Below are 72,089 nucleotides of genomic sequence, written 5' to 3'. Positions count from 1 at the left end.
TTGACCTTATCAACGCGATGTACACTAATTCAGAAAGTACCCTTTACTTAGATTACCGTGAGAGTCACGCAATTAGAGTCACGCGTGGGGTCCGTCAAGGGTGTCCCCTCTCCCCAGTGTTATTTATCCTTGCGTTAGAACCCATCTTAAGGGCCGTTGAACATCACCCGCAGATTCGTGGCTTACCTCTACCCGGTAACACTCAAGTAAAGGTCACTGCATATGCAGATGATATTACTCTATATGTACATAATGAACAGTGGCTGCAGCATGCTCTTGATTCACACAGTTCTTAACTGCACTTGAAAGCGTACCTTGAACCCTGACAGACAGTTTTTTTGTATGAAACTACACCTGTCACAGTTCTTCATCCATTGTCCCTCTTACTTTTCTCTTTTTAAATACCAGAAACCCCACAGTATGCATTTGTCGCCTCGCTCTAAAGCAACATGTAAAAATGCTTACACCATAGTCTCACAATGCTTTTTCTTTTCCTCTTTTTCTCCTTTTTTTTCTTCCCTTGCCTACGCTTTTTTTTTATGCGAGCCTGTTTTCTTTATATTATTGTGCCACTAATCGCTCTTGTGTTGCACTTTTTTTATAACTAGTTGGTGTTTCCATTGTATCACAATTTGTGTTATGTTGTATTCAACTATATTGTTTATGCCCTCCTGCTATGATCCCTTTGGGATTGGCAGTATTTACAAATAAATAAAATAAATACATTCTGCAACGAGCAAGGTTGCGTAAAAACACAGGTTATTATTCCAGAAACGTTAGCCGCAACAAGCTGGTACAGGCAGGAACCCGGCAAGCACAAGCCACACACGGACGTCAACGTCTTCTTTCACGCTGGCACAGAGCTGGCGCCACTATGCTTCGGTACAATTACTCCCCGCGCAGAAAGGAGCCAACCTGGCGACCTAAGGAAAGGACACGACAAGGGGGTCATAGCACGGTTTGAGGCGTGATACGTGTACTGTTTCACGCCCACGGCAGCGTTGGTCCGAGGGTGGATCAATGGGCTCAACTTCATAGTTGACAGGAGATGTTTGCCGCACCACACGGTAGGGGCCATGGTATTTCGACGAAAGCTTCGGGGAAAGACCGGGAGGGGTAGACGGGACCCAGAGCCAAACCAGCATTCCTGGGTTATAGTGTACAGTAGACGCAGAGGAATCGTGGTCAGTTTTCTGGCGCCATTGGTCTTGTGCGGTAAATGAGCGAGCGAGTTGACGACACTCTTCGGCATAAGCAGCTGCTTCGGAAACAGGCGTCGCTTCGGAAACATCAGGCCTGTATGGGAGAATGGTGTCCATGGAGCATGATGGCTCACGTCCGTACAGAAGGAAGAAAGGAGAAAAGCCAGTGGTTGTTTGTGGCGCAGAGTTGTACGCGTACGTGACAAAAGGGAGCACTTGGTCCCAATTAGTGTGGTCGTCAGAGGCGTACATGGCAAGCATATCTCTAAGGGTACGGTTAAAGCGTTCTGTCATGCCATTGGTTTGGGGATGGTATGCCGAGGATTTCCTATGGACAGTGCGACATGCCTTGAGTAGCTCGTCGACGGCGTTCGAGAGAAACACGCGTCCACGGTCACTGAGTAATCACGAGGTGCACCGTGTCGCAAAATGAGATGGTGAAGAAGAAAGGACGCAACGTCTTTCGCAGTGGTAGCAGGCAGCGCAGATGTTTCAGCGTAGCGTGTTAAATGATCCACGGCGACGATAATCCACCGGTTGCCTCGAAGAGAGTTGGGTAGAGGACCATAAATATCAATTCCGACGCGGTCTAATGGTCTCGCTGGGCAGGTTAAGGGTTGCAAAGGGCCAGCAGTGCTGTGAGAAGGCGTCTTGCGTCGTTGACACGTGGTGCATGACCGAACGTACTGGCGAACGTGCCGATATATGCCGCGCCAGTAGTATCTTAGACGAAGGCGAGAGTAAGTCTTAAATACTCCAGCGTGGCCACTCTGGGGGTCATCGTGAAAGGCAGCGCAGATGTCCGAACGCAAATGACGAGGAATCACAAGGAGCCACCTACGGCCATCCGTCACGTAATTGCGGCGATACAACAAGCCTTCACGGACAGCAAAGTGTCTTGCTTGACGAGAGAGGGAGCGTGAAGTCGTTTCTGACGAACTGTGAGAGAGGACGTCGAGCAAAGAATTGATCCAGGGATCCTTGCGCTGTTCGGATGGCATGTCAGTGATGCTCAACGATGACGAATCGCAAATGGCAGTTGATAAGCAGGCAAGGTCAGGAGGCAGTGGAGAACGGGATAGTGCATCGGCGTCTGAATGTCTGCGTCCTGAGCGATAAACAACACGGATATCGTATTCCTGAAGGCGTAAAGCCCAACGAGCGAGGCGGCCAGTAGGATCTTTCATGGACGCTAACCAGCATAAGGCATGGTGATCTGTGACAACATCAAACTGGCGTCCGTAAAGGTAGGTGCGAAATTTTCCTATAGCCCAAATGATAGCCAAGCACTCCTTTTCCGTGACGGAATAGTTGGACTCTGCCTTCGTTAGTGTATGGCTGGCATAGGCGACAACGTACTCGTCGCAGCCATCCTTGCGTTGAGCGAGAATGGCACCGAGGCCGACACCGCTTGCATCCGTGTGAATTTCAGTGGGTGCATTGAGATCGAAGTGGCGGAGAACTGGCGGAGAGATGAGTAGCCGGCGTAGCGCCGTGAATGCCTCATCGCAGTGGGAATTCCAGCCAGAGAGGTCCGTGCTACGGGAGAGAAGCTGAGTCAGAGGGGCAATTATAGAGGCAAAATTGCGAATGAAACGCCGAAAATAGGAACACAAGCCTATGAAACTACGAAGCTCCTTTAGGGTAGTAGGCTTGGGGTACTCGGCAACGGCACGCAGTTTGGAAGGATCTGGCGATATTCCTTCTTTTGAAACGACGTGGCCGAGAATTGTGAGTTTGCGGGCGCCAAAACGACATTTCTTGAAGTTAAGTTGCAACCCGGCTGCCGTAAGGCACTGGAGAACTTGTTCCAGACGGGAAAGATGAGTTTCAAAATTCGCCGAGAATACAACTATGTCGTCTAAATAGCAAAGACAGATGTGCCATTTAAGTCCCCTGAGGACACTGTCCATTTTCAATCAGATGTGCCATTTAAGTCCCCTGAGGACACTGTCCATCATTCTTTCAAAAGTCGCAGGCGCATTGCAAAGACCGAAGGGCATTACATTAAATTCATATAAGCCGTCAGGGGTCACAAACACCGTTTTTGGACGGTCTGGTTCAGCCATTCGTACTTGCCAATATCCAGAGCGCAGATCCACTGAAGAGAAAAACTCCGCACCTTGAAGGCAATCCAAGGCGTCATCAATGCGTGGCAGGGGATAAACATCCTTGCGTGTGATGTTGTTTAGTCGACGATAATCCACGCAAAACCTGATGGAGCCATCCTTTTTTCGCACGAGGACCACTGGCGAAGCCCAAGGACTGTGTGAGTGCTGAATAACACCACGTTGCAGCATCTCGTCGACGTGTTGAGTGATGACGTCACGCTCAGCCTGCGAGACGCGGTAGGGGCACTGACGAAGTGGAGTATGATGACCGGTGTCGATATGGTGAGCGACAACTGACGTGCGTCCCAAGGGAGGTTGTCCGTGGTCGAAGGAGGCGCGGAAACGGTCAAGTAGTTGAATGAGCTGATTGCACTGGTCTTGCGTAAGGCCGGTGTCTACGCTGCGCAACAGAACGTCTTCGTCAGGTAGTGAGGGCGCGGTGCCAGCTGTGACAGCATCCACGGACATCGGTCTCGTATCAGAACGGGCATCGAAAGGAAAGATGTCATCATAAGTGTCAAGACTCCCAATGCATTCGCCATGGAATAAGGTAGCGGGACAAGGGAACGGATTGCACACGTACACGGCACTGGAGCCATCGGCAAGTGTTATGACGGCAAACGGGACGACAAGGTTCCGGCGACGAGCGCATTCTTGTGACGGCATAAATAGGGCAGTTGAATCGGAAACGGAGTTGCACAAAAGAGATACCGCGGCGACCGAAAAAGCAGAAATGACGACGTCAGCGGCGACGATCACCTTTTTGGGTGAGCGAGGGAGATCTATGAATGTCGTGCTGAATGGAAACAGAACGAGTTGAGCACGAGCGCTGTCGACAACCGCATGATTAGCGGAAAGAAAGTTCCATCCCAGGATGATTTCATGAGACGCATGCGGAAGGACGACAAATTCTACGATGTAAAGCACTCCTTGAATCACAACACGAGCAGTGCATGTGGCAGAAGGTTGGACGTGTTGCGAACTCGCCGTGCGTAAAGAAATTTCAACCAGTGGAGTCGTCACTTTGTTCAGTTTGCGGCATAACACTTCACTGATTATACAAATAGCGGCACCTGTGTCGACAAGAGCAGTTGTGGCGAAACCGTCCACAAACACGGCAATCTCGTTAGGGGGCGATAGATGAGGCCTTGGAAATTTCGTCGGTGGCGCAGCTCTTGCCTCAGGAACTGCGACTGTTAGTTTTCCTCCTGGGCGTGGTTGGAACGGCGAAGCATGGGGGAAGGAGACCGAAGACGGGGTGAAGGAGATCGACGTCGGCTGAAGTCTGGTCGACGTGAGCGGGGGTCATGCGAATCAGGTGTCACATGCGATTCTGATGGCTGAGGTATGTTGCCGGAATGCTGCACATCATTAAAATAGAATCCACGGCGACGACAGTAGCGCGCGACATGTCCTGGAATACCACAGTTGTAGCAGATGGGCCGGTTATCCGGAGTACGCCAAGAGTTGACAGGTGCTCGAGGTGGTGGAATGGGCCGATTTACCGGATAAACTGAAACTGGTGACCTGTAGTAGTTGGTGGCTGGACTGTATGAAGGGAGCGGCGGTTGGGCAGAAGGTCGGCGGACGGCTTCTGCATAAGTCAGCGGTGCAGCCACTGATATTGGGGATGTGGGCGAAGGGAGAGCCTCGGCAACTTGCGTCTGAATAGCACGGCGAAGTCAGTGGTCCAGTGTTGTGGGGGTCTCGTTGATGGTGGCGACAAGAGAGAGCTGTCGAGCAACTTCCTCCCGGATGTACTGTTGAATTTGAGGCATAAACACGCTGTAGTCGGGGCCACTGCTTTTGCACTCCAAGGCCGAAATATCAGCTGTCTGCGTATTAGCGCGACGTGTAGAAACTCGTTGCCTGCGCAGCTCATCGAAACTTTGACATAACTGAATCAAGGCCGTGACGGTCTGTGGGTCTTTGGCCACAAGCATATGAAAAGCGTCGTCATCAATGCCTTTCATTATGTTCTTTATTCTGTCAGCCTCCGTCATCCTGTCATCAACTCGCCTACAGAGGCTGATCACATCTTCAATGTAGCTTGTGAAGCTCTCACCATTTCGCTGAAATCGTCCCCGCCGTCCCAGTTCAGCGCGAAGCTTACGCATGGCTGGACGACCGAAAAACGAGGTGACGGCCTCTTTGAGAACCGACCAGGTGGGGATGTCGGCTTGGTGGTTGGTGAACCATAGGTTGGCCAAATCCGTCAAGTAGAAGATGACGTGAATCCGCTTCGCAGGGTCATCTCACTTGTTAATCGCGCTGGCATGCTCGTACTCTGCCAGCCAGTCCTCGACATCTTGATCTTCAGTGCCGTTGTATACTAGTGGGTCACGCAGACGAAGTACACCAAAACACATGACGGGTGGCAGCGTGGAAGAGCCTTGTGGGGGATCGACGCGCTCGGTCATCGTGGACTGAGATGGTAGCTTACGGCTGCGGAGCTCCAGGACGTTACCCAGCACGTTTCCACCAAATGCAACGAGCAAGGTTGCGTAAAAACACAGGTTATTATTCCAGAAACGTTAGCCGCAACAAGCTGGTACAGGCAGGAACCCGGCAAGCACGAGCCACACACGGACGTCAACGTCTTCTTTCACGCTGGCACAGAGCTGGCGCCACTATGCTTCGGTACAATTCCATGATTTCGCTATTATCTCCGGTGCAAGGTTAAACTTTTTCTAAAAGCCAGTATTTTTTCATTGGCAACCCCAGCAGTCGTATCAACATCACGTCGCCTTTACAGTGGTCTCCTGAGATTTCAAAACTCGGAGTTACTTTCACTGCTTTTGGTATACGAGATAGCATCTGGTAATCTGTTGTACAAACTCTTCTAAGTGATGTCAAAGCAGCCAGGTACTTCGAATTCCCCCTCTTGGAACGCCGATACTTAACTCAAACGGTTTACCTAGGAAAATTTTGGTACCTTTGCCATTCTGTTAAACCACCGCTCCACGTCTGCAGAAAAGTGTAAAGCTGCATCATTTCATTTTTTCGGTCTGGTGGCACAGAATTGTTATCGCGTCCAGCGTTAGCTCAACCGCGAGATCAAGGTGGTTTTGCATTCCCCGACGTTTCCGTCACGGCTTCTACATTGTGCCTCCGCACTCTATTGCGAATACTAAGCAATGATGGCATGCCCGCTCAGACACTGGCTCGCTACCATCTGGGGCCATCACTACGTGTCTTCTTGCGGGATAGCCAAATAAACCAACGTTCCCAATCAACTGAATTACCATCTTTGTATCGAGCCCTTCTGGTATTTCACCGACGTTTGGAAGCTACGTGTCCAGAGATAGAGGTGGCCGATTCTAAAGTGGTGGACACAATGACCGCCCTTCAACGGCCCTTGGTGCCCCAGCATCGTCAATCTGTAATGAACCGCGCTTGGAAACCAATAGCTGCGACAGTGTTGCCAGGGCATCTCAGAGACTTTGTCTGGAGGTTGGGCTGGGGCTTGCTCTCCACGCGAGATCGGTTGCAGCGATGGCAGGTGGTTCGCACTTCCACTTGCCCCAACTGCGTCATGGTAGAGACCAATCGACGTGCGACGTTTGAATGTGTGGTTCCCCGCCTTTTCTGGCCTGCGGTTAATGCTGGTTTTCGGGGACAGGGTGTGCGAACTTTCGTGTCCAACGGCCGATTTCCGCGTAAACGCTTTTCCGCTCTGTCAATAGTTGCGGGGCTGTTCAGCCTTTGGAGAAACCGATGTGAGGCCGGAGCTGCCAATTGCCGCCGGCGTGCTTTGTGGCCGATACTGGGGAGAATGAGACGAGAGATTCTCGCGTTTTTCTCCGAGGAGCTTTTCTTCCTCGGGGAGCAAGAGTTTCTGCGGCATTGGTCATGCCCTTTCGTCAAGGTGGAACACGAAAGGATACAACTAATTTTTCGACGAACTTGGTGCTAAGCAGCGCCCGTTGAGTTGTTTTACATGATTTCATTTGTTACATATCGTGTTTCATTGCATCTATTGTATCGTTATATAACCATTGTATCATGATATGGCATTGAGTTTTTGTGTACATATATGCCAACATCGTCATGTATATTAGAGCAAATGTCTTCACTGTAACGTAGTGATGTTAGTCGGGAAATATAGATGTGCCGAAGTCTATGTGCTTTGTTACTGGAATGGTATGAAGCCTTTGTGCTCTGTACATGCTGTAAATAATTTTTTTCTAAACATGCCCTTCCATAGTAGAGTACCTCGTACTCTAAATCAATAATAACTTTCGCTACGCAGGAAATTGCATTTTTCGTGAATCGGGATAGTTTACTGCCGTCCTATAGTTGAGTACGAAGTACTCGAACTCGTTAAACACTTCTTCTCAACCCACCAAGGACTCAAATTCGTTAACCACTTTTTTTTTATTCCTGTACTTCTGTGAGGTCCACGGGACGGCTGTTTGCTCTCCCATAGGAGGGTGCCAGCCGCTCTAAATCGTTAATAACTTTTTCTAGAGAGAGAGAGAGAGAGAGAGAATAAACTTTATTTAGCTCTGGAGTTGTTCTGCCAAGCACTGTTCTGCAAAATGCTTGTGGATGGGTCCTCAGTTCAGGACTTATGCGGCCTTTGCTGCCCGTCTGGCGCGGAGAACCAGCCAGATCTGGTCGTCCGCTTCCCGGCTGAACAGCGCAGCCTGCCACTGCTCCGGCGTGGTGTTGCGTATGACGGATACTGCCGTTATATTTTGGCACCCCCTCATTGTGTAGTATACCGTGGGTTTCGCGCCACACCAGGAACACGTGTCTCTATATTGTGTTGGGTGTATTTTACTGTAAATGTGCAAGCATGGGTAGGAGTTCGTAGCTGCCGCCAGGATACCGACTGCTCCCTGCGCAATTTCCAGCGGGGCGGAGGATATCGCCTTCTTTCTTCTTTCTTTGAAGTCCTGCAGAATGTACCTGTAAGTGCAGGCTATCACCTCGACGCTCCCGGGCATCGATATTTCTCGGCTAGTGTATCCTCGAGATATGAGATACCACCGGTGTTTAAGATTCCGGCGGCTTTCCGGCCTACCCTACCATTTGTGTATCCCCGGCAGGTGTCCCGAGAGTCCGTGATTATTGCAAGTGATTGCCCTGATCTGTTGCCTTCAGCGACCGCTAGAGCGACGTTGGCCTCCTCAGCATTTAACACGCTGCAATTATTCAGCGATGCGCTGACCTTCTCCTTTAATTGAGCGTCGATCACCGTCACCACAGCGTCTTTCCCGTTCATGTATGTAGCAGCATCAACATAGACGACGTTTTTTATGTTCTGATAGGTCTTCATAATGATCTGTGGTCTGGCCCTGCAGCTGCCCTGGTGATCTGTATACAGGGTGCATGCGCTTAAGAAAAGGAGTGACCTTGAGTGTAGATCTGATCTCATTCGGTATGTCTACCGCGTGGTATAGTTCTCGTATACTATCTTGGTAGCCTAATCTCTGCAGGAGGGCTCATCCTGTCGTGGAGCGCTGTAGCCTAGTCTTCTGAGAGGCAAGCTGCGCCTCCCTGTGTTCGTCGTAGGTATTTGGTATGCCGAGGTCTGCTAATTTTGTGGTTGCCATGCTTGTTGGCAGACCTAAGGCTATCTTGTAAGCCTTCCTTAGGATTGCTTCCACTTGCTCTTTTTCTCGTTGGTTTAAATGCTGGTAGGGGAGGCTTCAGGTGGTTCTACTCCCCCCAAGTGCTCTTACAAGCTTGAGGGTTTCATCTTCCTTAAGGCCGTTTCTTCTGTTGGTTATGCGCGTGATCATTATCGTTATCTGGGCCGCCGACCCAGAGCGCAGTCAGATTGTGCGGTCCGCCCGCTGGTTAGATTGAATCCACATTCCCAGAAGCCTTAAAGTCTGTAATTCTTGAACAAGCATTGGGAAGCGGAGACCATTACAATGGAGTGGCGACACGCACAGATTATCACCATCCCAAAGCCAGGCAAAAAGCCGAGCTTAGAAAACCTACGACATCTTTCACTGACTTCGTGCTCAGGGAAACTATATGAACGAATAATCACGATCAGGCAGCAAACCTACCTGGAAGTTAACGACCTCATGCCTCACCTGATATTTGGGTTCCGTTCGAAGCTTTCAACGCAAGATGCCTTACTTCTCATCAAAGAGGAAGTTCTCAGCAACGTCTCTAAGTATGGAGAACATGTATTACTGGCTCTTGACCTCAAAGGTGCCTTTGACAACGTCAGCCATAACGCCATACGTCGGCAATAACCAACTTGAATCGCGGGAGAAAAATCCACGACTACTTCAAGGCCTTCCTCACTGATTGGACTGCGACCGTAGGGATGGGCGACCTGCAGTCAGACACGTTCAGGCTGCCCAACAAGGGTCCACCACAAGGGTCCGTGATCTCACCTCCTCTGTTCAACATTTCAATGATCGAGCTGGCAGCGAAACTGAATGCTATTGATGGCATCCGGCATGCAATGTACGCCGACGACATCACCATATGGACGACGGAGAACTCGCTGGGACTCAAGGAAGAGAGACTACAGGTGGCTGCCAATTATGTGGAAGAGTGCGCAAAAAGAAGAGGACTGTCATGTTCACCTGAAAAGTCGGAAATTAGGCTGCGCCCAGACAAAACGATAAGGTTGACCTAACAGTCACACTGGCCGGGGTCAATAAAAAAACTTTCTTATAAACGCACAGGAAGTACTCGGAATCATTGAACACTTTATCTAGACACATCTGTTCTTGTGACCGGGATAGGTTAGTACATTGTACTATAAATCGTCAAACATTAACTCAAGACACATAACCGGAATGGCATCCACTCTGTCATACCCACGGCGAAGTATGTTGTACTTCAAGCAGGTTCCCCTTAGAAATTTTCCTCCCCGCCGATAATATTGTATTTGAGTTGTCGGGGTGGGGTACGAAGACATCTTCCTGTGTGGTGCACTGGTGTTCCCCAATTAGACCTCTCGTACTTGCCCCCCTTTGAAAAAATCACAGCACATCCAGGGAGTGAATGATGATGAGTGGGGCGAAGCGTCCATCAGCCCGTCCGTGCTTCCATCCGTCTGTTCGTTCTCGCTTCCGTCCGCGCGACCATCCGTGCGTACATCTATGCGCCCATTCATCCGTCCATCCGTGCGTCCGTCCATCCGTCCATCCGTGCGTCCGTACGTGAGTCCGTCCATGTATCTGTCCGTCCGTTCGTGCGTCCATCCGTCCGTACGTCCGCGCGTCTATTCATCCGTCTGCTAGTCTGTCTGTCTATCCGTCCGTGCGTCCGTCTGTGCGTTCATCTAGTGAGCATGCAAATTCTACCGTCTCCCAACTCGCATCCCCTGTGGCACATACCCGCTCTAGAGCGGGTACGTGCTACCGATGGCTACGTACTACTCCATACATACGGAGGAGCGACAGACCCACGCCCCAAGGAGCTTTGTCCCTAAAATGTGTCGTGGGTCCCGTTACCTCCCTTTTGGGGGCACGGCGTTGTGGTAGCAGGGCACCTTATTTGCGGGAGTTGCTGACACCGGTTTGAGTGCCTCAGTGAGCTGTGCACGGGCCACACTTCTGAGCTCGAGCCTGGTCCATTGATCACATCGACAGCGCACCCGGCCCAGCCGGACACACAGAAGCAAAAAACCGGGCCCGGCCGATGCTGCTCAACCTTATGTAGGTTTGCTGTGGATATAAAGATATCGTTATCTGATAATGTGGCATTTTATTGAACGCATAAAGTGAAACATAAAAAAATAACATGTTTGTTCAAGTGCTCGGGTCTTATCCAACAGTCCGTTACCCTGCCCGCGGGCCGGGCCCGGGCTTACAGGCCCGCCCGGGCTCGTGCAGTCCTCTAGTACAGACTGGTGCGTATGCTACGCCCATCCCAAACTTTGCCACCGCCCTCTATGATCACGTGAGAACTGGCACAGCAGCATCAAAGCTGCCTTTCCGACGCGCTGTGCTCGGAAGTAGCTGCTGTGCGAGATGTCACGGGATCATAGAGAAAGATGGCGTGCTTTGGGATAGGCGGACTACGCACCATGACGTTGCTACAAGGTCCCCAGCATGTCGGCGTCACTTTCCGCTGTTTACAAACATGGAATAGGTACATAGGATCGCTCATGCGCTAGGCAATGTTCTCTGAAGGCGGGGTCAAGGGCCGTCCAGCTTATGACATCACACTGTAATATTTTACAGCGCAACGGGTTAGATACCAGTAGAGAAAAGGACACAGCGCTGAACTCACAACTGAAAATTTTCAGTTGTGAGTTCATCGCTGTGTTCTCTGCCCGTATCTAACCCGTTGCGCTGTAAAATATCCTACGATGAACGTATACACCAACATGCCCAACTCGCGATTCTGCTTATGAAATTATTTCTCGCCCATGGGTGGTTGGAGTTTTTAAACGAACCACTGACGATTTAGGATACCATACGTGCCTCACGATGGCACAGCAACAAACTAGCCTATGAAAAAAAAGTGTGTTTAGAAGAAATCATAGCATATCCACAAGGTGAATGATGACAAGTGGGGCGAAGCGGACAGACGGGCGCTTCGTCCCACTGATCATTCACTCCGTGGATATTCCGTGACACAGCTTTTATCGACATGCAATGCAATGCGATTGGCTACTACGGCTACACGGGACATAGGACCCACGGCGTAAGGAGCTTCGCCCCTAAATGTGTTTTACGATTCAGAGTACTTGGTATTCTATAGTGTAGGAGAGCGGACAGGCGACCCTAAGCGACGTATATGCCTTAAAGATTACCGACGTCCTACATTCAATTCGAGTGTTTAGAAAGAGTATTTCACTATCTAGAGTACTTTCACATTATTTCGTACTCAACTATGGAAGCGTTAAAGAAGAAGTTAAAAACCATAAAAAGAGATTGTATCGTACACGTGGCGCAAGATATGCGCATGAACTGTGTAGAGATGTATTTGATGCGCACGCATTCAACGCATATAACCAGCTGACGTTCAATAAACCGGGCTCTTTTCCCCACCGGCCACCAGGCGTATCATGTCATCGATACAGAGATAATAACACACCTGCCAACTTTCAGTGCAGTCAAATGTTACACATACGGAGGTACATTGGTATCACCGGTTTCAGCTTGAGAAAACAAGAATGTCCCGACAAGCTTTTCAAAGATTCTGAAATCAGTTCCCAGCGAGAGGCAATATTTTATACGGAAACGTCCAACTTGTATCAATAGATTGGTTAGTATTTGTATTAGGGGATTAGAGGAGAGAAAGTAGGTGTGCTTTGAAGGAAAAAAAAAATCTGGCAGTAGCTCGGGTATGCCAGGATATACGTAGCGTGAGCTGAGAGGGCGCCACTAAACGGAACGCCTCACGCATGACACTAATTACACGAGTCCAGTCTTTCGTGCGCCGCAGTTTCACAAACGTCGCGCACATGTCCAAACCGATCGTTTACGAAGTCCGTCTCGAATATTCGAGTCGCACTGGCGCTTTCTGAAAGTTTCACCGTGTACAGTCAGCCAATCGGCCTCCAGGCGGCACCGCTGTGCTAGACGTTCCCGCTTTGCTCCAGTGTCTCCGCAGGACGTTCAGCCTTCTTCTGTTTGTCCTTTCTACGCTCAACGGCTAATGAATTGCCAGGCAACTACTTCGGGATCTGATGAGTTGAGTCACTTCTGCGCTCTTCTTCTTGTGCGTGGCACATACCCACTGTGTGGGACTGGCCAAGAATTGAGTGGTTTTACAAAATATTGTGCATTTTAAGAATAATGGAGGTTATATAATAGAAAGATTACTGATGACCTAGGAAATTGTGGTGCTTGATCGAATGCATATATTTATTTAAATAAAGAAACGAATTCATTCTTAAATTAGAGCCCTACTCAGATTTTATACATATATAATGTTGTACGGACACGTTAGGATACGCTGAGCAGCCATTTCGTTCTCTCTCTCTCTCTTTTGTTTTTAGCGCTGCGACAGGTGCGATCAAAGAGAGCAGCGTTGCTCGAGATGCACGAGCCCCTGGGTGCGATCAGAATGCATCTCCCGCGCCTATGACGTCACTCCTCTGGAATGTGCAGACCGGCAATTTCCGTGCAGACGCTCGTCCATGTTCTGGCAGTCGGGCGGCTCCATAGTCACGCGGAAGTAGAGGGCTCGGACTAACTCGTGGGCCGCCTCGTTACCAGGAACGGGAAAGTTACACGGAAATCGTTGGGAACTATCGGCTACTTCGAAGAGTGGGGCCACCACCAGAGAAAAACCTCAACAATAGGAAGGCAGTCGCGCGGCGGCGCCTGCAGGTTGCCAATTTTGTAAACCCGGTCTTGGCATATCATGTTCAGAAAGATGATAGGCAAAAGGATAGTTCCAAGCACTGCAGGGCGAGAGGGACCCTCGACCACCGTATGAGAATGTGATAGCTCCCCGGGCGATAATGCAAATACAAATTCTAGATACGCCTGAGAAGCTCATGCTGCAGAGTGAAGGCCCTGCTTCCCAGCAAGAAGCCATCCGCCTGGCAGGAGAAGCCGCGAGGAGTCAAAACCTATTCGCCAGCTTCTAATCGTGGAGGTGCTGGCCCCAGTCACCTATATATGCCTGTGTGCCGGCGACGTGGAGTAAGGGGCCTCCTTATTTGTCGGGACCATAACGTTTTCATCAGGATATGCGTAACCGGCGAGACGCGCGCTGTCCCAGCTTTTCGCGCATGTGCAGCACGGCTCTTGTGCGTGCACGTGAAACCATTTTGGCTCGACCAGCGTAGCTAACTCTACAAAACTAACTCCTGTGACAGAGGCAACGAGCTAGCGCAGCTTGGTTACGTGGGCGGAGTTTTAAACGCCTCTTTTAAACGATAAAAGTGACCCTTGGTGTCGTCAGCGTCGATACGAGTGACGCAAAAAAATCGTCCTAGTGTAATGTATTTTCCCTTCTGTGACGTCACATGTCCATGTCATCACATGACATCGTCATTTGGTCAAAGGTGGGCCAATTCCAGAAATACTACGAAAATACGTATACTGCAGAAAGCTTCCAATGCCTCTGATCCCGAAGGTTTTACAAAACCACGTTGTGGTCAGAAAGGTTTCGGGGTGGGGAAGAGGAAGAGGGAGTCACTACAGGTGACTAAGAATCAATAGAAGTTGGCTTTCGCACTCCAGTGATTTTAACAAACTGCATAAATGACCTTGTGAGTTTTCCTTCTTTTTAGGCAGTGACCGACATACGAGACTCCAGGAACTACACCCAGCGCTGGACCTCCAACCTTCATCCGGACTTCTTCGACGTGCAACTCCTCTTTTGGTCGGCTTTGTTTGGGAGCCGCCTTCAGAAAGGCATAAACCAGATTAACTGGAGCGACAGACGGTGCGGCACCAAAGAAGACATTGATCATTTTCCGATGCTGTTGCCCTCGTTCTGCCCCTGAAAGAAGAACACTTTTTGATGCGTTGCGACGATCTGCCGCATATGCCGCTGAACTACTGTCCCCATCACTTGTGGGTTTTTTTTTCTTTTTTTTTGACGACTACGGGCATTAGTCAACGCATTTGACTGTAGTATAGTACCAACACCCACATAAGCTTTGTTGATCATTTCCTACCTTCATCTCCCTCTCGTCTCTCTACTCCCCTTTCCCATTCGCCCAGCGTACGGCGACCAATCGCACAGGTGTCTCGTTAACCTCCCTACCACCACTCTTTCGTTTTCTGCCTTCCATATCCAAAATAGTTTGCCCACGAACCAAATGTCGCGTCTTTTACTCGCCAGGCTGTGTTTTGGCACTGCTGTCCCGTTTGAAAAACTCCGGCGCACTGTTATAGGGTCTAGCACTCTACCAAAGACACCCTTGTTCCCTGCCAGATTTGTACCCGCCCGTTTTACGCCCTTGCACGGGCACTGAACGTCGCAACTGCGCAGATCTGAATCCCCGCCCAGCGTCGTTACTTCAATATTCGCCTCATGCATGCTCGGTTCGACCTTGACGGCTGTTACAACGCACACGACCCGATGTCGCGGCGTGATCATCCGAGTGAAGCCGCTTCTACAAGAAATAAATAAATAAATAATAAGACGCCTCGCAAAGGAGATGGCGAGTCGCAGCAACCGGTGGTAATGTGACGCCATGACGCCATCGCTAGCAACCGATCGTCGTCGCGCGCCGAGCGAACTTTGCATGAACGTGCAAAGTGTTTCACCGAGTGCTCGTGGAAGGACTTTAGTCGCGGGAACCACTGGCAGCCGCTTTCTCGCGATGTACCGGCAAGAAAAGCAGGAAAAGAAAGAGCCCCGGAAAAACTGGTTGCCCTCACCCCCCCTCTCAGATTTCTCTCTCTTTCTTCATATACATCTCTATCACGTGTACACGAAAGTCTGCGGGGAGAGTGAAGGGCTCCTGTTGCTTACACGTGAGAACGCACTTTAGCTGCCAGCTGGCGCGGCGACCGGTGGGATGTGAGCTCGGTGGGACGCATATCAAGTAAGGCGAACAGCAGTGGCTTCTGGCAGTGATCAGCTGAAACCCGACACGTGCTTGCTTGGATCCGTTAGCTTAGCAGGAAACCGGGTTGCGTGGGGGTGTTTGCGTGTGTAGCGCTCGGAAAAGACTGAACTTGACAAGGTGAACAATATGAAGATTGCAGCTCCTGGTGATTTAGAAGTGTGGTGTTTTCTCCCAAAACGACAGCCTATACCTGTTTCTCATGGTGATTGTCTATGAGATGACGCGCCGTGCAGCTGAGTTCTTCAAAGTAGTTAGACTCATCTGAAGGCGTACGAAGGTTTTGTGAAAACCCCGGAAGTGGCTTATTGACGAGGACGCACGCCATCGATAGCGCGTGACGGAAGTGCCGAGGAAGGGCTGAGTAATATACGGAATAGAAGAAAGCCTGTCACAAGGAAGTGCTTTGGCGAGGTGGTGATCCTGCAGACACGTGTTGTTTACATGCGGTAGAGGCTACAAGCGACGGTCGCACAAAATTTCGCATTATTAGGCTTTTTTCATATCACCTTCCTCGTTATCTCAAGAGTCCAAGCAGTAAAAGAGGTCGCAGGAGTGCCTTTGAATACAGTCAAGTCGACGCATAAGCATAGCTTCCCTGGCAAGCGCTCTACTCTGACAGCTCCGACTCTTTGAGATGCGGCCGATACCACGTCATATCTATGACCGATGCTGGGACACCTAAACACACTCAATGTTCTCATGATGTGCTTTGCCATCTCTAGGAATCACCATGGGTGATGTACTGTTTTTATAGCTTTGACAGTTACGTATTACTGTATGCTCTACGGCAGGAAGTTCAGGACATTTCGTGGCTAGGCAACGACACTACGGTGACATCGACCCTCTGGAAGCGTCGCGGATTCGACAGATGCTGAATGGACGAGGTGGAAGCACTGGAGACGTCATTTCCATTCTGAACCGAGCTTCTCCTTTGCTATGTGGCAACCTTGACCTTGTTGTGCGCGAAGATACGTCGCTGTAAGAAACTCCCGCGCATAGTCGGAGTCGGTGTATTTGCGTCAATCTAGAGCCCCGAGTTTCAAGACGAATGCCAAAATGAGGCATCGCGAATCCTCCTGGAACAGACGGCATCAAGGTCCCGATGGACCTTGGGCTTGGCTCGTGGCCTCGGCTGCGGCCTGGAATCTCTTCTGGCTCAGTCTAGTGCGTCGTTCCGGGGGTGTATTGTTTGTCGCCCTGGTGTCAACATTCGGCGAGAGCAGAGAGAGGACAAGTTGGGTCATCAGCCTCAACATGAGCCTCGCCATGCTCTTAGGTAAGTCGCAGGTATATCCAAGTTGCATGTACCGGAATGGCTAAATGTTTACAGGCCACGCTGCCATACGATTACACGAGATAGCGCTTAGGTAACGTTTGACCAAACTTGTACCTGTACTTCGACAATAATTATGGAATGTAGAACCTAACGAGGTACTTCGTACTTATTGTGATTTAACCGAACCGTGGTGGCCCAGAAGCTATCACATCGTAATGCTAAGCACGAGGGTGCGAGTTGAAATCCCGGGCACGTTTTAAAGGGAATGCAACGAAAAAAGGAACTAATTAAATTGTGTTCTAAGCTATTTATCAGTCCCTTATCACGGCGCGCTTCATATTCCCATCGCATTGTTGGAACGTATTTTAGGGGCGAAGCTCCTGAAGGCGTAGGTCTGTCCATCCCATGTATGTATGTGACCACATAGAGTTTCACCCTTGAAAACTGTCCACACCCACTATCGACCATAAAGCAAATACTGTTGAGAAGTAGCCAATATGAAATGCATGATGGTCGCGTACTTGTATCCAGGTGCGCGTTAAGGAACCACAGATTGTCCCACGGACTGTGTCCATCCTTTGTTTGTACGTGACTGCCTATATTTCCACCTTTGCAAACGGCCCCTACTTTGTCCTTGCAAACATCCCACTACGCCCCATCACCGATCCACCACTGCACCGACCATGAAGCCGTTATAATGAAGGGGGAACGTAAGCGAAGTATAGGTACCACTTACGATTAATAAAGTTTCTTGCATAAATATATACAGTGTTTGTAACGTCTTGAATGACGTATTGGGCGATATTCGCGGATGGTGGATGGTTTAGCGTGGAAACCCTACAGCGCTTCGCTCCACTCATCATCGTTCAGTCCATAGATATGCTGTGATTTTTTTTCTGTACCTTTATTCGAGTGTTTTCTGGCCTACTTGAACTTCTCGTTGGATGTATAAGGTTATTAGTATTGAGAAAGAGTAAAAAAAATTAGAACTAATGTTGTATTTCTTGGTTCCCTTGAACAAATGTGAGCGTTGATGAATTAGACTGAGAAATCAAAAGACGAGGGGACGAAGTCTGCACAACGCGAACTATTTGCAGGACAACGGATCATTAAAATTCAGGAGAGCCGTATGATGTGCAAGTTGGTACGCGGTTACGCTCGAAGAAAGCCAATCAAACATCAAAATGTCAGAAAAATTCGGAATCCCACGTACCTGGGAACCAACTTTATGCGAAACACGCGGACGGAAGGTGACGATGATGCATTTTTTATTGAGCGAAACGTCATGGAATGAGGCTAAATACGTGTACAAATATTGCACGCGGAGACATATGTTGAAGATAATATGTGTGTTGAAGAGTTGCAGATGTTTATATAACCAGTTTTTCACTTGCACAACCATGTCAGCTGAAAATGTGATTTAGCAACACCAGAAGCTGATATGAAGCACTGATGCGCGCGAAGATGCTGGCCTTTGGCACCGCTACATAAATCAATTTCAGCGCATGGCACCTCTCCCCAACTGACGTTAACCCGACGTGACGGCTGTATGAAAGGAGTACATATGTAACGTTTATAAAATTGAGTAGGCAGCACTGCAACCACTATTGACGTTTCACGAACATTAGCTTCTATTTGAAAAGTAGTTCCAGGACCTGGCGTAGCTCTGTGGTAGAATGCTTGACTGCCACGCAGAATGCTTGGGTTCGATTCCGGCTGGGACCCTGTAATTTATTATTTGCATTCGTCGGGTGGCCAATGCTGCCTATGTCAGGTTTTTCCTAACACTGACAATTATTCTATGCTTTCGTTCTGTCGACGCTACCGATATTGGGTATTGCTTAAAGCTCACGCGTTAAAACTGCCCGTCTGTGTTCTCGTCGTTCCTGGGTAGATACTAAGTGTCAATCACCTGTGGCACATACCTGCTCACCAGCGGCACATACCCGCCCATGAGTATGTGCCACTGTCTGGCGGGAGGTGTTTGACGACGTACGCGACGTGATGGTGACATTATTCATGTCTTGACCAGCGCGTCATTTTCGTCAAACCATCGTACCCTCCCATGCTAATTTTGGTTCACGCCAAGTTAAGGGTGTGACCATGAGAGAACCCAAGCGTTAGCGGCTAGATAGATAGATACGCTCAAAGTCCCCGAAGTTCGCTAAGAAACGCTTCGCAATATAAAAAAAAAAAAACAGAGGCAGCGACAGAAAGGTGACTGTGGCGCAGTGACAAAAAACACCCTTGTGCCAATGTCTCTGATTACGACTACCAGTTTCCCTTTATTTCGATGTATTAGTGACTTTCTTCAAGTGTAGAATAATTAGAAGGTATCATTAAACTAAGGAATTTATTGAATGAGAACGACTGAGCTCACAAAAGACCAGCACAATTAAAATACACTGGTATAATCACTTAAGCATGCTCTGAGCATGAAAAAGTTCGACAAATGAATGAATGAATGAAATACAAATTTAATTAGACGTATACTTGTCCACCCCTGTTAATGTTCGTCGGTTACTGCGGTGGTTTGGTAGCGCAGTGCAGTCAGTGGCCATGAAGAAGGATATGCTAAAAACGAGAGTCGATACTGGGGCTGCATTTCGTTCACGATTCGATGTGAACAGTGCTACATTAGGTGGGGCGAAACGGACGCGGACAAGGCCTTGACAAACAGTCGTGTTACCGTTCGTAGCCAGTATCAAAGTTGCATGCATATTGATTGCCACGTGTCTGGGGTTCTTTCTTATTACGCACCCGCATTGTAGCACTATACCTCTCTCCAGTTAGCAAATGACTTCGAAGAATGGGGTTAAGTGATCGATATCAGACATTTGCAGGTCCGAGCGGTGGTGCGCACGTGTACTGCATGATGGGAGGTAGACGCATAGCTTTATATCAAGGTCGGGTACAGAAGCTTTTCGTCCTGCTGTAGGAATTGAACGTTTTGGATATTTATTTGAAACTATATAATACTTGCCGGTTTCTCTGTCCTCGAAATTTGCTACCATGGTCAGTGATCAATTATCTTATCCGCTAATTGCTTGCGGCTGGCTGTTTTGTTAGGCAATTGACAGTTGCAAGGCTGCATAGCTTTACCTCAGTCGGAATGTTTGTATTCGAATGGGCATAATTACCGGATGTATTGCACTTTCTCAGATTGTTCTTAAGATTTCGATGTAACCACATGCGTGGCGTATTTATTCAAATACGTTATACGCACACATACGGGCTCCATAAGTTGAAAGTCACAAAGTAGCAAAAGAAACGTTTAAAAACAATTTTTAACTGCATACATCAGATTAAAAAAAAACAGCAGACCTGCGCGGAACGCACAGGGCAGTCACAAAGAATGCTCGAAGAGCGGCCTTTTAGAACCTTTCCTAAATACTAGTTGGGTAACTGCTACAAGCACGCTTGCACGGTAACCACTACGCCATAAACAATCACAATTTTCGCGTAGTAGGCCGCATTTATTATGCTTTCCTTCGTCAATTTGTGGAGCTAGCGTGGTAGTCGCTAAACACCTGCAAGAAATTTTGTGCCATTTGTTCATGCAGTGGCTGACGACGATGAGAAATGATGCCTGAAGTAGGTATACGTGCCACAGCTATTGCCTGAACAAGAACACGCTTTTGTAATAGGTTGGAGCATCGGACGACCCACTCGTTACGCAATTCGCATTGTGTGACGCCTGGTTGTACCTTATGTTCTAAGACGCTTTATTAAGAGCAAACCTCATAAACGCGAAAACGCACGCGACAGCGACGAGCGACGCTATGAGCGACGAAACAGGGCGTTCGCGCGACGTGTCGCGTGCTCGTTTTCGCGCGATCGCTCGGTTCTCCAGATTTGGAAACCGTTGCTCATTGCCCGGAAGTGCTGGGCTCAAGCAGCCAATAGCGAAAAACCGGAAAAGACAAACACTACATAGGTGCACGTGACCCTGCCCGAGTCATGTATGTGCAACAAGAAATAACGCAACGTTTACGCATATGCATATAAAAAAAGTGCTGCAAGGCATTCATAAACACTTTCCGTTCCGTCACACAACAATATATCTTATTTTTAAATTGCATACCGCTCAAAACCGTGTAGTGCACTACACGGTTTTGTTGGGGCGAGTAGACGGCCTCATGCCAGCAACAGTGAAGTTCGCTCGCCGAAGTCGTCGCGTGAATGAGGTTTGCCTGCGCTAGCGACTGATCGCGCGAAGATAATCTACGTGGCGTGGCTCGTCGCTGTCGCGTGCATTTTCGCGCTTATGAGGTACTCATATTAACGCGATTCGTTTCCCGATATCAAGCCTGCCTAAGGCGAGCTTGGAAACAAGTTCCAAGCACTGGCGTGTCTCAGTACAATGCTTGGATAGTACGCCGCAGATTGGAATTAATTCTGAGACCATTGCGTTTTTTATGCTTTATATTTAAAGATGTTTTTCTTAATTCCTGCGATACTGGTTCGGGACACCAGCGACAGCAGCGGCGGACAACTACGGCAGCGCGCGTGGCCCGTGTTCTGATCTCATAACAGATTTCGGTATAAAAGTACATCTGAAAGTAAGAAACACCAAGATGAAACATCGAAATCAACCCTAGGCACTTAACTCCTCCCAAAGGCAATTTAAAAAAGTGAATGAAAAATCCCAAGAACAGAAAACTGGCAGATCCCACAATGGGAATCGATGATATGCGAAGCACGAATGAGAAATGTTGACATGTCAATTTAAATTCAGCAGAACGTCATGATGTGGAGGTAAATGATGCCGTAGATGACTTCCGTGTCATGATTATCATGTTTGGATGTGTCGTTTACCTTCGTCATCCATTCACGTCACGCGATACCAAATTTAGTATATGTGGAGTTAGCGAAACGGCCTCGAGCATGCTATGAGCGTGGTATGTTGTCATGTTCTTACATGACACGAGTGCCAGGATTATCACGTTTGCACCAGTCATATATTTCGACATTCATTGACATCACGTAACACTAAATTTGGTGTATGTGGAGCTCGCAAAATGACCGCGAGCGCATCATGAAGGGCTCAATGTACTCCAACGTAGCGTTGACGCACGCGCACGCTGGGCACAGCGACGCTACGTTAGCAAAACCCGAACACTTATAGTCTGTCTGATGCCAGGCACTACCAGCGTCCGTCGGCGCGGCCTGACGGCAACAGGTGCGAAATACGACATGCTGCATTGCGCGCCGATGCATTGCCCAGACAACACGACATCTCCCTCTTTTAGTGACGGAGGGACGCCGGACGCGCTGAAACGCGCATGCGTCAAAGCAACGCAGCGTGGCGCGCGCCTGCGAGTACATGGCAGGACCGGCGTGATTCTTAAAGAGAAAATCTTACGTGATTCTTAAAGAGAAAAAAAAAATAAAAGTGAGCCCCCTAACTGTCTGCATCAGAGTGCGATACCTCAACAGTATCTCACAAAGAGTGTGGGTAAGGAGGGATCAATATGATATGATTAAAAAGTATATATAGAGAGAGGAAGGAGAAAGCGAGGCGCAGGGACAGCGAGCGACGGTAGTAAAGAGTAGATATGAAAGATGGACATGGTCGCAGGAGCCCGAGGACGGGGCACCACTCGGCGAGAGCTCGTGTCGGTGGCAGGAGATGGCGTAGGGGGAGCCCAGTCGGCCAGAGCTACGCTGCCGTCGGAGATCGCGGGGGCACAAGCGGTCGGCACGAAATCCAGCGAGCGAGTCCCATACGTCGACACCGTGATCGCTTATGTACAAGCGCAAGGCATATTTAGACACACACAAGTATAGCACTCGACGCCCCGAAAGGAGGACATTCAATTTAAGAGAGCATTCAATCGTTTTTGTTCAAGCGGTTGTTGTTCAATCGTTTTTGTTCAAACGTGCGTCATAGTAGAAAGGAAAATGATGTTGCACGGAAGGTGGACCTTCACACTGATCTACTCACCTTTGTTTCGCATAATACAGAAGGCAGCGTGCGGGAAAAGGCACAAGCAACTGAAGTGGCTTCCTTGAAAGTTCGGAAGACACTTTCAAAGTACAGGTACCACCCGTACCAAGCACGTAGCCAGGATGTTTAGGAGCGAAGCTTCTTAAAGCGGCAGCTGTTCTTCCCTCGTCGTAGTGCGTAACCAGTCTTACGTTTTCACCTGCAAGGTTGTGCCGGTGGGAGATTTTTTCTGTGCGTTGTTGAACGATAAAAAATTCTCAGCGTGCGCCTTAACTAAAAGCCGAATGCTCCTGCCTCTCATTCCCCATTTATTGGCATGTACATTGAGCACTATCTGACAAGAAAGGGTTGCTAGGTTATACTCGCTGGGCGTAACCTCTTTGGTTTTAGAAAGGTTTAGCGAGTGTTGGGCCACAGTGCCATAAATACAGTGAACCAGTATATCCATGAACTCGAGGTGGTTAAAGGTGGGAAGTAGACACGAAGCGCAAGCCGTAAGAAAGTGTGCGTGTGCCTCCTCTCGTTCAGTCCTTGGAATGTCCGCTGGATGGCGGTGCTTCTATATGAGGAATATATGATGAAAAGATGCGAGATGGTGGTACTCGCATCTTTTCGAATAGGTGGACGAACGGACACACAGACAGATGCATGGACGGACGCAAGGATGGCTGCACGGACGGATGGACGCATGGACGGACGCAGGGGGCGGGTGCATGGACGAATGCAGGGACGGACGCACGGATGGACGTGCGGACGCACGAACAGACGCATGCACGGACAGGTGGATGGACGCACAGACGGTCACACAGACGGACGCATGGACGGACGGATGCTTCACCCCACTCTCCATCATTTTCCCCGTGGACATGCAACCTTTTTTTTTAGTGAATGAGCTCAAGGTCTAATTGTTAGAAAGTGTTTTCATGCCCAATAGAGAGAAAATGGCCCGGGATTATAGAAGGTGTATATTTATTAGAAAAAAATGAGACCAAAGTGTAAGGCAGCACAAGAGGTGAATTAATCAAAATTTTGACACAGTAGATAAGACAGTGCGTGCACACCAGAAAGAATGTTTTCCTACCAAATAATCTAAGAATGCCCGTACAGAGTCAATTTTTAAACAAGGAACACACACATTTGGGAAAACAATTTTATTGGGCAGCAAAAAACTCAAACATGGATGCTTCCCCGACAGAAAAGGGGCAAAAGGTTCATATTCATTTTAGCAAGCAATTTGAAGAATGACATTGCCAATGGTTTTACCATAGAGTAAAGGTAAATGCAAAAAAAAAAAACGAACATGTAGCCTGGCCGAAGAGAGCAGCTCACACTACGACTTTCATGCGTCGCGGTTTCTCTACAGATACAGCGATAACTTCGTTGACAGTCACTTGTATACCACGAATGGATATTAGGTCCAGACCATTAAGCCGCTCCTCAGCCGTCCGGTTCCTAAAATACGTTTTCACTCTTGTCAGTATCGAGAGGCTGAACTCGGCAGCAGCTGTACTCACAGCGAGCGTTACCAGTGTCTTGAGAAGTGTGTAAATGTACGGGAAGAGGGCTTCGTAGCATTCAGCAAAAGCGTCCATCGCAAAGCGGGTATATTCGTCCTCTTGCATGGCTTGCCATTTAATTTTCCAAGTTTACCATTCACCTTTTGCTCTAAGGATATGAGCTATTGTCATATCTATCAGGTAAAAATTGAGGGTGAGCTGCACAGATTCGAAATCGCCTTTGGAGGCGCGCTTTGGCAATACAAATGGCAAACTTTGCCTGCCGTGTTTTGCAATGATTTACAAAGCGCCGTTTGAAGGAAGGTTTCAAGTAATCTATGTACTGAATGAACAAGGCTCGCCTGTAGTACTCTTCTGCAGAACCGCCACCTTAGTTTGCCCGGTATCTCTGTATTCCTACCACATGTGGAATCTCGCACTTCACCCCGAACTCCGCCTCTCTGTCTTGGCGTTGAGAAAATATTTTATGAAATGCTGCCTCCTCGTTAGTTCCCATCTCTTCCAGCTTAGTAAGCATCAAGTCAACCTGCTCCAAGGCGATGCTTATGTCAATATATGGGCTCTGCAGATACACAGACATGTGGCTCGTGACGCCTAAGAATGCCTCACTAACAGCGAGGCATATAAGAACAGATTCACTGATGGAGACAATGAGCAGCGGACGCTGTTGATTTGTCACGGAAGGTGTCTATGAACTCTTATAGTGAACTAACTATTTCGGAAAGCGCTTCTCAAAACAATGCAGCTGAATCGTGACGTTCCACCCATCATGTTTCCCGATATCGGTGCAGCAGTCTGAATGACATTGTAGACGCTTCTAGATTTTTTTGTTCTTAAGACTACTGTCCTTTTCGGTGGCACGCAAAAGTAAATGCACACTTTGATATCAGTCACCAATTGTTCTAAGAGCTTAGACGTAGTACTGGCATCACCGAGCATACAGACACATCGCTTAATGAACTCAAGAACGCCATCTCAGTCAGAAAGAAGTTGAATCCCCAAAACTCTTATTTCTTGAGCGACTCACAGAATGGTCGACCGTTCGTTGTTAAATATTATGTCCTGTAGTGCCTTCTTGTACAAAGTGTTTGTGGCATGGGCGCGCGCCGGGTTCTCCTTCAAGGAGGGGGCTAACTTTGCGCTCCACAGCCCACCTCACCCTTCAGTAACTACGGGGTGGTCACCCGCAACCCTTGCCCCACTGTGTTCATGTCTATGGTTTGAGGAAACGAGGAAACAGATTTAATCTATAATCTCATGAAATAAAATACCGAATTTGCGTAGCTACTTTGGCGACAGGGGCATACAGCATTAAAAAAAAAAACAGAGGTGGCATTTCCATGGGTGTTGGAAGGGGGTGTGTGTAAAAGGGGCACTTTACCCCCCCCCCCCCCCCCGCTCAACCTTCACCGCCACTTGCCCTCACTCGAGCTACATAAATGTTTTTCCCTCCCCCAGCCACGATGAAACACTACTCTCAATCAATCAATCAATCAATCAATCAATCAATCAATCAATGTTTCTTTATTAGCATCAGAAGTGTACATTGTGAGTAAGTATGCAGGAGAAGGTCCCAAGGTAGTAAACCGCAGGCGGGACCTCTTATGTTATTACAATGAAAAAGCTAAAATATGAATATCGAAAGAGCAAGTCACAGAACATTTTGAACTTTTTTTTCCCTACAAACAAAGCAAGATATCAAAACTTAACAAAATCCAGCAGTTATACGTTTAATAGAGACTTCTTCAATTTCCTCTTAAAAACATGAATGTGCATTAAGTCTTTCACATCATGTGACAAAGAATTCCATAATGAAATTGATGAAAAAACAATGCTCATTTTTCCACAATTAGTGCGAACTTTAGGTAATAACAGGTTATGGGCGACCGCGAATCTAGTATTATTGGAATTATCCAACAAGGTAATAGGAAAGATGTCGATAGTTAGGGTACGGTGGAAAATTTTGAAAAACAAAACACACACATTGTAAACGTACATTTGGGAGATCGGTAATACGTCAAGCTGGCGAAAAATCTCATGTGATGGCGCTTGACGTGAAGCAAAAGTTATGAGTCGAATTGCTTGTTTTTGCAATACCTTTAACGGCCAAATGTGCACCGAATATGAATTACCCCAAGATGTAATGCAATAACTGAGATGACTGTGTATGAATGCATAATACAATGCCTTGAGAGTTTTGATGTTAAAACACATTCGTGGCTTGACCAATGCCCTGATACCGTACGAAATCTTTTTACAAACAGAATTGATATGTTGCTGAAATTTTAGATGTGTGTCCATTATAACTCCTAAAAATGACGTATGGTCACTTAAAGGAATAACTATTGAGTTCACATTAAGGTAAGAAATAAATGATAGTTTTTTTGTTTGGTGAATAAAAAAGCATAAAACAGGTTTTGCAAGGATTAATCAACAATCTATTACAGTTGCACCAGTCAACAAGACAATTAAGGTCAGCTTGAAGTCTTGACACGAGAGTCACTAAATCCAAGTGATGAGAAAAGAGAGTCGTGTCATCAGCGTAAAGTAAACAGGAAGAATAATTAAGGCAACGTGGTAAATCATTTAGGAATAATAAAAGTAATAATGGACCCAAAATTGAACCTTGCGGAACACCTCTTGTAATGGGGTTGAAACTGGATGTAAAATTATCGACCGAGACCACCTGCAACCTATTAAGAAGAAAGCTCTGTAATAGCGTTAATGCGGGACCAGTTATGCCATAGTACTCGAGTTTGCGAAATAGGATGAAATGATCAATACTATCAAATGCTTTAGTAAAGTCGACGAAGACAGATCGTGCGATGTTACCATTATCAATGAATGATCTCATTTTGTCAGTGAAACAAGCAATTGCAGTATCAGTGGAAAGACCAGCCCTAAAACCAAACTCACAAGGAGAAAGTATGTTAAATTTGCTTAAATATTTAGATATTCTTATTTCAATTAGTTTTTCCAAAATTTTATCCAGGAAGGGAAGGACAGATATGGGCATGTAATTGCACATACTGAGGGTATCACCTTTTTTAAATACTGGCACTACCTTCGCAACCTTTAATGAGTGGACTTGGTGGCACCGACCAGGGACCGATGCTTATTCCTGCTCTTTTCGTTGTGCAGATTGCGCTATGGCCTAAAGGCCTCTCTACCGGGCTGGTCACGCATCTGCACACAAATGGAACTACGCCAGTAATCGCCGATGACACAACCACAGGGAACGAATCTGCGCAAGCGCCTGCGATCTTCTACGCACCTCTACAGCGCAGCTACCACGCCACGGACGAGATCTCGTCGACGCAAGCAGGCGCCCAACAGTATAAAAGCCTGGCTCATGACACGAGACACTGTAGTGGACTTGGTGGCACCGACCAGGGACCGATGCTTATTCCTGCTCTTTTCGTTGTGCAGATTGCGCTATGGCCTAAAGGCCTCTCTACCGGGCTGGTCACGCATCTGCACACAAATGGAACTACGCCAGTAATCGCCGATGACACAACCACAGGGAACGAATCTGCGCAAGCGCCTGCGATCTTCTACGCACCTCTACAGCGCAGCTACCACGCCACGGACGAGATCTCGTCGACGCAAGCAGGCGCCCAACAGTATAAAAGCCTGGCTCATGACACGAGACACTTCAGTGGACTTGGTGGCACCGACCAGGGACCGATGCTTATTCCTGCTCTTTTCGTTGTGCAGGTTAGTAACAATTACTCGGTAACCTCATTAATAGACGATGATGTAACCCTGATGGTGCTGCCAAGTCCACGCTTTCTTGTTGCCCTGATTGCTGATTGCTATGATGTGTGTAAGCTGCTGTTACTAACATCGGGTGATGTTGAGCTAAATCCCGGTCCGAATTCTGATTCGGAATCGGACACCCGTCCCAACAATGACATTTTAAAACAAATACTCAAAGAACAAACTAAAACAAATAAAACGTTTAAGGAAGTAGTGGCTAATTTGAAAAAGGTTGAACGAACTGTGGATAATATGGAAACCAGGCTCACTAAAATCGAAATTGATATGGAACGACTTAAACACTGCGAAGAAAAATTGGCCGAGTATGAAAGTAAGCACGCCACCATGAAAGATGAAATTGGAAGTCTTGCACTTAAAATGGATGATTTAGAAAACAGAAGCCGACGTAATAACTTGATTATCTATGGTGTAACGGAAGAGTCTGACGAAGATGCTATCTTACTGGAAAAGAAAGTAAAAGATGACATTCTGAAACAAACACTCGGTATCGAAGTAAAGACCATCGAAAGGATTCATAGAATAGGCAACCATAGAACCAGCCAGGGAAGGCCAATAATCCTACGTCTCTTCGACTACAGTGAAAAAAACAAAATCTTATCTTGCTGTTATAAACTCAAGGGTACGCCCTTATCCGTCTCCGAAGATTTTTCCAAAAGAGTAAGGGACATGCGCGCGCACTTATGGCACTCTGCGGCAAACGAAAGGGCCAAAGGAGCAAAAGTCAAACTGTCGTTCGATAAACTGAAAGTCAATGATAAAGTTTATACTTGGGACCCAGTAAAGAATGCTAGAACAGATATATCGAAGAAAGCGGGTCCACCACGAAACAACCGACCAACTTCATCTAAGCATAAAACTTCTACAAATAAGAAAAACTCGAAATGACAGCACAGTACTAAAACACTTAGAATCGTTTCCCTCAATGCCAGAAGTGTGCTAAACAAGTTTGATGAACTAGAGAACATAATTTCGTCCTACCAACCTCACGTTCTAATAATAACAGAGACTTGGCTTCACTCCGGAGTACGTGACTCGGAAGTCGTCCCTCCCTCATACAGACTGCTCCGTAAAGATAGAGGGTCAAGAGGCGGGGGCGTAGCGGTAGCAATTAAAAAAAAATATCAAATCCTTTGAACTCGATGGCATTCCCGACCACGAAAGCGTCTGGTGCAAAATAACATATTATGATAAAAGTATAATTGTAGGAGGGGTATATCGGCCTCCAAATGCGGCACCTGACTACATTGAAGTGATTCATGATTATCTTTCAAAGCATACTAACTCTAGGTCAAAAATTATCCTTGCTGGGGATTTTAATCTTCCCGGAATAAATTGGAACAATGGTTCACATGATGGTCGTGACGTTGCTAGTTCAGAATTACTACTGGACGTAGCGTTCGCGTTTTCATTGAATCAACTAGTAACTGATAACACTCGGATCACTGCGACGTCATCGTCTTTACTTGACCTAGCGTTTGTAAGTAGTACATTAGAAGGTTCTTCTGCGTCCATCGAGAATGGCATTTCCGATCACAAATCGATTACCTTAACCTGCCCTATTTCATGCGCGAAGAAATACAAAAAGCCACTACCTACTTACTTTAAAGATTACGCACGTGCAAATGACCCTGCTGTGCTACGTTTCCTGGAAACACAATTTCATGAATTCATTGAGCTTACAGACGTAAAAGAACTTTGGGCGCATTTTAAAAGCACTGTTAAATATTGCGAAGACACATTCATTCCGAATAAAAAGAAACGCATCAACCGAGAATACCCTTGGATAACGCGTGAGATAATTCAACTGAAAAGAAAAATAAAACGACGGCAGAAAAAGGGAACCAAAAACAACGTACGTGATCTTATCGGGACATTAAAGCATAAAATGTCAGAAGCAAAAACCCGCTTCTTTAACACTACGTTAGCTTCGTTTATGGCGCACTGTCCCAAAAAATTCTGGCGATACTTATCAGATGAACGAGACTCAATCTCACAAATTAAAAATTCGGAACAAATCATTAAAGATCCCGAACACATTGCTAATGAGATGAACAAGTTTTTTCAGTCAGTTTTCACGAAACATACCAGTAATGCGCTACTACCTCCTTATACTGTGAAAATACCCATGGAAGAATTAATCATAAATGAGGAGGGCATACTTTCTCTATTACAAAAGCTTGATCAAAAGAAATCTACGGGCCCCGATCAAATCACTAACTCATTTTTAAGCCGATACGCTAATTGGACATCTAAGTATCTCTTTAAAATATACACGTTATCTCTTCAAACTTCACAGATACCAGACGACTGGTGCAATGCTGTAGTAGTTCCTATACATAAATCAGGCCCCAAACTAGAAATAAGCAACTACCGCCCAGTGTCACTTACGAGTTCGTGCTGCAAAATAATGGAACATGTAATTTTCAAGGCCATAATAACCCACCTAGAAACAAACGAACTTCTCTACAAACAACAGCATGGTTTCAGATCAGGCCTCTCAACTATAACCCAATTAGCTGAATTAACTCATGACATAGCCAACGCAATCAACGATAACGTCCAATTAGATGCTATATTTTTAGACTTTTCTAAGGCGTTCGACGTTGTCCCACATCTGGATTTAGTCAAAAAACTAACGGCTTTTGGTATTGATATCAAAATAATATCCTGGATCAATAACTTCTTAACTAAACGGAAACAAAGCGTTAAAATTGACAATCAGCTATCAGAACCACTTGATGTTTATTCTGGTGTACCTCAGGGATCGGTTCTTGCACCTCTGCTATTTTTAATGTTTATTAACGACATCCACTTTTCCGTTGAGAACCCTATTCAGATGCGTCTGTTTGCCGACGACTGTGTCGTGTACACAGTCGTGCGCAATTCAGACGACCAAACTAAACTTAACAATTCACTTCAGGCAATTTATTCCTGGTGCAATACTTGGGGCATGAAATTAAACACATCAAAAACGCATTGCATTTCTTTTACAAATAAGAAATCCCCCCTTAACTATACATATAGGATTGGAAACTCAATTATCGAAAAATGCAATCAAGTAAAATACCTAGGCATTACACTCACGCCGAATCTTAACTGGGAACCACACATCTTGGCCATGTGTCAGAAAGCGGAAAAGAAATTATCTTTCTTAAGAAGAAAACTGCGCAATGCACCACCACATATTAAAATAAATGCCTACAAAACACTAATTAGACCATGTTTAGAGTACGCCGATCTCATCTGGAGTCCACATCAAAAGTACCTGATTAGTAAAATAGAACGAATACAAAAATTGGCAGTAAGGTTCGTATATTCAGAATTCGCGAGGCAGTCCAGTACCGCAGATTTACTCGCAAGGGCAAACTTAAAACAACTTTTTCAACGCAGAATAATGTCACGATTAAAATTCCTTTACCAATTATATCATGGTCATTTCCACATATCACGCTCTCATTATCTGCAAGATCCACTTAAACAATCATTCCGACTAAATCATTCTAAAACAATACGCCAACCTTTAAGTCGTGTAAACGCTCACAAACATTCACTTTTTCCGTCAGCTATCTCCCTCTGGAACAGCCTACCCAACGACATTGTTTGTTGTAGTACGATTGACTCTTTCATCAACCGCATACAGTGTATTGAATTTGCACCATGATTTTTTTTTCTTTTTTTTTGTTTGTTCATTTTTTTTTCTTTTTTTTTCTCTGGCAATGTATGTATTTCGATGTATCTGTGTACCCACTCCTGCTTGGGCCGTGAAGGGCCTGCAGTATATTCAAATAAAAAAAAAATTTATCCGGGAAAACACCGTACTTCAAACAGCGGTTAAAAACATGGCTTAATATAGGAGCTACAAGATATCTTACAAGTTTAATGTGCTTTGAATGAATGTTGTCTAACCCAGCTCTGGTAGTTTTTAATCCAGAAATAATTGAGGAAATTTCAGAAGCACACGTAGGAAAAAGAAACATCGACTGAGGGCTGTGAGAAAACGGAGGTACATAGTCTGAGCAGAAGGGGACTGCAAGGCTAGTGGAAAAGTGTACATTAAAGGCGTTGGCCACGTCACTGGCCGCAGTGAGGGCGACGTTGTCGACACGAATAGAGGTAACTTTTCTGCGCGACTGAGTGGAATTTAAAAATTCTTTTAAAAGCTGCCATTTTTTCCCCGAGTTATGTCCACAATTCTGTAGTTCCACAATTCTGTAGAAAGGCTAAACTTTGTTTAGCCTTTCTCAAAAGTGTGGCTAATGTGCTGGAGTAAGTTTTATAGCGTGATTTAAAGCGTGAATTAAAAGGCTGACGTTTCGTCTTTTTATATAGGTTCTCTTTTTTGCGAAGAGATCGTATCAGTGATTGTGATAACCAAGGGCACCGTGGGGCGAAGTAGCGTCTGTTAGATGATTGCAATGTAGTTGAACGCTCGACTGCTGAATAAATAGCGTCGTAGAACCTGGTCAAGGCCTCTTCAGGATCATTCACGGCATATACACTGGACCAATCTTCATCGGCAATGAGCATGCAGTACTTGTCTGAATCAAAGTGATACTTTTGACGTATTATGTTGCTACAAGTGATGACCTGTTCAAAATATAGGAATACAGGAAAGTGATCTGTGATGTCACTCTCAATGACACCAGCGTGACTGACGTCATCAATGTTTGTGAGGATGTGATCGATTGATGACCGTGAACCGTTATCAGAACAGCGTGTTGGTACAGATATTAGCGATTTAAACCCAAAACTATGAAAACAAGTCTTATACTCGAGAGCAGAATGGTTAGAGGAATCTAGTAAATCAAAGTTCATATCGCCCATAATTATTATACTCTTGCGCTCAGTAGTAAGTTTATCAAGCAAAAGATGAAGCGCATTACAAAAAGCGGAGGGGTCACTGGAAGGGGATCGATAGACAGTAGCAAGAAAAGTTTTTCGTTCATTCTGACAAAGACCCGGCAGATCGATTTCCAACCAAAGAGATTCACATTTCGCCACATTTAGGTTTAAATCGTTGCGCCTTTTATACAGAATGTTGTTTGATATAAAAATGGCGGAGCCACTATGACGATCATCAGTTCGGTGAGCATATTCGCTTACATACCCGGGAAAGCCATACAAGTCCCCATGACCAGGCGATAACCAAGTTTCGGAGCAACAGATAGCCGAGAACTGATGATTAAGGGAAGCTAGTAGAGTGGTAATACTGTCACAATTTTTAGGGAGGCTACGAGCATTGAAATTAATCGAAGAAAAACACCAGTTCTGCGAAGAAATGTTATTAAAGTCACTCGGAAGAAAATAAGCCATGATGTTTTTTTTTTTTCAAGCTTACGTTATTTCACACCTATGAGTTGAACACATGTAGATCGACATCACTGACAATTCTGTGCACTACACTATCGAGAGTTTGTCTTGCCTTAATAACACAATTGTCAGTCCACAGAAAAGCCCACTTCATTTGTTTCTTGAGAGCAAGTGCTTTAGAAAACAGACGCTTATTATCAGACGTCAGGTGCTCATTAACATATATAGGCTTTTCCTGCGCTGCCGAAAAACCGAGCAAGTCTGTTTTTGGGCGGAACTTCCGAGCCTTCTTCAGAAACTCTGTGCGCATGTCGCGCACAGAGATTTGAGAATTCTGCACCCCTTTTGAGAATTCCTGCTGACGACCGCGGGTATTTGTAACCGCATTTGAGAACAAACAGGATCCCAATCTTTAAACAAGTACAGAGAGAGACACCACGGAAACGTACGCAAAAAAAAAAAAAAAACGATAGGGCTCAGTATAGACGGTTTCAAGGTCACAAGCGTTGTACCCCGAAAAACTTCCGGTCCCCTTATTTACCAGCTCCTAATGTGGAAACAAAAAGCACGTTTCGAAGGTCATTTCATATGTAAGAAATGTCTCTCTTTAGTTTCTCAGATAAAGGGAACGTGCAAAGTTCAAGGGAATCTTTTATAATTTTTATGTTGCTCAAAAGAACATTTGTTCGAATATATTTTGCCACATAAGGGAAAGAAAGTGTACAAAATGAGCGGGCTATTTTCGAAAGCTCTTTTTGCCCACCGATGGGATTTCGGCACATCTGGGGACGTAACCACATGTCATCAAGGGGCAGTGTTTTTAAACAGTGAAATGGTCTATAGAAATCCCACATACGCCTTCAGTTCTAGGCGTAAAAGCTTTTATATGTGTGTACGGGGTCCTACAGCTCGAAGAGCCTCTAGCAGCTGTGTGCACGGTATCACGCCTAATGAAAGCGTCACCTAATGAAAGGCGCGACGCAGCTGGTAATAAGCGCTCGGCCTTCGGCCTTCACCTTCAGAAAACACCGGATGGGAAATGCTTATATCGAGAAACGCGCAGCCTCCTCCCATACGGGGCTGGAAGGGCGTCACATTTTAAGTGGTCTCAAGTGGTCAAGCATGTTGCGCACAACGACAAGGAGAACGGGTTTTTGGTTGTTTCATAGGCAGCCGCCACCATGAACAACAGGAAAAGTATCATGCCCTTATCGCGCACCTTGAATAACGTGTGCAGTGGTGTGCATCGATATCTTTATTCATTTCGCATTTGTAAGCATGTTAAAAGCATTACACATTATCTTCACAGGAATTTCACGTGCTGCCGAGGCTTTTAGCCAAGGTTGAAAGCCTTTAAAGTACACACAACGTAATGAATTCTACAGACAGTGAAGTCAAAGAAGGCTACTATGGCGATGTATCGATTGTCATGGCCCAACGGGGAAGCATGGAAAGTATAGACGATTTTTTGTTGTCTTTAGTCGTAATGTGGCAGTTATAATACAGCCTTAGATAAATAAAGTGCTAAATTGACAGCGCTGGCTAACGCTTCCAGGTTTAGATGCACAGCAGTATATACATTGAAGTGGATGGGAGGACCACCCCCGCTGCTCCGTCATGTGAAAGTTGTAGCTGTACAGTCCCGAACAGTGGTACTTTCATCCACTTTAATTGATTCAAATTTACATCATAATTAGCAGATTCCATTATACACTGCGAATTGTGTCCATATTCTCTCCTTGTCTTTATTATGTGTTGATTTCATTGGTTTGTACATAACAATGAATACGATTTGTCAATCGAGTCCTCTTCCTTTTTTTAATTTTACGTATACCATTTCCAGTATAAGTTCTCCTGTTCTTATTTTTTTCCCTAAAGGAAGCCTGCAACGCAAATTAGGAGCGAGGTTTTCATTGCTACTTCTTCAACTGTGCGAGTGCCAATGCCAAAAATACAGCTGTGATAATATTATTCTAACGGAGACATCGTTTTCAGACTTGAGTGACACACAACGGCTATTTTTTGGCATTGGTAGTGACGCTTCATCACGTGGGAGTGACGACATGGGCCGTTCATCTTGATTAACTTGAACTGAGAAATCGCAGATAATAATCATGGGTTGCTAGTTGGGCCACAGTATTGCTCGCTGAAATTATAAACACACTCTTTACACTTCCTCGGATGCAAAAGGGTTTCGAGCTGGATTCACTGACGTAAACCAAATCACTTGATATGACACGTTTAGACTGACGCTAACGATTAGACGAGATGCGCAACAACCGCAGGGTTTATCCCAATCCACTTCACTCCATAACGAGACGTGAGGTAGCCCTGGTGAGACGTGCCTACGCGCACTTTTTAATGGCAGCCCACATTGAGTACTACAGGGCTAGGACGGGTCTCCTAGCCTGCGTAGCCTTCCGTGCCTTCTTGGATAACGCTCACGTTCTCTGGGACTCCGGGTGGTCGTACAGCCACGGATGAGAGCCTCAAACACATGCCTACATACAAAGACCTGCGATGAGTGGCTGGCTGTGGCTGGCGTACTCGTCCGCAGGCATCATGAAGGCGCTACTAGAACATTTGAGGCTTCTAGGCCTATTTGATGGCTAGGCCTTCTAGATGCGAAGCAGCTCTTTGAATAGCCTGTGTAACGCTGTCCCTCCATTTACACCGCTCCCCTCGCGGCAGGTGTTGGAGTGGCGCCAAGTAGCTGTCAGCTCTTTCCCGCTTCACCCTCTCCACCACTCGCAACACTCGAGCCCACTCCTCCCGTTGGCATAATCTCGCCCGTGCCACTTCAACGCACTGCGCCGTGTCGCATGTAGGCAGACAGAAATTAGGTGCCTTTTTCCTTTTCCTTACGAACCACTAACCAACCACTTCTCTCCATTTGTCGGCGAGAAGAAGCCGCGAGCCGGCGGGTGCGCGCGCTGCGCGTCTCGAGAATCTCGCGGCGCCGACAATCTCGCGAGAATCTCGCGGCGCCGACAGCGCGCCGCTACTTGCCGCGCGATCGCGCCGACGGGTGGACGCTAGTGTGCGCGTATGTACCTTTCCCGGCTGTCGCCGGCGTTGCGAGGCTTAGCGAAGCCGATCGCGTTCGCGAATGGCGACGTAAACAGCGACGAGGCGCGAGCCAGGGAAGCTGAACGCATGCGTAGGCAGTGAAGACCAGTGACACCGACGAGGTGCGAGACAAGAACGCCGATTGCATTCGAGAGTGCAGACGGCGTGCGGGTAACATCGACGAGACGCGAGCCAAGGAAGCCGAGCGCAAACGTTTTCAACGCCTCTTCCCCCCCCCCCCCCCCACCCGTGTCATTGCGTTTTAAACAAACGTTTACTCGAGTAAACGCTACACCGAGTTTCGCTTCAAACATTTCTCCCAATACTCGCGTCGACGCCTGTTTCAACCTGGTCAACACAGTGCCCACCACTGCTGCTTCGCATCCCATCAGGGTTACCTTCTAGGAGATAGTTTATAGCTTTTTAATTTGGTAGATCCGGAATGAGGTTCATTTATTTTTTTAATAAAGTTGTTCCCTTTCTCTTAACATAAAAATTTGAAAATTCGTCATTGCCATACCGGACAACGCAAAGCGGTGAAGTGAAATGCGAAAAGTAACGTTTTTTTTTTCTCGCCGCCCGCTGAGATTTTCAAGCTTGAAGCCTAATAACATCCGTTATCGTGCACCGATTTCGATAATTCTTTTGGCGTTCATATCAGTATTCGAAGCTTTTTGCACTCCGGTACTGGGGAATGCAGAAAAAAGAAAGTTTCACCGCCCTTTTAAAATGCGAAGTGGCTTATCATGTCAGCATCGTTAGCATTGGTGGTAGAGAGCTTACGGTGGTCAGCTGCTGGCCCCCAAGGTCGCGGGTTTGATACCAGCCGCCGCGGTCGCATTTTAATGAAGGCTACATGCAAGAGGCCCGTGTACTATACAAGGTGTCTCACGTAAGTTTAGCCAGAGTTTAAAATATGCCGAAACACGCAATTACGACGTGACCAAACGTTGCTCACCGTTGCCTGAAGTTAGGCTATTTTTTGTGTTCTGAAATATTGTATAATTAGATATGTTGAATTTACTACATTTGCAAGAAAGGAACATAGTTGAAAATTCAATAAGAAAGTTGTAGATCGGTTTGCAAAACGTGCAAATAAATAGTTTTAAACTTTATATCTGTTAGATATTAGTGTTCATCTGCTACTTACAAATGCCCTTCATAGTAATAAGGGCTGCAGCGCGAGCACGAATGTGCTAGAAGAAACAGACAAAGTCGAGGTACGGAAGGCAAAAACCAACTAACCCAAATCGCCATTCTTTTACAAATGCCCGCTAAATACAAACAAATACCACGTTACAAACCCTCTCGTGCACCAGGGCGCGCAATGATTCTAGTGCTCCCTAACGTTCCGCGTACGAACGACCATGGCATTTGCGCCCTTGTGCTGTCTCGGCAGGGCCGCAACGGTGGTGGTAGCTTTACGACGAGCTTTACAACAACGCATCATTCCATCCGTCGTGGTGTGCCTCAAGGTGGTGTTCTTAGCCCCACGCTTTTCAGTCTAGCGCTCCCCGGCCTGGTTGACGCACTTCCAGAATCTGTACAGCTATCAATATATGCAGATGACATCTGCATCTGGATGTCAGGCGTAACACGCCTCCGTTTGCGTGTCCGGCTTTAGAGAGCGGCTACACTAGCGACAAAGTACCTGGAAGAACGGGGACAATAGAGCTGTTATCAGAGGAGTGCTCGCTTATAGAATTTACGCATAAGATGATGAGCCCATATGTTATTAAGATCAACGGACACACGATCTAGTACATGAAGACCCACCGATTCCTCGGAGTCATAGTTGACCGCGACTTCTCCTGGAGCCCTCACATCGCCCACATGAAAACTAAACTCACCATGATCACCCACGTGCTTAGGTTTTTTGCTAGAAAAACGTGGGGTGCATCGGTACGAGCAATGCTTCAACTCTACACTGTTCTGTTCCACGGTTATATGCGGTTATATGGTTTACCCGTGCTTTGCGGGATCCGAAGAACAAACTTGCGCGTCCTCCAGTCGATCCAAACCCAAGCACTGAGAATTTGCCTTGGTCTCCCGAGATGCGCGTCTACAGCAGCGACAGTCATCATTGCGCGTGATTATCCAGTCAACGCATACATCCGCGTAGACGCTTTGAGAATGCACATAAGACATTCCGCTCGGCTTCCATCTCATCACCTCGCCTAACTTCGAACTTCTAGGCCCCACTCAGCGTTCAGCGCAACTGTAGCTCAGCATTGGGCAGTGCTTCCATTGCACTTCACGCATGCAGCACGGCCGCCGATAGCATTGTGTTGCCTACACCCACTAATACTTATAACAGATATAACCCACTAATACTTTACAGATATATAAAAACACTAATACTTAACAGATATAAAGTTCAAAACTATCTATTTGGACGTTTTGCAAACCGATGTATGGCTGCCTCATTGAAATTTTTTATCCATCTTCGTTCCTTCAAAAGTTAATTAATTAAACATATCTAATTAAACAATATTTGAGAACACACAAAATAGTCCAACTCCAGGTAACGGTGAGCAACATGCATTTGGTCACGTCGTAATTACGTAATCCGGCATATTTTAAAACTCTGGCTAAAATTACGTGAGACACCCTGTATACGATGCAAGTGCACGTTAAAGAGGTCAAAGTTTCCGGAGTACATGACGTGCGTCATATGGTATCCATGTTTTGAACATTTGGCAAGTTAAAGCCTATATATTATTATTAATATTATTATTATTATTATTATTATTATTATTATTATTATTATTCGGTGAACATTGTGGACAGAATTTCCCGACAGGTGGGGAGGAGCTGGCGAATTAGTGCAAACAAAACAATATTTCGGGGCATGACGGATATGCTTTATGCGATGACAAGTAGCCGAACAAGGCGAGAACCATTTGGCGTGGCTATTCTTCGAGGACATACCGTGGCGCCACCTACGTGATGCCGTCACTCATAGGATGCCGGGCTGACTTTGTCTGCTATAGAACACCGCGTTTCCTGCGCTTTTCCTGTGGGCACCGTGCGCGCTTCCCCTTGTTTTGAAGCTCAGTGTTTAAAGAAGTGGTAAGACCTGGCAATATGGGCAAGCAAACTGCGAATGGACGCCCCCGGTGGCACTCTTGTGTTTAATTTGCATCGTAAAAGGTGCAGCCATGGGGGATGATGCAAGTGGTGCCGCGAAAGCAAAGCTGCCGTATTCCACAACTACGCATCCTATCTGTGACGTCAAAACGATCGCAGCGCTGGCCTGTCTATAGTGGAGGCCCTCGCAGCTAATACACTGTATGTCACACGAGCGCCGCTTTTTTATTCGCACGATTGCCGTAAGCACGAAGTGAACGCGCAGCTGGATCGCTTTTATTCACGAAGTACGCGTGTGGTCACGTGACATTTCCTAACACCCCGCACCAGGTTTTGGCCTTGATACCGTTCAGGAGACAATGCAACCCAACTAAAACGATAAGGAACTATTTAAAGCTTAGCCAACACCGTCAGAATTTATGACGTCACGGTGGCTATAGTGCGGGGATTTCATGACGGCGTCACCACCTGCAATTTCTTTTCGTGCGTTTATTTGATTGCCAAGCGCCTCCTCCCAACGATTGCTTTGGCCTCGTAAAAGAGTCATTCTCTCAAGCGAGAACCACCTTTTCTCTTTTTAGTGTGCCGTTCATACCGAACTCTGCATTTCTAATTCCTCTGATACGCAGGTCCTCTGTGGGGCCTGCTGACCAAGGTCCTGTCACTGCGGACCCAGACCTTGTTGGGCTGCCTGATCGTCGGCGTGAGCAGCGTACTGTGCTACTTCGCGCGCAGCCTCACCGCTGTGATCGTCTTGCAAGGCATCTGTGCGGGTACGTTGAGTAGTGCTAGGGTCTTCGGTCCGCATTCGTTCCTTTGTATCGGCATACCAGTTCCATGCAGTATAGATGTTGAAGCAACTATAAAAAAACACGCTTCTCAGTGTGTAAGACGTTAGAAGAATCATTGCGAATCAGAAGCACGAAAATAGAGTGCGCGAGCTGTCTTTTAGCGATGGCAGAAGCGTCTTACGCAATGAAATAAAGAGAGAGAAAAAATAAGACCACACTAAAAAAAAACGACAACAAGAGAAAGTGGAGTATTTAGAAACACACGTAGAAACTCAATTGAATCGATTTAGTAGCTTGGCGGTTACAATGTCGCACAGCTTACTTTTTTCCATCAAAATAAAAAACAAACACACGACTGTGTTGTTGTCATTATTGTTTTTATCGGCTAAACTTTTTCACTCGTTTGTTAGAACATAAAACAGGAAAGAAAAATAATACGTATACATGTATAATGTCTTATATCTGGCAAGTTCAAACGTTATCATTTGAGCAGAGAGGTTACCGTGGTGCACACTTTCAATGTTGTGCTGTTAAGCTCGAAGGCGCGGGTTCGGCATCCGTTCGGCACGCGGCAACAGCACCGGCCAAAACACCAATGTACTCAGGCCACTTAAAACAGCAGTCGGCCGCATTGGAGTGGCGGTTATGATTCTCGGCTGCTGACTCGAAAGACGCGGGTTCGATCCCCGCCACGGCTTTTCGGTGAGGACGAAACGGTAGAGGCCCGTGTATATATACTGTGCGATTCCAGAGCACGTTAAGAAACACCAGGTGGTCGAAATTTTCGTTGCCCACCACTATACGGCGTCTCTCATCGCCATATCGTGGTGTTGGGTAGTGATTGATGGATTTGTGGGGTTTAACAAAACCACCGTTTGATTATGAGAGACGCCGTAGTGGAGGGCTCCGGAAATTTTGACCACCTGGGGTTCTTTAACGTGCACCCAAATCTGAGCACACGGGCCTACACCATTTCCGCCTCCATCGGAAATGCAGCCGCCGCAGCCGGGAATCGAACCCGCGACCTGCGGCTCAGCAGCCGAGTACATAAGCCACTAGACCACCGCGGCGGGGGTGTTGGGTAGTGAAACCCCTGACTTTATTATTGGCCTAAGAGGAAGTGGTCAAACTTATCTGTACTGACCCACTATGGATTGTATCATAATCATATCGTGGTTTTGGCACATTAAAAATTACATGCTACAGTGACTAAGTGCAGCACTCGTGGAAGGAAACAGGACAATTTAGGGGTAAGGAAAGCTCATAATGTTGTTCCCACCGTGTTCAATTCGGTTTGTATCAGCGTGATTTTGACTCGGACGCGTAGATCAGGGCCAACATTATGTTCAGAGATTAGATTTGTCGTGACATGACGTGGTTATCAGGCGCAATTGCACATGCCAGTCATCAGATTGTTGTCGCATTTGAATCCTTAAATAAGCATACACAGGGTACATCCACTGCAACGCGTCGCACTGTGCTTCGAGGGTTGCACGTATGCGGACGGCTGTTAGCCAGTGCCCGGTGGTGTGAACGAAAAATTAATGCAGTGGGCGTCTAATAAGGTCTTTAATTTTTAGAAATGTTTGTACAGTTAATACGCGGAAACGACTGATCGATGTTGGCAGGTGAGCCTCCAGGTAAGTTACCAGTGGTTTGTGTCATCGGCACCAAAACTGTACGCGTTACATCAGAGAAGTTAGGGGTTTGTGGGTTTCCAAAGAGCGATCTCACGGATAAGTGCGTAAGGGAACATCACAGACCAGTGTCAGAGAAATCTGGCTGACTGAAGCCAGCTGCCAGCCACCATGCTCCCGCTGAGATGCCTAGATACCCCTCCCCCACCCCATACTTCCATCCTCCATGACACCATGGCGTGCCACTATGAAAGTTTTCAATCGAACTGGGACACAGAAGTGCGCAAGCGAAAACTTTAGTGAATGCTTACCTGGGCGTTCTCTAAGATGGTGCTGGGCAGTGATCATTACGATAGTGCGGTGGTTCCACAGAACCTGCACGAGTACCACTGATACATATTGTCAGTATCGTGCACCGATGCCTAGCACGAGTATACACCTCGATGTTGGCCGTCAGTCGCAGAAAATGTGCGCTCGAGTAGCTTCTGCAAAAACAAAAACAAAAAAACAAAAAACAAAGAGCACCGACATGATACAAGGTTGTGGTTGAAGGAACGCATAGTAGTAACATATGCAGAGCCAGCCACCTAAATCCGCTGAAATCAGGAAACTTCTGCGCAGCGTTATCACTGGCTTCAAAACCACTCACTTCTGACAACGCCCCAGCCCTCGCGCAGCAGGTTATAGCACTGCCCGTTTGGCACAGCTTGCACAGCGCATGTACTACTGGCATGTGCGTATGTGCTCAGATATTACGCATCGATAGGCAATCCTTTCCCATTCCCACGCCTGGCTCTAGCGTGCTGTTGAGCTATACAGACAGAGAGGCAGACACGATGTAGCCGATTCGAAGTCCAATGCCTTGGCTGTCAAGTCATAGAGTGTACTGTATGCGTTGTCACCGCTGCTGTCATAAGGACGCCTACATACACTGGTGCGTCTTGCAAGGGCCAGTGGTGGAGGATAGGGGGGGTTTGAAGTGGCCAAAACGGAGTCGAATGACCATTGGCGATCGATGCCAGCGCGACCGCGCCTTTGAGAGTGCGGCGGATCGCATCGCGATTGGACCGTCGTAGCAATGCTAAAGTGGGTCTATTCATGTATAAAACACAACTATGGCTCAGCAAGCATGTTTTTCGCTTACGGCTTCCTCGGACTGAGGTTCTGAGAACATATTCATTGTGTCTCATTCGCTTACGGCTTCCTCGGACTGAGGTTCTGAGAACATATTCATTGTGTCTCATTCGGACTAATACTCAGCAAAAACACGGCAATATTTTAATTATGGAAGCTGACTCGCAGCCAGAGCCACTGCAGTTATTACTTAGCCGTACCCTAAATGAGACTTACGGAAGTATTACTGAGCTGGCTCACTTGTACCAGTAGGTAGGTTTGTATCGAAGTGTTCTAGATGTATTGGCAAGGAAACATCAGAAGACTACAGTAAGACCTCGAAAGACTGCGTTAAAATGTAATTCTACCGAGTTGAAGCGTTGCAACAGGGACTCCCGATAGCATTCACTGAGAAAAAAAAGTTTACTAAACGAAGCCTTAAGGAATTAATCTCATAACACAATACGATGATCATTAGGCAACCTATAACACAAACTGCACAAAGGTGCAATGTCTAAATATCGTGCAGTCCGACACAATTTCATCTTTTATCGGTACGGAGAATGGGCTCGAAGACACAACGGCCATTAGTGCCACAGACCAAAAGCATCTGTATCTTAAAAGGTGGTCTCGTACACGTTGGCCAAGTTTGCTTGGACATGTGCAACTGTATGCATATCAAACTCTATTTATTTGTTTACTTATTCATCTGTTTATTACTTGCTAATGATACGGGCCCTTCTCGCGATCATGCAGAAGTGTATTCAACTTTGAGTGCCGTTTAAAAATAAAAGGTAATGAAATTATATTCACACATACAAGATCATGAGTACACACACACTGTGGACGAGCAATATGCGTATTATAGTTAACTAAGCTGATGATACAAGAAGGGGAACAACGTTTCAAAATGCTGGAGGTTTGAAGACAAATGCTTAAGTGCTTTGTTTCTGTCCTTCTGTTGTCTGCTTCGCAGGAGTAGGCCAGGGAATCGTGATGCCGACCAAGGACTTGCTCATAGGCTACCATTTCCGGAAGTACCGTGGTTCGGCCAACGGCATCTACTTCATCGGTGGTACCTTGGCGGCCTTCGTCTACCCCATGATCCTGCTGTTGCTCGTCCAGGAGTACAACCTAGGCGGTGCGCTGCTCATCACCGGCGCCCTCCAGCTCCATGCCCTGGCCGGGTCCCTTTTCTACAGAAAGCCTCCTTGGGCCCAAGCGCAGAATGAAACCGAAGCCAGGAGAAACAGCGCAGGATTGAAGGCCCGGGGAGACGACGGAAAATACGTCACGGGCCGCCAAGTCTTCAAGACGCAAGAAACAGCACGCGCTGCTGACAAGGACCACGTGTCAAAGTCCATCGATGGACCGTGCTCGAGAAAGCTACCCGAGAGGAAGGGCGACGTCACGGATGCTGCCGACGTCCTGCGTAACGGTGCCGAACACGGCAATCAGGAAAGCAACGGTTCTAGCGCCTCCGCGAGTGGAGTGGTTGCTTTGCTGAGCAACAAGACCGGAGTTGCCATCGAAGACGAGGTCACCGCAACCTCTGCTGACCGGAAGTACAAAGACAACAAGAACAGGCGGACCAAGTCAGCTGGTGCTGGCCACTTCGGCTTCCTGAAGTACCCGGTCTTCTACATGGTCTTAGTGACGTGCTCTTTTAGTGCCTTCTCAATGCTGCCGTTCACGATACTCGTGGATTACGTGAAGGACACAAACTTCAGTGCCCAGGACGGTGCCATCTTGCTGTCGGTGAGGGCCATCGGCGACGCCATCTCACGCCCGATGTCGGGTGTGCTCTCCGACAGGCGCCTGGTCGACCGGCGGACGCTCATGTGCGCTAGCAAGCTCACCGTGGCCTTGTCGTGCTCGCTGCTGCCGCTGGCGGTGCAGTCGTACCCAGCGCTGCTTGTACTGTGCGTGCTCCTCGGGTGGAGTACCGGTACATCAATCGTGCTCTTCGTGCCCATCATGGCCGACAGGGTTGGAGTGGCTAGTCTTGGACTGTCCATGGGGTTCTGCAGGTTCGCCATGGGTATAGGTCACCTGACATGCCCGCTTATTATTGGTGAGCTACAGATAAAAAATTGGCCCGTATCTGCATGTTAATCTGCAAATGTCGAAAGACGATAATCTTGCATGTGAAGAAAGTGAACAAAACATTTATTTGATGTTCTGCGCAAGAAAATTGGTGAATGGTACTCTGGAGGAGCTGCGTTAGAGTGCCTCGAGCGTGCAGCGGAGGCGAACGAGCACATCAAATGACGTCACACGTGAGACATGAGCGCCATCTGGCAGTTTTCTTGAAAAACGAAGCGCGCGGCTTTCAGACGGGCGGTCGCGCCCGTCTCAGAGGTGTGAAGCTGTAGAACGCAAGGCTATGGGTAGGTGCCACCACCGTGTCGTCCTAGAAAAGCGTTGGAAACACTCGCCTTCTCGTGCAAGCGTTGCATGGTCAGTGCAGCGTGATAAACGCTACGGTCCTTAGAATTATTTATGTAGGCCTTTTCTAGTAAAAGACGCACATACAGAATATATACGTGTTGTTATGGTACATCAGATATGCGCAATAATTGCTTTTTAGTTGACAATCGCACAAGTATGAACGCTGAATCTTGAGCAACATTGGCGGGCGCTGCGGATGGGGTCGGCCATTTGAGGTATCTGCTGGTGGCGTTTAGAGTACCCAATACTGTTAAGACTGAACAAACAGACAAATGTACACACAGACAGACCAAATTTTTGCGTCGAAGGTTCCCAAGGAAGACTATCGTCTTTAATATTGTTGTGAAAGTTAAAGGGAGCATAAGTTTGCGCAGGGCTTTTAAACAACCGGGGCCAAGTTTTTCTTTGTTTTTCGCAAAGGACTCTCTCTACCGCAACAGAAAAGAGAAACAAGTGCCGCGAAGAATGGACAAACTGAAAATGTAGTGATGGTGTGCATGGTGCCCTCTGATTCGTCAGTAGTACCCGTATTTCGGGGGTAAAGATGGGAAGTAAACATTTCTTCGAATGTAACGTGAGGGGTTTGGTCGCCATTAACAGGAAAAAAAAACAGGCCAGGCCATTTACCTGCACATGAAGTAATTATGTGAAATATACAAGTAAAAGGTCCAAGTGAACATAGAAGGCAGAACAGATGCCCACGCTTAGATAATTGGTGCCTCCACCCCTTTGTGATGCATGAAAACATTGCTACGGGCGTAAGTGCCGAACAATATGTGTCACTTTATCAAGCCTCGCCCCTTAAAGAGGAAGACGTGGGCGTGCCTATTTATCATATACTTAACTGAATGTGTATGCGTGTCATACATTTGAAACGAATATGCAGCTCGTAAACATAAACATATGCATTTAATACATGCATTTCAGTGACATAATGCGCAAATAAGTCCAGTAAAAACCTTTACTGAGGACTATAATGACCAGTTGAGGAGCAAGTGCCGTAGTATAGCCTACACGTTTATCTAGTAGCTAAAATATAAAGGCTCACCCGTTTCCGCTCAATTCGTTACACACTAGGTCTAATCTAATACTCCACGTAGATGGCTAAATTGACGGATAAGCGAGCAGCAGGCACCTTAAATGTCATTTTGATAATATTATGGCCGGGCAAGTAGCCTTGCAAAGACAGTATCGGAGACGAAGTCGATGCAGCATACCTTGCTGTCGAAACAGGATGGCGGCTGAGCGGAATACTCGGATATCCAGGATCTGACCAGTATAGTCATTTGCACACAAGCAGACTCTTCTATAAGCAGACAATGTAAACCACGTTTAATTTTTCATAGTGTTGAAAGCGAAAGAAGTTAAATAATGAACAAATGTATTTGTTCTCCTCAGTTTTCTCTTGTAGACGCCAGGTGCGTCATCTAGGCACTGACATCGTCCAGATGCGTTCCACTACGACTCGGGCGACTGGAGCTCGATGCTGTCTTCTAAGAAGTTCTGTCAGACAGTGATGTACAGAACTGGAACGAAACTATTGATGTTTGATACTAGCTACAAGTACTATAACACTTACTAAAAGCACTACAGCTTACTAGATAACTTCCTTAGACATACCTTAATGGGAGTGAGTGTATCTTTCCTCATCCAGGGTACTTCAAGGACCAGCTGGGCTCTTACGAGGGACTGTTCTACCTCAGCAGCATCATCAACTTCATGGTGGGCTCGCTGTGGCTTGTCGACGCCCTTCGCATGGTTGTCACCCGGAGAAGGCGAAGGAGGGCCTCGGCTGCTGTTCGATGGGACGCCGTGCCGACAAGCGACGAGCAGCCTTCTGCAGCAGTTCCTTCGTGACAGTCTGTGAACCAGTTGCCTCACCTTAATTTCTTGCAATGACCGCAAGGGACATTTTAGCGAAGCAAGTAACGTGAAGGTGGTGCCCACCGTGGGTACACCATAGTTTCCGGAATGCCATGAGTCAGTCCTTACTGTGCCTCAGTGATGCACATGTAGCGGTGCCTGCCTCATAAATTATGTGGTATGTCTCAAGGCGAACGTCTTAACGCTTCAACAAACGCGAAATGTGTTCTTCAGCGGCGTTAGCATGAGTGATACAAGAAATAATCATGCGATGACGGCAACCTGTCACGTCTGGCGACGTCTCAGGTCACCAATATGTGTGACGTCGTACGTCCCTCCTCGCCGCAGAGCGTGGCGTCACATTAAGACGTCACAACATTGTCACTTGTTGACAGGTGGACCAATCACAGAGGTGCTGCAAAACCACCTGAGGTGTACAAAGCTCCCGATTCCTCCAATCCCGGAGGCATTACAAGGCCACGTTGGGCGTGGAGAGCTTCGGCGTGGCATCAATGCAATCATCTAAGATGAAAAAAGACGGCTTCTGGTAGTGTACGAGAAATGCACATGGGACGGTGCGACTTTCTTTGGAGGAAGGACACAGATTAAAAAGATGATACAAAAAACTGCAACGACGTTACGTACGGCTGCTACTTACGTAGGTCACAATAACTTGAGTGGTCACAAGCACAGTTAATAAATATATGCACTCTTCAGGTATTTTCTCGGTAGCCCACTAGGCTGTTACTGTGGTGATTTCTAATGAGAGGGACAGACATTTTAACAAAGCAAGTGACATGAACGAGTATTCGACTGTTTACTCTCAACGTCATTCACTCTGGACATTGACAACGAGAAGGACAAGATGCTGATCGAGATAATTCACTATATTGTTTAAAGACGTTTCTTTGACAAGGAAAGAAGTTGTGCAGAGCCTAAAACCGGGCGTACAGGGAAGGATATTTAAGCTCCACAAACATCTTCGAAAAACTGAGTCGGAATAGCTTACAGTAAAGTGGTTCTTCTTTGTATTTTATCCTTTCTCTCACTGTCCATTAGCAGTGATTTTGCCGTAGGCTGTCTTCGCGTTACACACTGCAACATGCTAAAAAGTATGCTTTTCAGAAGGGTTGGGCTCTGAAACCTATTTCGAGAATGAGTTTAACAAATTTCCTTTAAATAATGCAATAAAATCCTGATATGTCACCGGCTATTTGTTAGGCTTTGTCTTCTCCCCTTTTAGTGTACTGGTGGCCAGTGGTGGGGTTTACCAATTTTCGTGGCGCATATTCATTTACTATTGGCCGTGACGACGAAACAACATGCCTACAAGCCAGGGCCTTAAGGTGTTTGGCCCCTAAAGTAGGACGGGAGGGATGAGAAAGTGTAAAAGAAATCGCGCTGGCGCGGAATTCTGATAATGTTCTACGGCACACACTGTCTTGCGAAGTTTGCCCAGAGCACCTGTTGGAGCGTTGATCGGGTCTTGCGCGTCGGGTCTTGTGTAGGGGCTAGTTGGAACATTGTTGGTTTATTCATACGGGCGAAAACTCCTCGGCGGACAAATGGAGATTGCAAATCACGTGACAACGACGTCACCGATCAGGAATGGGGGCCATGATCTCTTCGCGCCTTTTCCGGCTCCCAGACAAGACAAACGACCACAGAATGGTAAGGGAGAAAACCGACTTTTCTGGCTGGTGTTTGGCTGAATTGTCGCAGTTGCTCCTGCTGCGACAAGTGTTTTGCGATCGCTCCGTGGTTGCCTTGGCCTCAGCCACAGTGGCCGCCATGGCCAATTTCAGCGAGGAAGCTTTTTTTTTTCTCGATCGTCTAAGAACATGCGTACAGTGTAAAACTGCGTCCGAGGTCTGCAAATGTTGCATGGTTCGTGAATCACGCCTCTCACCCTTCTACACATAATGGCGAAAAACGTTACAGCGGAAGCTTGCATTGACTTCACAAAAAATATGATTTCTGGCGATTACTTGCATTATTAGCCCCAAGGGAGTACGCAAACAGCTTTAGAAATGCCGCTTTTTCAGATTTCGCATTTACCGCTCTGCGCTTTACGCGCAGGCCTGGAATTTTTTATCGACTAGTTGAAATAAATCAGTTGATAGGCGTGCTTCACCCGCGTCATGCTTGTCCTCCGTATTTGTAGACTTCGCAGCGCCGACATTGTTGTCCGCTGCGTTCATATCAGTGCCTACACAAACAATACGTAGCCAAGCATATACAACACGACATAAGTAAGTGGGCGGAGAAGAGAAGTGGTAGTGAGGTGAAACGATATATGATATATGAGAAGGGGAGAAAGAATTAAGCATAGCAAAATGTAGCAAGGGTTGAAACAGATAAATTGGACGAAGAGATGTCAGGGTAAGGAGGAGGGGAGAGTGTAAGGCATAGCATATCCTTGTATGTTATAGTATAACAAGAAGTGGGAAAGGAAAGATGCGAGGAGGATGGAAAGAATGAGAGCAATGTGATCAGCTCTGTTGTTTTGTCCGTACTTTTACTACCAGTGTGTAGCTGCATCAATGATAAAGTGATAGCGTTAAAGAACTCGTTTCACAGCGGTTCCGCTGTCGGTGTCGGCTTGGGAGGTGGTGTAATACGCTAATTAATTGATTGATATGTGGGGTTTAACGTTCCAAAACCACCACACGATTATTAGAGACGCCGTAGTGGAGGGCTCCGGAAATTTCGACCAACTGGGGTTCTTTAACGCGTTCCCAAATCTGAGCACACGGGCCTGCAACATTTCTGCCTCCATCGGAAATGCAGCCGCCGCAGCCGGGATTCGATCCCGTGACCTGCGGGTCAGCAGCCAAGTACCTTAGCCACTAGATCACTGCGGCGGGGCGTTGTGAAAAAAAATATATAAAATCGACGTTGTTCGCGAGCAAAAATTCAAGGTAAAGTCGAATAGCTAAATAATCAAGAAGAATATTCGGCACGAGTGAGAATAAAACTGAGGTATTTCGCATGGGAAGGTGGTGTTTTAAAAAATTTTAGCTTATCAGGGTGTAAAGGCGCGCTGCACTACGTTTATTATCTTGCACAACGTAGCTAGAAGCATGAGTGCACAATTTTATCTCTGCAAGAACATTTTTCGTGCTTCCTTGAGTGTAATGAAGCTGAAATGTATGATTTTATGCCGCACCAAGCAAGCAAGCAAGCAAGCAAGCAAGCAAGCAAGCAAGCAAGCAAGCAAGCAAGCAACATGCCCTCTTCGAACCCAGCTTGCTGGTAGAATCCACTACTTTATCAGCATATAATTGAAATGGTGAAATGGAAAATATTTTTGGGTAATTGTAATCACAAAGCCAATTGATCTGTATGAAATCTGAACGAATATATAAAAAATGAAGGTCTGTCGTGATGGCGATGACAACCTGTTGATTGAGATGATTAGATAGATGACTATAGCCTTGCAGTTGTCTTACAAAATGCATAAGAGACCGGGCTGCATATTCCTAGGCGGTAACCGACCGTACTTCCACCACAAACCAAATATCGCTTTTTTCGCCCTTTCGCCAGGCTGTGTTCTGAAGCTGATGTGTTCTGGCACCAAACATGCGCACTTTTTTTTTCAGACTGGTATACAGCCGTTTTGTGCCCTTGCGCGGACACTGAACATTGCCGCTGCGCAGATCAGAATCACCGGCCAACGTAGTTTGTTCAGTATTTGTCTCAAGTACGGCTGGCTCGACCTTGACGACTGTTGCGATGCGCACTACATCGGGCCGTGGCGTGGTTAACCGAGCGAAGCCACTGCGGTTACAAAAGAAACAGAGAAAAAAGTGAAGCGCCTGGTAACGCGACGATATCACGCAATCGCAGGCAGCCGTCGTCTCGAGCCGGGCAAACTTGGCATGAACGGGCACAGTGTGCAAAGCTCGTGGAACGTCCTTTGTCGCACGGGCAACTGACAGTCGATTTCTCGCGTTGTTCCGCCAAAAAAAAAAACACAAAGAAAGAGCGCCGGAAAAACTGGTTGCCATAAAAACCTCTCCGTGTCTCCTTCTCTCTCTGCATGCACATCTCTTTAACGTGAACACGAGTCTACGGGGAAGTGAAGGGCTGCAGTTGCTCACACACGAGAACACACGTTATAGCTGCCAGCTGGTGCGGCGACCAATGGGGAGCGTGCTCGATGGGATGCATATCAAGTGAGGGCAGCGGCGTCACGCCACCGCATTGCGGAACGACAGAGTGGCTACCGACTCATTCTTCCTAGGATCAGTTGGCCTTTCAGGCAGCCCTGGTGCGTAGGTGTGAACGTGCGGGTAGCACTCGGGAAGGATTGATTTGCCGACGGAAGCTTCGGGCAATACTTCCTAGACGGCCACCTACATGTCTCACGTGATGTTTTTTTTTCCCCTATGGCATGCTACGCAACTGACTTCTTTAGTTGAATTTTACTTGTCTGAAAGTACGCGACCGTCTTGTGAAGACCATGGAAGTTGTGACTTGATGAGGATGCACGCTGTCAGTAGCGTGTGACGGAAGCGCTGAACAAGGACTGCTTACTACTCAGAATAGAAGAAAGCCTGCGACAAGGATGTGCCTCAGCAAGGTTGCTACCCAGCGGAAACGTTGTTGCAGACTTGCAGGATATGCTGGAGGCAACCGCCGCGCAAGGTTTTGCAATATTAGGTTTTTGTCATCTCATTTCTCTTGTTCTCACAAAGTTCCAAGTGGGCAGAGGTAACGAGAGTACCATTGGGTGCAGGAAAGTTGACGCTCAAACGAAAGTTCAATCGTCTACTTATAATGCTCCTCCTGGGACACTTGACCGCAGGCAGTGATTTAATTCTGTGCTTCGGCAGAACTGGCCTCACAATGCATGATCTACTGCTTACGTAGCTTTCATAGTTACGTGTAACTGTGAGCTCTACGACAGGAAGGAAAAGACACCAAGAGACACTTTCGTTGCTAGGCAACGACACTACAGTGATATTGGTCTTCTGGAAGCGTGGTGGATTCGACAGATGCCGAATGGATGAAGCGAAAGCAACGGATACGTACTTATTCATTCCACATTGAGTTCCAGATCAAACAGTGTGATTTGCGAAGACCTCGTTCCCCGCGAAGACACGTCGCCGTAGGAACGCATTTGCGCATAGTCGGAGTGGGAACCTTGTCCCTATATAGAACGTGAAGTTCCAAGACGAATATCAAGATGAGGCATCGCGAATCCTCCTGGAACAGACGCCATCAAGGTCCCGATGGACCTTGGGCTTGGCTTGTGATTTCGGCCGTGGCCTGGAATCTCTTCTGGCTCAGCCTATTGCGTCATTCTGCAGGTGTAATCTTCGTCGCGCTGCTGTCCAGATTTGGCGAGAGCAGAGAGAGGACCAGTTGGGTCATCAGCCTCAGCATGAGCCTCGCCATACTCTTAGGTAAGGTGTACGTGTATTTAAGCGTTGTATCTGCACTTTGATCATGAGAGGGCAGTCTAGGAGTTTCTGGCGTCGCTCGCACTAAATTGTGCAGTGTCCGCAGTGATTGGCGTAGCAGCTGTGGCGTAGCGCTGCTAAGAACGAGGTTGCGGGTTGTGGATGTCTGTAAAAGTTGACGAAATTTTTTTTTTACTTCGATGTTGTGTGCACATTACGGTACCCAACGTAATCGAAGTATTACCTAAATCTACCTAATAACATGTTTCCAGACAAATCACGATTTTCGCGAGTACTTGCTGGATTTTATTTGTGCGATTTTCTGCGCCACCTTGCATTCTTTCTGTGGAAGAACAGATTTCTTGGCATTGTGTAGGAGAAGTTTGTTGATACAACCAAAACCATGCATTCTCCTCTTCAGTGGACTAATGCAGATCGTCTGCTCGTTTATTTATTTGATCTATAAAACAAGGTGCAATAAAAGTCTACCCCAGTACAGGGCAATGAATCGTTTGATGGTATTATTAAATCAGAAATTTTGCAGGCACAGATACGGTCAGCTATACCGGAAGACGGGGGTGAGAGGAAATCACTGGAAAATTGATTGATATGTGGAGTTTAACGTCCCAAAACCACTATTTGATTATGAGAGACGCCGTAGTGGAGGGCTCCGGAAATTCGGACTACCTGGGGTTCTTTAACGTGCACCCAAATCTGGGCACACGGGCCTACACCATTTCCGCCTCCATAGGAAATGCAGCCGCCGCAGCCGGGATTTGAACCCGTGACCTGCGGGTCAGTAGACGGGTACCTTAGCCACTAGACCACCGCGGCGGGGCGAAATCACTGGAAAAAGGCCTCACCATGCGGTGAACACATTGCGGTGATTGAATGAATGAGGCACAGATATACAGAAGATTAGGTCAACCTCTCATTCCGTGCATTGCTTGCAGCGAAGTTTTTTTTTTGGCGCAACACAGTGGGCAGCCGCGGAAAAACAATATACGGCGAAAAATCAAGATCGGTTGCCTAGCTACAGATAGATAATAGTCGGAATAAATTGAAAAAAAATTATATACATGCACAACGTTTTCACTGACAGCAATATAAGCGTTGTCTGTCAATGTCAAACTTGCATATAAGGCGCCATGTACCAGTGTCCACACCGTGTTTCGTCGAGTCTAGTCTCGTTGCTTCGATCCAGCCTAAAGAATGCTCAAAGTTTGTATCCACGCCAGGAGGGGCAGTACTTTCTCATAGTACAAACAGCAGCAAACAGCACAAAAGGAGCTGGGGTGGCAATTAGTACAGAGTGTGTGAGTGAGAATTTATTAGAAGGCAGAGAGGTCGGCCTGAGTTAGTTCGCTCTAGCCTGCTACTCTACACAGGAGATAAGGGAAGGGGAAGGAAAGAGGGATGAAGGGTGATGATGGGGACAAGAAGAGGTGGTGCGTATGTACAGTAGCCACTTAGCATAGTACCCTACAGTCTAGTTTCTAGTCCAGTGGTTTTTATAAAGTCTAGAACAGCCTTTTTATAAAGTCTAGAACAGCCTCTAACCTCCCTGTCCTTCCTCATTTATTCCTCCTCCTCCTTCCTCCTAGAACCGCCTTTGTAGCAGTTTTTGACACTGTTTGGTCGTTCAATGCTGACAATATGTGGCTTTCACTTAATGGTGTTCGTCCAATGCTTGCCAACGTTGCAGTTAGCATTTTTCTTTGCACCACGTATAATGCACAGTCACAAAATATGTGAGCTATCGTTTCGCGCACTTGGCAGCGTTCACAATTTGGGCTGTCCGCATGGCCGATTAGGTGGGTGTAGTGGCGAGTAATGAACGAAAACAGAGTCATACAGCGTTTCGCAAGGGCCAAAAAAAGAACCATCCAACCTTATGCAAAAATACTAGTCTTGAATACATGAAATACGCATACTTTTTAATTTCAACTTTTACGCATGTACGGGACTCCATAGCTGTAAGAGCTTCCAACAGCCATTTAAACAGTATCACGCCCAATAAAGCGTGGCTAAAAGAAAGACGCGACGGAGCCGGCAATAAGCACACGGCCTTCAGCCGACACCGGTTGTGAAATTCTTATCGAGTGATGCGCAGCCTCTTTCTATCCGCGGCTGAAAGGGCGTCACTTTTTTAAGTGGTCTCAAGTGGTCAAGTAAGTTGCCCGCAGCCACAAGGAGAACGGGTTTCTTGTTTCATAGCCGGCCGCGACTGCAAGCAGCAGAAGTACGGGCGATTGCTAGCACGCGGCTCGAATCACGTCTACAGAGACGCGCAGCGAGATTTTTATGCATTTCGCATTTGTAAGCGTTATAAAAGCATTATGCGTTACGACATGCATGGAAGGCAAGGATGCAGGTCATTTGCTCGTCCATGATTCACCTAGCTGCATTAGGACCATAAAAGAGTATGTATGCAATACCCCGAAACGCCTATGGTTATTCTTTTCTAAACAAAGAGTTCAAGCAAGGATAATTATATGCTATGATTAGGAGAAGTTATGACATATTGCTCTGTAGACCATCTTCATTTTTATGAAGCGTTAACTCCTGTAGCACAGTCATCGCGCCAGCATTGCCACTGACAAATAGAGCGCACTGCTCTCCCACACACACATTACACTAAAGGCTCAATCACACTTGAAACTAGCACATATGGCGCGATAAAGTTAGCCGCTGAGTGACTGGTCACGTATGGCCACTTTGGTCGAAAAGTAAATGGTTTGGATCAGTCACTCGCTGCTCGATTTTGCCATCGGGCAATTGCAGTCGCTAGCCTCTAAACCAATCGGATGCACAGAAACACGACGCCAGTTTATTTTGTGGGGCAAGAAAAAATGCAAGGGAATGTGAATTATATTCACGCAATTTTGAACATGGGCCGCCCTGAGTCGTCAGTCGCAAATCGCCGAAGTCGCCAAAGTCGCCAGTCACAGATGGCTACGCGACCAGTGCTGGTCACAAGTGTGATGGAACTGATGAACCTTAAGTCACCTAAGTTTAGAATAAATGTGAAGGCGCTTCTACTCTATCTATAGAGATTTTACGGATGTCAATGAAGAGCAGAATGATTTTAAGCCCTACAAGCGCTCGGTAACTGGTCGTGGCTGATGCTCTGGCCAGGCATTTCTCGGCCGTAAGGTGCTTGGCAGAGTGCTCGCGACCTTTACAAGCTTTTGTATTGCATTGTCTGAGGCTCTTTTTGCATTGTCTTTTTGCATTGTCTTTTGCACTTTTTGTGCAAAATTGTGTTTTGCACTTTTTGTGCAAATTGTGTTTTGCACTTTTTGTGCAAATTGTGTTTTGCACTTTTTGCATTGTCTGAGGCTCTCGGGTGTACGTTCGCACAATATTGTGTTGCTTGATATAACAAAATTAATTTTTTAAGGCGAAAGATTTAGGCGCCTCATCGAATCCTAAAAATGACTGCCGAGGACGCCGTCGTCCCACGTCGGCGGCATCGACACGATTGATGCAAAAATCATCATCAAGTGACCAATGCACCCTATGACGTTGTCACTGTGTCGGCGATCGCCAAAGTTTGTGAAGTCAACATGAAGTCACCACAGCACTACAGCGGATCAGTAACTGGCGTGCCTATAGCTGGTTGTTTTTGCGTCGGCCGTCTTTGTTCATCCACGGACACTAAAAACTGACGTCACCTATCACAAACGAGTGATAACGTCACATATTGACATATGTGTGCGGGGGAGGAGCAGACGGTCTGTCACTCCCTCAAGTCCCTTAAGAATGGGGCGCCAAGTCAGCATCACACATTGCCGTAATAGGGAGAGCGAGGGGGCGCTGCGATTTGGGGGGAGGACAACAATGCGCACGCCCATGCACATTGCCATTAGCCATTGATATCGTGAACCGGTCAAAGTCAAAGGTAGCCAATTCCAAAGGCAGCACAACAGGTAGTGAGTGCCGAAAGCTTCAGTGGAAACAAAAGAAAATTGACTGATCCAGTATACGCAAACACTATAGGATCCTAGACACTCTCATTGTCCGTTAGCAGCGATTGGCATGTTACAGTAGAAAACACAGGTGCATCACTGAGTGCTTTGCGCCTACACAGGTTTCTCTTCAGCGCAGTGCCATGATGAGCGCCAGCGTCAACGTCGCCGCCAGTGTAACGTTCGCACCCGCTGTTTTTCATCAACGCGTGGACCCCTTTAGCGGGATATGGTGTAATTTTTTTTCATCTTATTCTATCGCGGTGCTACAATGACACGATTTGCACCTGGGCCTAACCATACAATGTTTGCGCAATAAATGAGTGCAACAAGGAATCATTTTAGACTTTGAAGTCATACTAAGAAAGCCCCGGTATCGTTAATTAAAGTAACACAGGCTTATAAAGAAGCGACCAAATAAGTGCCGAAGCTTCTCTTTTAACAATCTGCGGGGAACTTTCCTTCAGTGGTGGTGGTAACAACTAAAAAAAAAAAAACCCGGCAGATTCGTGCCTGGGCCTATATAGGCTACCTCCGAGGAGGACCGTAGACCCTGTCTCCTGGCTGCCTCACGGGCTTGCTGAGTGAATCACAATTGCTCTTGAAGGTTGGAGCGGCTCAGCGCGGCCCTCCACTTCGGCGCAGCTTCATATGGGGAGTCTACATTTTTATCTACCAAAATTGCACATTACCAGAAAGTGCGCCTAAGTGATGAGTGAGTCCAGCCTCACAATTCGCAGGTATCACCTGGATAGACGTCTCCATACATCCTCTTAAAATAACGAGGTTGGAGAAGGTCTGGGTTCGTAATTGCCTCCAATCTACCGTTTCAGATCTGTAGAGTTTGGGGCTTGGCGGTGGATAAATGCCCCGAGTTTTTTTTAAAATAAAAGTTTGTGACGTCAAAGTATCGGGTCATTCCATTCCTCTCCGTCAAGCCCTCTACTGGATGTCCATTCCCTGATTGATGTCCACCCCTTATCCGTGGGCGCGGAACGTGAGAACCCGCGCTACGTGATGGACCTTCTCATTGAGATTAGGTACGGGATTGTGGAGGTACGTGTGAGCCGAGAACCATATTACATGTCGTTCTTCCGTCCTTTCGGAGGTTGAATAGTGCATTAAGAATAGCCGCGGTCTCTGGTGAAATTTTTCCTAGTGCATAATTTCGGATGAACGTCTGCGAATCCCTTAGTATATATCGGCTACTCCAGCAAACGATGGCTAGGGCTATCGCCACTTCTCCCGCTACCTCAGGGTTTCCGCCGCGTTCACTGCATGACCTCACCACTTGTTTGTCAGTATTAACTTCCACTGCGATGGCACGTCGACCCACGCATTCTGCCGCGTCTACAAACAGCGCTTCGTTTGTCCCTACTTAAAGCTTGTAGTAGAGACCGGGCTCTGCTCTCTCTTTGATCCTGATTCAGTTCGGGGTGCATGTTCTTGGGTCACGTAGCTTTTCTCTGATCGGGCTGGGGAGGGATTCTTTATCTGCTTGTGATAGGCTATACCGAATTTGTCCAGGATGCTCCTATACCTGTTCGTGTCCGGGATAGTCTTTCTAGTTGCGAGATTTTTTTATGCTTTTATTAGTTCTTCAAGCGCATTGTGTATGCCCGGCTGCAGTAGAAGTTCCGTGCTTGTTTGTCTGGAAGGTCCAGATCCATCTTGTGTGTTTTCCTAATTAGGGTGCTAAGCTTAGTCTTTTCAGCAGTGTACCAATTACGGTAGGCGGCCGCGTGTAATTAGACTAATCACGAAGTGCTCGAATGAGCCTGACGACACTGTATATATGGTTCTTTCACGCCCCGATGTCTATTGGTGATTCTTCTGATTCAAAAGTGTTTTTCATAAGATTATAATGATCTCGTTGAGGTCACGGGAGCGCAATGAAGTCTGATGAACCTCATGTTCATTTCTGGCTTCCTCAAAAGGCAGTGTTCTTGAGGTTGTAGCAGTTAGAAACTGTGTAGAAGCTAGAATATGCCAACTGAAATATATGACGTCATCGTGACTGGTTCGATGACTGCAAGACAGCGTCGCCACTCGCAATTTATTTCTCGCACGTTTTCTTGCTCGCCAAGCGGTTTCTCCCAACGACCAGGGTGTTTTCAGAAGCGTAAGATAGTTAGTGACTTATACGAGAAATATCTTTTTTTTTATAATATCAGTTTCGTATGGAACTCTGCACTTCTCTTTTTTATGATGAGCAGGTCCTCTGTGGGGCCTGCTGAACAAGGTCCTGTCGCTGCGGACTCAGACTTTGTTGGGCTGCCTGATCGTCGGCGTGAGCAGCGTCATGTGCTACTTTGCGCGCAGCCTGACCACTGTAATCATTCTGCAAGGCATCTGCGGAGGCACGTTACGCTCTTATGTTCCAGTTCGTTCCTTTGTTTTGGCACGCGCTTTTTCGGCAATACGTCTGCAAGCACCGGAAAGCACGCTTATCAGCGCGTAAGATGTCAGACACCTCATTGTGCGCCATAAACACGAAAAGAGCGAGCGCGAGTTGTCCTTTAACGATAGCACTGCCCTCTCACGTAGAGAAATACAAGAAAGAAGACAGAACACACCCAAAAAAAGTTGACGATGTACAAAGCCGGCTTGAAACTAAAGAATCGACACCCACCATGGTAGTTGAGTGGTTACGTTGTTGCATTGTTTTTATCAACAACAACAACAACAACAACAACAACAACAACAACAACAACAACAACAACAACAACAACAACAACAACAACAACAACAACAACAACAACAACAACAACAACAACAACAACAACAATAATAATAATAATAATAATAATAATAATAATAATAATAATAATAATAATAATAATAATAAAACATTTTGGGTTTAAAGTCCAAAACTTACCACATAAATATGAGAGACGAGAGGCGCAGTATGGTAGGGCTCCGGAAATTTCGGGCACCTGGGGTTCTTTAACGTGCGCCCAAGTCTGAGTGCACCTGATTAAAGGGCCCGGTAGCCAGTGCGTTAGTGTCTCATCACTATATTTGGGTGACAAAGAAGTGAAGTTTTCAGAGATATCCTGTATTCATGTTAAGTTCGAGTTGTGCGTGGCCACTTTTGCTGCACATTATATGGTAGACACTTTTGTGCGCTGGCATGTTTTTTTTTTTACAGTTTGGCTTAATGTAGTTTCCGGCACATGCTCCGCCTCTGTTGTAGTCGCTCATTATGATTTGCTTGTGCCCCGCCTACGGTGGTCTAGTGGCTAAGGTACTCGGCTGGTGACCCACAGGTCACGGAATCGAATCCCGGCCGCGGCCACATTCTTGATGGAGGCGAATATGGTTGAGGCCCGTGTGCTCTGATTTGGGGGCACGTCAAAGAACCTCAGGTGGTCGAATTTTCTGGAGCCCTCTACTACAATGTCTCTCATAATCATATGGTGGTTTTGGGACGTTAAACCCCACCAATTATTGTTATTATTGTGTTCTTTATTTCGCAGGAATAGGTCAGGGAATCGTGATGCCAACCAAGGAACTGGTCATAGGCTACCACTTCCGAAGGTACCACGGATCGGCCAACGGCATCTGCTTTATCGGTGGTATCCTGGCTGCCTTCGTCTACCCCATGATCCTGCTGTTGCTCATCCAGGAGTACAATCTAGGTGGTGCGCTGCTCATAACAGGGGGCCTTCAGCTCCACGCCCTGGCCGGGTCCCTGTTCTACAGAAAGCCACTTTGGGCCCAAGTCCAGAACGGAACCGAAGCCAGGAGAAACAGCGCCAGACTGAAGCCCTGGGGAGACGACGTCAATTACATGAAGGGCCTTGAAGTCTCCAATATGCAAGAAGCACCGCGCGCTGCCGACATGGGGCACGTCTCAATGTCCATTATTAGACCTGGCTCGAGAAAGTTGGCACCCTGTCGAAACGATGACGTCACGGATGCTGCCGACGGTGCCGGGGAAGATGTCCGAGAGAAAGGACAGCGTAGTAGCAACCTCCTGCATAACGACACCGATCACAAAAACCGAGAAACCAATGGCTCTTCTGCCTCCGCGAGTGCTGCTGTTGCTTTGCTAAGCAACGAGACCGGAAATGCCGTCGAAGACATGGTTACCGCGACCTGTGTCGACCGGAAGCACGAAATCAGGTGGACGTCGTCAGCTGGTGCTTGTGATCTCGGCTTCCTGAAGCACCCTGTCTTCTACATGATCTTAGTGACATGCTCTTTTAGTGCCTTCTCAATGGTGACGTTCACGATACTCGTAGACTACGCCAAGGAGAGAAATTTCAGCGCCCAGGACGGCGCAATCTTGCTTTCGGTGAAGGCCATTGGCGATGCCATTTCGCACCCGATGTCGGGTCTCCTCCCTGGCAGGGGCCTGATCGACCGGCGGACGCTCATGTGCGCTAGCCAGCTAACCATGGCCTTCTCGTGTGCGCTGCTGCCGCTGGCGGCGCACTCGTACCCCGCTCTGCTTGTGCTCTGCGTGCTTCTCGGGTGGAGTACCAGCACGGTGGTGGTGCTCTTCGTGCCCATCATGGCCGACAGGGTCGGAATGGCGAGCCTTGGAATGTCCATGGGGATCTGCAGGTTCGCCATGGGTGTGGGTCCCCTGACATGCCCACTCCTTATTGGTGAGTCGTTAAAAAACAGCTACCGTAAAGGTTAAAAGAAGCGTAGTTGTGCATAACCTTCTGCATCAAGGGGGAAACATTTTTATTCTAAAAAGAACAGATGTACTAACACTGATACGAAAAGGTGCATTTTACTTATTTATTTAGCCTTACACATTACAGCTTTAATGAGGGCATTGTAGTAGTGGGAAAAGAAAAAACAACAACAATAAGAAATTTCATGAACAGACTTTCTGAAATTCTTGAAGTGTTAGCAAACGAACATTTGCGGGTCGCCAATTCCAGGCTTCTACAGTGGGAATAATTGCTATATTTAAACATGGTAGTGTGGGTGAAGATATAAAAAAATATATAAAAAAACTTAACTACACTACGTCCAGTTTGGCCACACTACACGTGGGCCGAGGAAATAAGGGAGTAAAAGAGAGACACAGTGAAGAAGTTGCAATGTTAAGGGCGTGGTCACTTCTCGTGGACAAAGATATGGAAAACTTCAGATATGATCATAAGTGCCAAAGCGAGTAGAAGTGATCAAACTCTGCAGAAATTTTAGGCATTTATCATGACGGCGTTTCGCGAGTGTGGTGAGGCCTAGCTGAGGAAGGAAAATCGTTGGAGAAAAATGCCTGTCACATCTCTTGCATACAAAGCACACGGCTCTTTTTCGAAAGGATTATAGTTTATTGAAATCACATTCTTTATTGGGGTTCCATACCACGTACCCATATTCAAGAATGGGACGAATGAGAGTTTCGTAGGTAAGCAGTTTGGTTTCCTGAGGAGCAAGATGGAGCGTAGATGGTAAATAACCTAAACTCTTAAGGTTTTTGTTGGAAGTTAGACCAATATGTTTCGGTCATATAAATTAGGAGTCATAATGATACCAAGGTACTTAAATTATGAAACCCTGCACAAACTAACATTGTTAAACCATAGTCAAAAGTAAAGGGGAATGAAGTTAATATCCATATGCCAAGATTGGCACCAGCTACAAAAATCAAAAATTAATTGTATAGAATTGAATGATCCAATAGATAATTGCTACTGTGATATAGGACACAGTCCTCTGTGAAAAGGCGTATTTTCACAGAAGTGCGCAAGGAGAGGCCAATAATATAAATAAAGAATACGAGGTGTTCTAGCGCAGAACCCTGGGGAACTCTCTATTAAACGAACATCGAAGGCGTGTTTGTACACCTTATTGTTTGCAACGAATTCTTACCAACTGAGTCAGCTCTGTTAGTCTAAGGGAAAAAAATGTCTCACCAAATAACCATGCTTCCCCACCCTCATCGGTCGTATTAGAAAAAAAAAATAAAAGCTACGCAATGGATGCAAGAACTGAAAGTGAAATGATGGCATGGTTATCATAATGCCGTGTTATTGGTCCCACATTTCGGATGTGAATGTGCGAAGTAAAGATTCTTTTGAATGCAATGTGAGGGATTCCCGGCCGCTATTCTAGGACAAAAAAAAAAAAGAAGCTCGAGCCTAAACTTACACAGTAAGAAATGACGTGAGACATCCAAGTAAACAGTCCAAGTTAACGTACGCGGCAGAATGGGCGCTCTGCTTCAGATAATTGGTGAAACTCCTCCCCCGTGTCATACATCGGAGTAAGTTGATCGATAAAAGTCATTTTATCTAGTTCGGCATCTAATAAGGAACGTGAGGGCGCTTCTGTTAGCCGTATGCATAACTTAACGTACATGGATGTCATAAAATATTTTAAAGATTTTGTGGACAAAATATGTGTATTCCGTATATAAATTCAAGTGACTTTGCTGAATGCATTCCAGTAGAAGCTTTTACTGAGGACTATATTTCACACCACTAGAAAGGAAGGAAGTACCCATAGCATGCAATTTTAGCTGACGACTGAAGAAGCAAGGCCCGCCTCTTTCCACTCGATTTGTGACTCGTAGTCTATTCCAATACTCAGCTTAGATGGCTAAATAAACATATGAGAAAAGGGCAGTGGCCATTGTAAGCCTCATTCCGATACTCAAGTGACTGGAAAAACAGCTTGGCGAATGCCGCATCCCAGACAAATAAGATGCAGGCTACATTGCTGTCCAAACTGGAAGGCGACGAAACGAATCACTCGAATAGCCCTGATATCGTCGGTGTGGTCGACTGCAAACAAGCAGACACTTCTCTAAGCGCACAATGTAAGGTACGTTCAATTATTCGTGGACTTGTAATATTGATAGGTTAAAATTAACAATTGTATTTGTATTGCTTAACTTTGTTTTGCAGATATGAGGTGCATCACATCGCAGAGATGTCATCCGGACGCGTTTCGTTACTCTGACGACTGGGCCTCGGTGCTGTTTTCTAAGATATACCCGCGTAGACTGCCTGCGATGCCGTCCAGAACTGGAACACTAGCACGTTTAATACTAGCTGGAAGTGATACAACCTGCAGGGGCGTCGGCAGAATTTTTTTTTGCGTTCTGGGGGGGGGGGGGGGGCACATTCATGAAATGGTAATTTGCTGATTTTATGTCATGGCAAAAAGAAAAGCGGCATGAGGGGCGCATGGGCCCGGTTTGCCACCCCCTGGATGCAATAACCCTAACCACAAGCACTAAAGCTTACTAGATAACTTTCCTAGACGTTGTTAAAGAAAGACGACATTAATATTGCGTCTAAAAAAGAAAACTAGCCATTAAATTTACACTTCTTTCCTTCTGGTTAGTGGGAGTGACTGTATCTTTCCCCATCCAGGGTACTTCAAGGACCAGCTGGGCTCTTACGAGGGACTGTTCTACCTCAGCAGCATCATCAACTTCATGGTGGGCTCGCTGTGGCTCGTCGACGCCCTTCGCATGGTCGTCACCCGGAGAAGGCGAAGGAGGGCCTCGGCTGCTGTTCGATGGGACGCCGTGCCGACAAGCGACGAGCAGCCTCCTGCAGCAGTTCCTTCGTGACAGGCTGTGAACTTGCTGCATAACGTTAGTTTCTTCCAATGATGCAAGGGACATCTGAGAGAATCTAGTAACATGAAGGTGGTGCCTGCAGTGGGCACCCATAATTTACGGAACGCCACTGAGCAGTCTTGGGCTTCGCTTTAGTGATGCCCGTCTCACGGTGCCTGTCTCGTAGTTCATGTAGTATGTCTTAAGGCGAACCTCTTAATTTTTCAGAACGCGATATGCCACCTTCAGCGGCTTCAACACGGGGGATGCGAGAAATCCTTATGCAATAAAAGCACGCAACCTGCGATGTCGTGACGTCACGGGTCACCGAAATGTGTGGCGTCAGTGTGAATTCACTGTGATCCACAGCAGGTGACATCACGACATGATGTCTTCGATTGGTCAAAGGTGGACTGATCACAGAGGCGCTGCAAGACCACGTGAGTTCCAGAAAGCATCCGATTCCTTCGGTCCCGGAGGCCGTGCAAGAATACGTTGGCTGTGAAAAGCCCCGAGGCAAGATCAATGCAAAGGACTGAGAAGAAAAAATGGTGTTCACTTTCCAGTAGCATTAAGCAAATGCATTAGGACCATGTGCCTTTTTTTGGAGGAAAGAATCAGACTGAAACGACCGTAAAAAATGCTTCAACGACGCTGTATACGGTTGCTACTTACACTGATCGCGCTGAGTTACTTGCGTGGTCACATTTACAGTTATTAATATCTGCACTCTTCATGTTTTTCTTTCATAGCCCATCAATTTGTTATTATAGTGTTTTGCAACTACAGGTATGGGTATTTTAATGAAGTAAGTGACTTGCACGAGTATTTTATTGTTTAGTGCCGATGCATTCCATTCAGTGCTTGGTATTGGCAGCATGATTTAGAGGCTGGAGGTGAAACATTCAAGAACTTGTGTGGTGTCATGCATACAATAAACCCTCTGCATTTTGAGTGAGGCAATACGGGCAAGTGACCAGCACACTTTAATTGCGATGCCTCGACGCAATGCTTCAGGTCTAGTGTCCAAGCGCGAACAACGCTTTTAGAACAGAGGTGGAACAGAGACGGCCCAATCAAAAGTTTGAGGACCACGTGACAACAACGGTTTTGTAAGATGTAATTGCCAACAAAAAATGGTAATGTCCATGAATGATTAATCAATCCATGAAGTAAAGTATTGCCGCAAAATGATTATTCATCATCGACGTCCACATTTCATTTGATCGGTTCAATATATAGCTTAAACTTTTTGGATACCTTTAATAAATTTAAAGGGACACTAAATTGAAATAATAAATCAGTTGAGAGAGAATCAGTTGTAAATGAATGTTGGGTGATTTCTCTAATGGTTATTCAGTTTTTATTCTTTCATGCATTGCTTTGTTATGAATATTTTTGTGTGTATTTTAGAGTTGTGATTTTATTAATTGTTGTCATGGGCCACATGCGTGTTTCTTTTTGTATTGTCGTGTTCCGCTGCCTGTAACTTTTGTAACATTTTGTAAAGTTGTAGTTTAAATTTTTTTTTCTGGGTGAAGGGGCCAGTCAAGCTGTGAATTGCAGCTTTTTTCCCTTCGCACCTAACAACTTAAACAGTGTATTTTCGTGTACTTGTCACGTGGTTAAATAAACTCAAACTCAAACCTCAAAGTTATTTTTAAGATGATCAATGATTTTGCCGCCACAGTTTAATTACGACAGCTTAATATGATGACACGATGGCCTGAACCATTGCACAAAATTCCTTGCAAGTGTTTAGCGGATACCACGGTTCTCAGAAGAATGACGAAAAATAGCATAGCAAATGCCGGCCTACTACCCAAAAATTTTTTTTATGATTAATGCTGTAGTGGATATCATGCAAGTGTGCTTGCAGCAGTTACCCAATGAGTGTTAAGAAAAGGTTCTGAAAGGCCCCTCTTGTAGCTTTCGCTGTGAATGTGCTGCTCCTTCCACACAGGCCTAGCGTTTTTTTTTTTATTTTTTTTTCAATTTCGCATTGTATCGGCAGAGCGTGAACACCACTGCTGACTTTACGAATAGCAAATACTGATAATTCTGGGTGTTCCGGGAACATCGCGCACATCCACAATTTTTCGCTTGGCACAGCATAAAGAAAGGAAAACTCGACGAGGCACCGTCATACAGTCGTCTGCTCTGCTAGCTGCTCCGCACGGAGAAGCTCCAGGAAGGCTGAGTCGTGGTCGTTGGTGGAGCTTTCAGACCAAGAAAATGCAGGCGTTAGTTTTGACATTCCGCGCCGAATGAAGAGCAGACATAATGGTACCGCAGCAAATCAACGATAACACAGTATATGGGGGTTCTTCGGGATCAAAGCGACACCAAAGAGAGAAAAATGATTTACCGCGCATTAATAAAGTACAATTGCACCATCCCGAAAACACCACTCGTAGCGCGACACGACGCTTCGTATACGCGAGAAAATGCGAGTGGAGACGTCACCTTGATATTCCTGCACTGAACGCCATTACGTCTTGAATTTGAAGGCGTCTACTTGGTCCTACGCCATTTCTAACCGAGGCAAGTTAAGTACCTGTCACCTGTGGGTGCCATAGACCTAGGATATAAAGCTGCAGAAGCTTTCGTCGAGCCGAGATCGCGAAAATACGGAAAACACATCTTGAAATTTCTTTCGTCACGTGCGAAAATTTCGGCGCGAAATTTAGAAATGGAACTTCAGCCTTGATTTTCTCGTCTAATAATGATGGTTAAACTTGCGACATTACATTCTCAGAGTGCAGTTCGTCAATCTAAATGAAGTCACTGTTTCTCTTTAGTGTCTCTTTAAAAACTTAATTGGACAGCAGCTACAACAGGCACACCGCTTAGCCGCTTGTCACTCTCTAGTCATGTGTGATTGCGACCGAAGGTAAGCGTTCAAGAAAAATGTTCTTCGCGGAGGCAAACTTCTAAAGTGATCTTGCACTGCAATACACCTCCGCTGTAGAACAGATCGTGAGTGGAGCTGCGAAACTGTACAGGTTCTGAAAAAATCACAACGTATCCAAGGAGTGAATGATGATGAGTGGGCGAAGCTCCGGAGATTCATCGGTAAAGCCATGAATCTTCCGTGAATCCTGTCTGTTTGTCTGTCTGTCTGTCTGTCTGTCTGTCTGTCTGTCCGTCTGTCTGTCTGTCCGTCTGTCCGTCTGTCCGTCCGTCCGTCCGTCCGTCCGTCCGTCGGCCAACGCAGGCAGGGTCTGCTAGTAAAAACCGACTGCTCACGCTACACAACCGTTCACTGGCCACCCCGCATATGTAGGCACTGAATCGTGCTTTTCGAATTCAGTCAAGGGCGTTTTTACTTGGCTTTCGCTTGATTTGAAGCTTTGGTTGACTAGAGTAAATGCGATGGAAACAACAGTACCTTCAACCAGTAGTGGGGAGCAACCCAATATCAGCGTCCCACCACTCGTTGAAGGGAACGCTTCTCCTTCATTCAATAAATACGAATAAAGACTAAATGACGATTAAGCATTTCCAAACCATACCCAATTACGCAACATTCACGCGATACCACCATCACTCTGCGATGCATTTACTCGAGTTCGTCCCGTGGGAAGATCGGGTGTTTTTTAGGGGCGAAGCTCCTTAGGGCGTAGGCTGTGCGTCCCCTGTAGCCTGTATGTAGCCACCTCTAGTTTAGTTCTTGCAGTGTTCACTAAATGGCGGTACCGTCCCCTGTATGTAGCCACCTCTAATTTAGTTCTTGCAGTGTTCACTAGATGGCGGTACCGTCTCCTGTATGTAGCCACCTCTCGTTTAGTTCTTGTAGTGTTTACTAGATGGTGGTACTTGTAGCTGATGATGAAAAGATGCAAGATGTTATAAACTAGAAAGCGGTACTTGTAGTTGATGAAAGACGCGAGATCTTATAAAATAGAAATGATGTCACATATGGCGCGTGTCATTGGTTGAAGGCAATCGTTCGATTTAGTGCGGCGACGTACGCTAGTGGGAGCGATGTAATAAAATCGAGTGGGCAAAATGTACAGAGGATTCATGATTTACCAGGTTTACCTCCGGAGCTTCGCCCACTCATCATCATTCACTTCGTAGATATGGCGGAATTTTTTGCCTTTTGTATCTTGTTCTCACTTTCGGTACTAGACGACATTAGCCTAACTGCGCCATGAACGCCGAGAATCTTGATTGCTGCGAGTTCTGTGACTTTCGCTAATTCTGGTAACAATTTTCCACCCAGAAATCTGCGCAAGTACCGGTAATACATTGATGGGCAATAGCAGCAGTGTAGGCTGAGGAAAGATGGTACTTCGTTGCTTAGCGTAGCTTTGGATGACCGTCCATCTTGTTTCGATGTAATCGGTACGGCTATAACTGCACTCGCTTAGTTGAGTACAAAGTACTCAAAATCGTTCGACACTTTTTTTGCACACCGTGCTTCATACGATAACGGTGTTTCGGGACGGTTTTCTGCTCTCTCATAGTGGGTTATCAAGTACTCAAAATTGTCAACCTCTTTTTCTTAACACACAGTTTACATGCCTCCTTGCTCACTATAGGTAGCAGTGTAAGGGCTCATGACATCACTCGTACTGGACGTAATTTTTGCCCATGCAGCCTCAACAAGTGTTAGGCCCAAGGCACGGCTTTTAGCTCTCCCATAGAAGAGCAAAAAAGTACTCTGAATTGTTTACCAGTTTTTCTGAACACAGGTAAGAGGACTAAGTTATACGCTATCATACACTGGAGCTCCTCCACGTGGTTATTGACTGAGAAGGCTTTTTGCTCTTCCATAGTAGAATACATTAAGTACACTAAGTCGTTAAACACTTTTTCTAAACACAGGGCTCACTGATCTCCCGTAGTAGAGCACCAAATGCTCTAAATTGTTTTTTTCTAAACACACGAAATGCTCTAATTGTTAAACACTTTTTGTAAACACGCAGCTCTTGTTGCCGGAATTTTTGATGCGTTCTCACAGTACGTAGTACATAGCCTTCAGTGCACCTTACCCTTTATCACCGAACGTTTGTTTCGAACACATGCGCTCATGTGCTCGTCTGAGTCTTTCCCGCCAAGCGAGAAAGTTAACAGCTGTCCCATGGTAGCCTGTGGTTAGTACGCCCAATCGTGAACTATTTATTATACACCAAATATTGCAGATTTTTTCCACAGTATGGCGTACTTGCTCTACCTTATAGGGACAGCGTATCGCTATTCCATAATAAAGTACATCATACTCTAATTTGTCAAATTTTTTTTTCTTCTAACACCATCATTTGTCAAAGTAGGAAATTAGAACGGCTGTACTTTTCCACAACGGAGTATGTGCTCTTCTCTATGGCTACCATTTGTTTTTCACACACAAGGATTTTGCGTGAGGGACCATATCACTCTTATGAGACCGACCATTGCGTATAGGGGAACATAGGCATGCGTGGGGTTCCCCTTCTGTGGAAGCAAAGGTTCGTAGCGGTACCCCCTTTGTTATTATGCCAATGTATTGGGCTGACCATGCACCCTTCCCCCGTGTTACGTCAATGTATGTAGCTTACTTTGCACCCCCCTTCCTCCCTGTGCGCACCCTATGAAAGAGGGGCCCGTGCCATGGAGGGGCGCTGCCGCTGAGTACGGATTGGTGGTAGTAGTAGTAGTAGTAGTAGTAGTAGTAGTTATTGATTTATATGTGGGGTTTAACGTCGAAAAGTACCATATGATTATGAGAGACATCGTAGTGGAGGGCTCGTAGCAGTAGTAGTAGTAATTAATTGATGTGTGGGGTTTAACGTTCCAAAACCGCCATATTATTATGAGAGACGCCGTAGTGGATGGCTCGTAGTAGAAGAAGAAGAAGAAGAAGAAAAAAAAAGAAAAAAAGAAGAAAAAGAAAAAAAAAGAAAAATAAAAAAAAGAAAAGAAGAAGAAGAAGAAGAAGAAGAAGAAGAAGAAGAAGAAGAAGAAGAAGAAGAAGAAGAAGAAGCAGAAGAAGTAGTAGTAGTAGTAGTATTGGTAGTGGTAGTAGTACGTTCTAGATAAAAAACACCGATAATTTCTACAGCCCTATATGCAGCACGGCGTAGTGTATTGTAGGAGCGGGGGTAGGGTATAAAAATAGTAGTCGAAATATAAAGGGGGAGCACTCGCCACACACGAGCGAGGAAAAGAGGGAGAAGAGACGGGAAAGATGGGCGACATGGTCGAAGAAGTCCGAGGAGGGTGCATCGATCGGCGAGAGCTACATGGCGCCAGGAGATCGCGGACGATGGACCGATCGGCGAGGGCTAAGCTGGCGTTGGAGATCGTGGTCAACACGACCGGTAAGCAGGGAATCCACCAAGCGAGTCTCAGACGGGAACTTGTAACGCGACTGTGAACCTCTGCTCTCTTTCCTCCTCAGGGCCTTCAGTTCCAGTTCCTTTGCACTCACGCTGGACGTGTCTTAACGGGTTACGTGGCTCGCAAGGCTCTCCAAGATCCTCATCCCCGAGGACCCCTTTCGTAACTGCAGTGGGGCGAAAGGACATCGTCTGCTCAGCCTTGTAGAATATGCGAAGCAAGTAGCCTAATAGTCGACGACATCTATTTGGTCGGTACGAAGAGCTTTGTGCTTATTGAGATATTTGTGTGGCAAATATCATAACAAAGAGAGAGCGCGAAATTCACGAAGCTTCTCATATCAAAACGAAAAGAAACATGTGCGTCAGTGAGCCTTCACTCACCCTCCTAGAAAGAGAGATGTTTTTGAGTGGTTCACTTGGACATTTCGACTCGTGGCAGATTTGTATTGGTCTTCACCTTTATGTGCACGTGATGACTTTTTTTTTCCCATTTCCAGTTATATATTTCCCGCTGTAATAAATTTACACACAGTTCTTCGTCAGCGCTTGTGCCGTGTGTTGATTTTTTTCTCGGTCTTGTTTTATGCGCTGCTCCCCTCAGAGATACTTAGCCTTTCGGTTCCCACGTGGGAGCGGCCCGCTTGGTGCTATAGAGCGTTACCGAATGCTTCAATAAAGTTTTCACATTCATCCACTTATTCTTTCTGTGACACTAACTTGTCCGTTTGAGAGCCATCATTCGAACTAGCATTCATGAGAGCACAGACAGAAATGATTGGTCCATGCTTCTTACCTCAGCGTTTTCAAAGGCGATGCTCGACAGCGGTCATAATAGGAAAGACTGCCTGTTGCGTAGAAACGACACGAGTACCACTGAAACGAATTTCCACAATCGCACACTGACGAGTAGCGCGAGTAAACCACCGCGATGTTAATCACCGGGCACGGAAAATCGGCTCTCGTAGCTTTCACACGGAAGCAAATAGCACCGACACGAAACATGCCTGTGGTCAAGAGTACGCAGAGCATAAACCGAGCCAGCCACCTAAGTTCAGAGAAAGATCGAGAAGCTGTGACAGCGCTATCGTCGGCGTCAATCTCGCTCGCACGTAACAACGTCACAGCCCTCGCGCCGCATATTCTAGGATTGTCTGAGCTTGCCGAAGTTGAAAGGGAAAGCTTGCAGATTAGATTTGTGGGGTTTAACGTCCCAAAACTACC

The 72,089-nt window shown here is 46.6% G+C and overlaps 2 protein-coding genes across 3 annotated transcripts; both read left to right on the top strand.

The window, feature by feature from the left end:
• The first annotated feature begins 15,639 nt into the window (after positions 1–15,639).
• LOC119175915 (monocarboxylate transporter 14) lies at positions 15,640–48,346 on the top strand. The gene is made up of 4 exons (XM_037426956.2): positions 15,640–17,055; positions 40,401–40,544; positions 44,289–45,386; positions 47,418–48,346. Exons 1-4 carry the CDS (start codon positions 16,836–16,838, stop codon positions 47,618–47,620), a joined length of 1,665 nt encoding a protein of 554 aa, XP_037282853.2. The 5' UTR covers positions 15,640–16,835; the 3' UTR covers positions 47,621–48,346.
• Positions 48,347–48,981: 635 nt separating this feature from the next.
• LOC119175923 (monocarboxylate transporter 14) lies at positions 48,982–64,875 on the top strand. Of its 2 annotated transcripts, XM_037426965.2 has the most exons (4): positions 48,982–53,037; positions 59,222–59,365; positions 60,485–61,621; positions 64,352–64,875. In XM_037426965.2, exons 1-4 carry the CDS (start codon positions 52,818–52,820, stop codon positions 64,552–64,554), a joined length of 1,704 nt encoding a protein of 567 aa, XP_037282862.2. In that variant the 5' UTR covers positions 48,982–52,817; the 3' UTR covers positions 64,555–64,875. The 2 variants fall into 2 exon arrangements, with proteins under 2 accessions (XP_037282862.2, XP_075745452.1); XM_075889337.1 differs by lacking the exon at positions 59,222–59,365.
• Positions 64,876–72,089: the final 7,214 nt, after the last annotated feature.

Source organism: Rhipicephalus microplus, chromosome 3 (genome assembly GCF_043290135.1).
Source record: "Rhipicephalus microplus isolate Deutch F79 chromosome 3, USDA_Rmic, whole genome shotgun sequence".
In the NCBI taxonomy this organism is placed as follows: Eukaryota; Metazoa; Arthropoda; class Arachnida; order Ixodida; family Ixodidae; genus Rhipicephalus; species Rhipicephalus microplus.
Note: the sequence above shows the minus strand (reverse complement) of the source record. Positions and strands in the feature narration are given on the sequence as shown.

What these genes read in the sequence shown, in the direction of transcription:
- LOC119175915 (XM_037426956.2), top strand. Translation starts at nt 16,836, where the DNA reads ATGAGGCATCGCGAATCCTCCTGGAACAGACGGCATCAAGGTCCCGAT. An exon ending in GAGCCTCGCCATGCTCTTAG is followed by an intron (nt 17,056 to 40,400) that starts GTAAGTCGCAGG and finishes TCTGATACGCAG; the next exon opens with GTCCTCTGTGGGGCCTGCTG. An exon ending in CTTGCAAGGCATCTGTGCGG is followed by an intron (nt 40,545 to 44,288) that starts GTACGTTGAGTA and finishes TCTGCTTCGCAG; the next exon opens with GAGTAGGCCAGGGAATCGTG.
- LOC119175923 (XM_037426965.2), top strand. Translation starts at nt 52,818, where the DNA reads ATGAGGCATCGCGAATCCTCCTGGAACAGACGCCATCAAGGTCCCGAT. An exon ending in GAGCCTCGCCATACTCTTAG is followed by an intron (nt 53,038 to 59,221) that starts GTAAGGTGTACG and finishes TATGATGAGCAG; the next exon opens with GTCCTCTGTGGGGCCTGCTG. An exon ending in GACATGCCCACTCCTTATTG is followed by an intron (nt 61,622 to 64,351) that starts GTGAGTCGTTAA and finishes TTCCCCATCCAG; the next exon opens with GGTACTTCAAGGACCAGCTG.